The sequence below is a fragment of the Prunus persica genome, chromosome G3, assembly GCF_000346465.2.
Source record: "Prunus persica cultivar Lovell chromosome G3, Prunus_persica_NCBIv2, whole genome shotgun sequence".
Classification (NCBI taxonomy): Eukaryota; Viridiplantae; Streptophyta; class Magnoliopsida; order Rosales; family Rosaceae; genus Prunus; species Prunus persica.
Window position 1 is genome coordinate 11,692,292 of NC_034011.1, and position 72,089 is coordinate 11,764,380.

The 72,089-nt window shown below is 37.8% G+C and overlaps 2 protein-coding genes and 1 pseudogene across 4 annotated transcripts; 2 read left to right on the plus strand and 1 right to left on the minus strand.

Moving 5' to 3' along the window:
• On the plus strand, positions 6,610 to 17,932 carry LOC18779501 (annotated as a pseudogene).
• Positions 20,043 to 23,173, plus strand: LOC18779137 (rac-like GTP-binding protein RAC2). 2 transcript variants are annotated; one of them, XR_002270772.1, is made up of 8 exons: positions 20,043 to 20,776; positions 20,886 to 20,973; positions 21,595 to 21,704; positions 21,811 to 21,874; positions 22,038 to 22,102; positions 22,227 to 22,292; positions 22,525 to 22,638; positions 22,787 to 22,876. XR_002270772.1 is itself a non-coding variant. In XM_007213114.2 (7 exons), the coding sequence occupies exons 1-7, from the start codon at positions 20,678 to 20,680 to the stop codon at positions 22,883 to 22,885; spliced, it is 591 nt and encodes a 196-aa protein (XP_007213176.1). In that variant the 5' UTR covers positions 20,049 to 20,677; the 3' UTR covers positions 22,886 to 23,173. The 2 variants fall into 2 exon arrangements, 1 of the variants encoding a protein (XP_007213176.1); XM_007213114.2 differs by lacking the exon at positions 22,525 to 22,638 and having other exon boundaries at positions 20,049 to 20,776; positions 22,787 to 23,173.
• LOC18781062 (GTP-binding protein TypA/BipA homolog) lies at positions 39,258 to 54,496 on the minus strand. Of its 2 annotated transcripts, XM_007213534.2 has the most exons (19): positions 53,803 to 54,496; positions 53,380 to 53,454; positions 53,090 to 53,240; positions 51,964 to 52,032; positions 51,152 to 51,324; positions 50,128 to 50,265; positions 49,223 to 49,348; positions 46,817 to 46,915; positions 45,977 to 46,097; positions 45,731 to 45,794; positions 45,025 to 45,079; positions 44,828 to 44,952; positions 44,387 to 44,460; positions 43,038 to 43,087; positions 42,593 to 42,679; positions 41,893 to 41,943; positions 41,715 to 41,798; positions 40,347 to 40,397; positions 39,258 to 39,846 (listed from the first exon to the last, which is right to left on the minus strand). In XM_007213534.2, exons 1-19 carry the CDS (start codon positions 54,217 to 54,219, stop codon positions 39,763 to 39,765), a joined length of 2,094 nt encoding a protein of 697 aa, XP_007213596.2. In that variant the 5' UTR covers positions 54,220 to 54,496; the 3' UTR covers positions 39,258 to 39,762. The 2 variants fall into 2 exon arrangements, with proteins under 2 accessions (XP_007213596.2, XP_020415215.1); XM_020559626.1 differs by lacking the exon at positions 51,964 to 52,032.

Sequence of the window (72,089 nt, forward strand, 5' to 3'; positions counted from 1 at the left end):
GATGAGAGGAGACAGCGTCGGGGGAAATCTCATGGAGAGTGGAGGGATTGGTGGTGGTTATGTGGAAGCAAAATGTGCTTCAATCAAATAATAGAGATGGAGAAGATGATTGATGAGGAGGAGAGAGAGATGAGAGGGAATCAAAATTTTGCGAGAGAGGAAATGTGAGCTCGAAAAAGAGAGTTGATCGAATGGAAAAGAAAGAAGAGACAACTCCGATATTTCTATGGGTTGTGATGTAGTGTAGCCAATTCTAGTGTAATGTAGAACTGGCTATATTAAAGAATAACATATCACCACGTGTTTACTATAACCAATCATATCTTGACATGTGTACATTATAAAGAGAAGAAATATATATAAATATATGTCGGTTCGGTTTGGTAACGGATGCTTTGGAATGTTCGGGTATGGCAACCGCCTCCAATATAAATCGGGTCGGTCCCAAACACCGAACTTATTGAACCCTTTTTTTCTTCCTCTGTTTTGGTGGCCGCAACCCAAAGGGAAACGTCTTAAACCCTATCAGTTAGAAACAACAACGTAAAACCCAAACAAGTGTACATAACTCAGTCATTTCTATTAGTTTTTAGAAATGGTCATGCTTCACTCTCTATGGTCCTCCATCGCAACTATTTCTCTTCGTCATCTCCATCCATCGCCTCCAAATCGTACCAACTGACCCCACGAGCCTCTGCACTCCCATGTACCTTCTCGGCAGCTATTGTGGCTTCTCATGCTGCTTAGCATCGCACTAAACCCAAACAGGCTCCGGAATGTGGCAGTAATACCTCAAGTTGACCACGAAAAAAATAAGTATTCAGGTTTGACTTAACGGGTCGGGTTGAAAACGAGTGGACTCTTTAGCCACCCATTAAGTTCACGAGTCAATATCTTTCGCGAATCACCCGTCAACCCGTTAAGGGCAAATGTATTTTTATAAATTTTTAAACCTTTCTTTTTTCTTTTTCTTTTTTTCTTACCTTTCTTCTTTGCCTAACACACACACACACACACACACACACACTCTCTCTCTCTCTCTCTCTCTCTCTCTTTCTCTCTCTCTCTCCCCCCCCTATAATTTGTTCTTCGTTTCCACATAGACAGACAATCCCAAATAATTTTACTTGCAATATAAAGAGCCAAGGGTTGTGTATGCATACATGTGGTCTGATTTCCTACAATTTCTCAACAACCAGACACCCTACCAAACCCTTATAAATAGAAAAGAGGAAGGAAAAAAATTGAAATCAAACATAAAAATTAAACACTTGAAAATACAAATTTGAAAGGATTCCAACTAAGTATCCCCAACCAATCAGTTATCAACAACTGTCACCACACTTTAAAAGAATCATTTTTTGGCCACGTCTACTCCATCCTCTGCGAGTTCATCATTGCAACTCAAAACCCCTCTTCTTCTCTCTCATCTCTCACCGGCTCTTTCTCTCTTTGTTTCTCATCTCACTCTCTCTTCTCCTGCAATTGAAATCCTCTCTCCTCTCTCTATCTCTCTCATCTCACTTGCTCTTTATCTCTTCGCATCAGAAATTCTAGAGGTTGGCCTTTAGATATAACGTCAACCACATGAAATTTGGACGTTGGCAAGGTCGTCACCTACATTGTTGCCGGAGTGGAGAGAGAGATTCGATAAGGAGAGATGCTGACGATGATGAAGGAAGGACAAAGGGAAGATGAAGGGTGGCAGTGTAAACGTTGCCACCGAGGCCAGCTGTTGTAGCTGGGGAACAAGTCAGGAGAGAACGAATGTCGATACCGAAGCTAGTGGTTGTGGTAGGGGGTAGATTGGGAGAGAAAGGACTTAATGTTGGTCTAACCAATTTTTTTTTTTTAAAGAGTGATTTCCAGCTGTCAAGAAATTACTGGCTGGGGATACTTATTTGGAATGCTTACCCTGGCATCCCCGTACTAAGGAAGTTTTTCTCATATATAAGGCCCTCACTATAAAATGACTCATCAAATCAAACAGAGGCTATTTGAATACAATGAAATTTAAGAGCAATTAGATAGGGCAGGGCGTTGAAAGGGGGTTAACATAGAGTGGGAGAAGGAGGCCTTTTTTTTGGGGGTGTAAAACTAAAATCTCTTAATAGCATACAGACCTGTCTTAAACTTAAATGAAGAGCAATAGCAAACACAACAAAAGAGCCAATTATTGGCAAGACCAAAGAACAACAGATCGAATGATATGGAAGTATTTGATTGATTCTTGAGTGGTCTTGGAAATTGGGAGAGGGACTGCGCATCGCAATGTGTGATACATATATATAGATCATCCTTGCAAAAAATAGATGAACACGGTGCTTCAAGAAGGTACTAAAATTTCAATAATTCAATTGAGTGGTCAAATGATATCATATTCAAGTGATTTTTTTGTAAAGATGATCTTTGAATGAGTATCTACAAAATAGACTGTTTGGATTATTGAAATACAATACGGAGTGGGCCCTACAAGAGTGTCTTTCAAATAAGCTTATTTGGAAGATCACTCAACTAAAGCTCCCTGTATATATAGTACCTTCTTTAAGCATCGTATTCATTGATTTTGTAGGACACAATTGGATATCGAAATGGTTTCCGATTTGTCTAATTTTTTACAAGGATGATCTATGAATGTAGACTTAAAAAATATATGGTTTGGATCGTTGAAAAAATTCGTAGAGGACCCTAAAGAGTGTCCCTCAAATAAAATTATTTGAGAGATCCCTCAATAGAAGGGGACTGTAATAGCAATTTAAAACCCTAGCGGACTTTTAAAAAATAGATAACTTGAGCCCCAAGTTATTGATTCTAAACAAACAATTGTGAATTCGGGTGAGGAATATCTCCTAAGTAAGTTCTTTTCTTGCCTCAGACTGGTAAGGACTTTACAATTTTTCACAGTACAAAACTGGTAGTTCTGGCCAGAATAGATAAAAAGAAGACAAATTGTTTAAGCAGAACTGCCTATCACAAGACTCAAAAGAGAAATGCCAACTCTGAAAAAGACAACAGGACGTTGGACTTTGATTTCTGTCTGGACAGCTGCCTCCGAACTGGGCTCGACTAGATATGTCTATGTTGGATTGGATCGTCAACACCTTCAACTGATAAGTTTTAGCTGGAAATCAATACCAACGTTTGAGTTTGACAAGGCTTCAATCTATTTCGAGCCATGGAAGGCTTGTTGAACGGGCAGAATTGAGGTCTCTTTAGTCTTAAGAGGACAGAAATGGCTGGATTGATGGTCACTGAGCTGGAGCTGCGCTATGGTACCTGTTCTGCTTGACCAAGGTTTTCTATAAATTTGTTGAGGTTTTCATATTTGTAAAAACCCGGACTCTGCTTGACTTGGCTTGTGCTGAACCAAATTTGGAACGAGAGAAGTCTCGCTTTGTAAAACTATTTCTCTGAACCGAACTAAACTAAGAGATTTGAATTCTAGCTGATTTGTTTCTTGTGTATCAAAGAACTTTGGTTGCTTCAGTGTCTAAAAACTTTTGAGATCAGTTGATCTTTTTGAGTTTGTCCGTTGTGACTTTAAGAGTTTTTGTCTTGATTGATTTTTTTGGTTGTCCTTTGATCTGTTCACCTCCTCTCATATTTATAGAAAATGCTGGAGTGGGGGTTTTAATCTTTAAATAATGGGCGGCATATCTTTCAAAAGATCTTTCTTTTAAATGCCCCAAAAAAGGGAAGTTATTTTTTTGGCAGAGAAGAACCATCAATAGTCAGTTCCCATGGTGGTCTTTTCCTTGTTTTTTCTGAAAGAAAACCAATTCTTCTTGTTCTCTGTTTGTTCCTTGTAAAAACATAATCTGCTATGATGGTCAGTTTGCTTTTCCTGATGAGCAACCTCTTTGCTCCCTACTTATCTCTTGAAACGTAGTCTGCTTATCTCTTGGAAAGGCCACATGCTTTGGTGCAGAGTTTCTCTGTATATTAAAAAAGGGATTTGATCTTCTTTCCCTGGTTGCAGAAAAAATGGAGAAATCCTCCTGTAAGACCTGCCTTCATTAACTCCCTATCACCTCCTCTGTGACAGTTGAAAATTTTGACTTTTTCCAAGGTCATAAAGTCACGTGGGATTCCTTAAGAGAAAACTATTTTTAGAAAGATCTGCTAACTTGCTTTTTCCTTGGGTAGAGTGAGATTTTTCTAAAAATGGCCAATAATGGTTCTTTTATGTTTTTAGACTAGGGCTATATTCACAATCTATTAAAAAGGCCTGGGCTTAATTTAGCTTCTTGGTTTGATTTCTAATTCCCCTAGAAAAAAAGCCCAAAATGTTTCGTTCATGGGCTTTTGACCAAAAAAATGGGCTGGCGTGAATAATTTTGGACCAAACAGGGTCGTTTCGTGTCATTAGCGCATTGTAATGGGTTGTGTTCGTATCAGGTATTTTTCATCCATTAACTTAACAGGTCATGTCGTGTCAACCCGTTAATGACACGAACACTACATTACAAACATGACGTGTTTGCTAGGTCTACTTAATCTCTATCAGTTAGAAACAACAACATAAAACCCCAACAAATGTACATAACTCAGCCATTTTTTTCAGTCTATGTTGCACAGATACAGATACGGGTATGCCGAGAAAATAAATCTCCAAAAACTAGGATACAATTACAGATATAGCACCGATACAGCGATTAAAATAACATATATTTTAGAAAATAAGGTATATTGGTGATTTGCCCCTTGAACTTGTACCTAACTTTCGGTTTACCCCTATCTTTTTTTTATTTATAGAAAATTAAGGATATGAACTTCTTTTTTTCGCCAATTTCCCCCCTCTGTCTAAATCCACAACATTTCATCTAATTTGCCGTTAAAAATGAGGGCAAAATGTTCATTATGTACATTAAAAATAAATAAATAAACAGAATTGAAATACTCTCTCTCTTTTTACTGGCCCACGTGGGGATGGGGATCGTCATTTGGCAGTGGTTTGGGGGATGGCGAGTGAGTGGTCAGCAAGGCTGGGGTTCGTAGGTAGGGACTGGAGTTTGGGCTTGGGGCTAGTGCAGCGGGGATAAGAAATCGAAGGGGTTTCTGGGTTTGTGGGGGAGGGGAGAAAAACCAGAAGGGGTTTCTAGGTTTCTGGGTTTGTGGTTGTTGGCTGGGGTTTTTGGGGGAGGGGTGGTCATGAGAGAATTGTGGGGAGAAAGAAACCAGAAGGGGTTCCTCTTTTTCTTCAAATTTTTTCCAATAAAATAATTTTTTATAAAGATTTAACTGAAAATTGAATGAAATGTTGAGGATTTAGATGGTAGGGAGAAATTGGAAGGAAAAAAAAGTTCATATCCTTAATTTTCTTTATATAAATAAATAAAAAAAAGTGCTGCTAAACGAACCCTAAAATTAACTGAGTACACCATAATATTTTAATTAAAATGTAAAATTAACTAAGTACACCTTATTTAACTATCAAAAATACCATTGATACACCCTAATACAATCTATCACACAACACCCTAATTCCAATCCTAAATCAAGTTTCTCTTTTTACATGAATTCGTTCCCTCTTTTTAGATTTTGGGTTTGCATCAAAATCTTTAATTTCATGAGCTACAATGGGAGTAGATTTGCTAACTCCTTCAATTCAAAGCTTCATCATCTTTCTCTTTTCAACGGTGTTTTAGTGCATATGCACACAAGAAACAAACTGAGTTATAAGGAAATCAAAGTCTGCATAATTTTAATTTCCAATAAGACAATAAAATAAGATTTTATTTGTTTATTTTTATCTATGTTGCTATTTGCCTTTCTTGGAGATCTGTGCATTGAAGTTTCTCTTTCATAATTCTAATATTTCTCAGCTGGGCATACTCTCCCATAGCCCATTACAGGTTTGCCTTCACTTTAACTCACAGGACAAACTATTAGGTTCAATATTCATGGTTGTGTTATCCTTTTTCAAATCAATGATTTTCATCAACATTGGTGGGCAAAGACGCGGGGTCAAACTCAAAGGATTCTTTCGGAACACCATCTCATTCATCATCAGTCATCTTGAATGACGGAATTCAATGAGAAAATCTATATAGCTCATTGGGTGGTACTTGAAACAAGATCCTTGTACTAAAACAAACTGACAAATCCTTTTACTGGAACCCCGCCATACGAAAACTTTTATAAGTTTGTTTAGGGTAGAATATGGTGAGTATGGTGTACTTATTAAACTTGTATTTGTTTTACAATTCAATATATCCTTTTTGGTCCATTTTATATTAGAGTAAATTAGTAATTCAATAAATAGTTTGATAGTATGATGTACTCAGTTAGTTTTAGGGTTCGTTTAGCAGCACTAAAAAAAAAAGGATAGGGGATTATTTGAAAGTTAGATACTAATTCAGAGGGCAAATCACCACTATACCCTAGAAAAGAATATAATTAAGTCAATAATGGGCCCAAAGAATTATGAAAAAGTTTGGGCATCTGAGTTGGGCTTACTTATAATAACCCAATTTGGTTCTCATGCTTCTTATAGTGGGCTTTTTAGTGAAACAGACCTAGGCACTAGCCCATTGTGAAAGTTACTGCCTCTTTCACTCAGACCGTATCCTTGCAAAATAACCTCGGCCATATCCTTGACCGTATCGGACCGTATTGCTCGTGTGTCCATGGCGTATCGAAGGCGTATCGGATGGTCAACATAACAGGAAAGTCCATGATACGTCGTTTGCCGTATCCTCGGAGGCGTATCCGATACGAGCATGACCCTTCTTCCGTCTTAGTTTTTAGAAATGGTAGGCCGGTGCTTCGCTCTCTCTGGTCCTCCACCCGCAACTCTTTCTCTTCCTCAGCTTCATCCATCGCTCCCAAACTGTAGCCCCCACGCGCCTCAGCACTCGCACGCGCCTTCTCGGCAGCCACTGCGGCCTCCGATGCTACTTCACCGAGGAGCGCGCTGAACCCAAGCCGGCTCCCCAACGTGGCGGTAATAGCTCATGTTGACCACGGCAAGACCACGCTCATGGACCGCCTCCTCCGCCAGTGCGGGGCCGACATCCCCCATGAACGCGCCATGGACTCCATCATCCTGGAGCGGGAGCGCGGCATCACCATCGCCTCAAAGGTCAGTGACTTCCTACAGAAATGCAATGCAAATTGCAATCTAATCTGAGGGCGTGTTTTATTTTTCTTGGATGGATCCGAGGACTTGTTTGGTTGCTGAGAAAATGGAAAACAAGAGCCAAAGTTGAGATTTTGTGTAGTACCCATATGTAACATTAAAAAATGGATAGGGTGTGAAATGTAGAATGCAACTATTGAATAAAGTCGGGGAACGTCTTTGTTTTTTCAAAATTTATTTGTTCTTTAATTCAGTTTTTTTATTTATTGTCCAACTCTTTGTTTTTTACTTTGGTTGATTTTGGTTGTGATTAGGTGAATCTTGATTGAATTACCTTATAACTGTATTTAGGTTACATAATTCCGTGGAAGGAGTATGATCTAAACATGGTTGATACGCCTGGACACGCAGATTTTGGTGGTGAAGTAAGTGACTGCGGCAGACATTCATTTAAACTTCTAGTTGAGAGTGGAAGCCGGAAACAAGTTTTAATTTTTTTCCTTTAATGGATGAAATTGGTTTTCATTGGTTTTTGTTTAACTTTTTTTATGGATGGATTCGTAGGTTGAGCGGGTTGTTGGTATGGTTGAGGGGGCAATTTTAGTTGTTGATGCTGGGGAAGGTCCGCTTGCGCAGACAAAGTTTGTACTTGCGAAAGCCTTAAAATATGGGCTGCGACCTATTCTTCTTCTAAACAAAGTAGATCGTCCTGCAGGTACTTATTCACACTGGGTGCATCTTTAATTTGCAAAATTGAAGTTATATAATTGCATGAATAATTTTAGAGTGGGGACATTGATAAAGGGAGGACATGAGCAGGTTGGATGGGTTAGGAGGCCTGCTTGCCGAATTACAGATTAACTTTGTTCAAGGAAGACTAAGGGGTCTATCTTTGTTAGTCCAAGTTATTATTGGGTTCTTTGGGTTTTTCTGATCGCCAAATCATTGTTTCACGGGTGAGTTGAGCAAAAAAATGACATTACAATTGTCAATAACTAATTTAATTTAAACAAATACAAGTGCTTAGTTATAATTTAACAACATTGACTTGGAAAGCATTTCGGTTATTGCTAATCTTCTTATTACAACTAAATGATTAAGTCAAAGAACAGTATATGGAAATTGTCAGTGACTTCTCATGTTGTAACTTCTTCAATTTGGTACTAGAACTCATCCTAGAAATGGATTGGACAGTTGAAGACTTCAGACTCTGTTGAACTTTTAATTTGGGCTAAGAAATTATTTCCGTATTTGTTCAACTTATTAACTATACTTTCACAGGTAGTTATTCAAACTTTGGGTTGTGTTTGAGTTGGTCGGGTTTGTCAAACCAAAGTGCTGATGCTTTGTTTGATAACAAACAAAAGAATGATAGTCAACTTATGATATGTAAACACATATATATGTGCAAGCAGACACATGTTAACTGTATAAGAAAAGATGAGTTGTGTTAAGATATTTTGGGTTGCTTCCTTGAAAGCATTCTGTTTGTGCATAATGTTTCTTTCTGTGTGCTGTGTGTCTGAACTTAATTTGTCTTATGTTTTATTTGGCATCCTGTTTAATTATTATTATCCCCTTTTACCATTTCACTTTACTCTTGCCAGGGACGGATCCACAGAGGAGCAAGGGTGGTCAAGTGACCCCTGCAACCCCTGGAATCCTCCATTAGAGAGTGGAAATATGACCCCTGCAACCTGTTTGATGAAAGTCCCCAAAGGGGCTGCTGGTCTGTCTTGCTGCTGCTGCTGTCCTCCTCCAGCGCGCGTCAATTTTTTTTCTCTCCTTCGACGGCAAAACGACGTCGTTCGACTTATTATTATTATTATTATTTTTAAAACTTGGCCAAAACGACGTAGTTTTGGCTCAAGTTATAAATAAAATAAAATAATTTAAAAAAAAAACACTGAAACAGAGCCCATCCCTAAATGTGTTTTCACTCGTTTTTTCCATTTTTCAAACCCCACCCTTTTTTTAATTTTATAGTTTAGCTGTTTTTGCTGGCTTTCTCTGGCGCCTTTTGGTTCTGGCTGCCTCCTAGCTTTGCATGTGTTTCTTTTCTTTATGCTTCATTTGGTTGTTGCTTGCTTCTCCTTTTGTTGGTTGCGCTGGCTTATTTTGGCTATGTTTATGAAGATCTTTTTGCCAAAAATTAAAATTTTTAAAATTTAAAAAAAAAAAAAAAAAAACCCTAATCCTAGCAGACAATATCCTCATTGGTTAGTTTGAATAAATTAGGATGTTTTTAATTAGATTGTATTTGCTTTAGTTATATTATATCTTGATAAATTGGATTAGTTTTTGTGTTTGATAATTAATGAATATTCTTATGCATTTTTTGTTTTATTAGTTGTTGGGAATTTATTTTGGTTAGTTTGAATAAATTAGAGTTTTTTGAATAGATTGTATCTGTTAGTTTGTATGCTTTAACTGGGGTTATTTCAAATACAATTATAGAACGATACTTTAAAAGAAAATTCTCATTAATTACTTCTAGTTCGGATAATGTGGGTAGTTTGAGTTCGAGAGATGTGGTGGGTAGTTCGAAAGAAAGTGAGTTGCAAGATGAAAACTCGCCGTGGACAATTGTAATATGATTTTTTCAATTAATTATGAATTATAATATTATCATTTTATTTTTATGGGTCTGTTATTTTGAATATAAATTTTTTAACCTTTAAGACGTTGACCTCCGGAAAGAAAATTCCTGGATCCGTCCCTGACTCTTGCCATGCTTTGTAGGAAGCAGTTTTCATTTATAAAAATAAAAATAAAAAACAGAAGAAAAAGGAAACAATTTTCATTTAGAAAAAGAACAGCTTCCATCCCTCAGATCATAACTGTTAAGCTGTATTTCCCATTTACTTGGGTTATTGTGGTTATTGTGGTCATCCAGTTTCGGAAGATATGTGTAATGAAGTTGAGAGTTTGATATTCGATCTTTTTGCAAATCTTGGTGCTTCAGGTGTGGAAATATAAGAACAGAATATTGAGATTATAAAATCCCACATCGGGTATTTCAAGCATTGCACCACATTACATAATATCATGGACCTCTCCAGCCATTGATTTTGGGTTGGATGCTCTAACTTTAATATGTTACGAAAATTCATCCACACGTCAGGCCCAATCTGGTCTCACATGCTCCATATTACCAATATAATTTATCTATGTGTCAGGTGAAATCCTGCCACACGCTAGTGGGAATGTTAAGATTTTAAAATCCCACTTTGGGTATTTCAAGTCTTGCACTATAATATATATTATCCTGGGCCTCTGCTCATTTTCAATTGGTTTTGAGTTGGATACTCTAATTTTAACATGATATCAAAGCCAGCAATTCATTCACGTGTTCAGCACAATTTGCCACACGTGTTTTACACCACCTGATATAATTAATCCTAATGTTTATCTCAGTCCTGCCTCACGTGAGGATCCGACATTGGATTGTTGAAACCTTGCATCACAATATATAACATCATGGGCCTCTTCACCCATTGCCAATTGGTTATGGGTTGGATGTTCCAACTTTAATTTCCATTGTCTTAACTTTGTATTAGTCAGATGACAATCTGAATCAAAATATTTCCTATTCTTGATTTAGAGGAGCAGCTAGATTTTCCTGTGCTGTATGCTTCTGCTAAGGAAGGTTGGGCTTCCACCACTTACACCAAAGATCCACCTGCTGATGCAAGAAATATGTCATGGCTGCTTGATGCCATTATAACTATAAGTCATGTTCCTCCACCAACAGCCAATCTTGAGGCACCTTTCCAGATGCTGGTTGGTATTCAACTGTTAAGGAATGTAATTGTATATTTATCCTCACCACACCCCACTTCCCTTTTTTGAGCTGAATATGTAGGTTGAATCCATATTATTTTTTCTGCTTTTGGCTGGTCTGTTCATGCACTTTCCTCCTTGATTTATGAAGTGGTTTCTTTAGAGAATTCCGCTTGTACATTTCAAATTCTATGGGAAATGTGACCATCCTATAAATGAGGATTAGACGACTGCAAGTAATATTTGAGATTTCAACTGATTGTTAAGGTCTTAGGCACCATAACCAATATCCTCTAAACTAGCTATTAGTGCATTGCTGATTATGATTTTCTTTTTTATCCTCCTCATAATCTTATGATGTGGAAATGCCTTCATGGATGGATTTGAAAGCTAGGCACCGGTAAAGCTTTTGGAAAGTTTGTTTTCATGCTAATTTAAGTTCAGATTTCAATTTTGGAAATTTTATTACGTTCCTGGGATTATGTAGATTTAGGATATTGTTCAAACCAAAATCTTCCCAACTATGGTGAATTCTGAATTTGTATGATTTTTCTGTTGCTTTATTCTTTATGAATTTGTATGATTTTATTTATTCTTTTCATTTTTTAGGATTCATGTTGCTTTATTGCTCTATAAATACAAGTTATTGGCAGAAGACTTCAATATTAGTGCATGAAATAGAGTTATTCACACTGGAGCGCAGTTGCACTTTTTATGGATAATCCAGCAATACATTGCGCATGCAAGAAACACATAATTATGCTACAGAACCCATGTCTTTGACTTAATGGATAAATAACTTGTTTTTATCTTTTGTGTTCATTCCTTTTATTGTTCATAGTGTTGGAAAAATTGAAATAGCATTTATTGGCATTGCTCTAAGGTTTCCATGATGGAACGAGACTTCTACCTTTGACGAATATTGACTGGACGGGTTTCTTCTGGCAGCATTCGTGTTGGTGACAGAGTTCATGGGCTGCGTCACAAAGATTCTGGGGTTGAGAAGATTGAAGAAGGGAAGGTTTGTGGCTGTAAATTTTCCTCATTGTAGTTGGAGCTCAAGAAATATTTTTCCCACTTGTAGTGCATCTATACAATATTTAATTCTTTATCACAATGAGGTTTTACCATGTTCAAGTTTTTGTAGAGTTCACTATCAATGTCCTCGTTCCAACCTATATATTATTTTATCTATGTCTATGTGAAATGGCGTTAGTTTATGCATAAGATGATTATATGAAATGGCATTAGTTTACTCAGAATGTTCTGTATTTGACTACTAGTGCTCTAAGCCTGCATTTTGTAATTTCTTAATTAGATTATTGAGGCTTATAGCTTTGTTTTTCTCTGACTAAGTATCTAAGATGAAAATATACCTCTGAAGCATCCTTGTCTCTCACAAAATAATAGTAAAGTTTGAAAAATTCTTTTGAACACGTAATAATACAAAGTTCTTTGTTTCCTCTTTCTTCTCATGAACATGTTACAAACATAGACCAATATTTGTGAACATTTTGTTTCGGAAGAAGTTATTACTTTTTATTTTTTTTAAGGAAGCTTTATTAATCATCACAAATAAAAGAACTATAACATTCTTGAGGCAAATAAAAAATGAACAAAAGCTTATTTCAACGACTTTCTATAAAATATCAACATTAGCTATCATTTTTAACATAATGAAAGAAGCTCAACACCAAATTGAAATATTACATTAAATTTTTTTTTTCTAAACTAGTTTTTTGTTTCTTCTTCTTCCACAGACAATGGTACTAATTTACAGGGTAACTGCTTACTTTTTGTAGGTTGTGAAACTGATGAAAAAGAAGGGAACACACATGGCCCTAATTGATAGTGCTGGAGCTGGTGACATAGTATCCATGGCTGGGTTGGCAAGTCCATCTATTGGCCATACGGTCGCAAACGTAGAGGTATGTTAGTGGAAATTATGTCTATGGCCTTCACAAGTCTTTTCATTTTCTTCTCTTTGATCTCACTTAATCAACTGATCTTCCCATTATTGTTTTTTTTTTCCGATTTTCTTTTTTAAATCTGAATATATAATTACTTCACTATATATTTTCTTGTATCCCTTGTACTTCCGTTCCTACCTTGAGAAGGCTTGATACTGGGGCTCTTGCTAAGGTTTTTCAGTCCCTTTCTTTCAGAGTCATAGGCATTCACTTTGGTTCCCTTTTAATATAATTATTTAAACTGATCCTAGTTTGTGTTAACAAATTATTGATGGCCGTTGTATAAGTAGGTGCTTTGTGTCTTGTTTAACATTTGAGTTTGAACTTTTCAAATAAAAATTAAGGCTACTTGTACCGTGGTAAAGCATTTGATATTTTGATATTCTCTGTACATACATTTGATGTTCTGTTTGTTCAATTGAAATAGTTTTGGCGCATATAGTGATGTAGAAGTTTATTACTTTAAAGTTATGAGAAGTTTTCACCATAGTAGGATTGCTTGATGTAATGCAGTTCAGTGAGGACTGCGGATATTATGGTAATGGGTGGGAATGCATTCTTGCGCAGTTAAGGGTGGTACCAATAGAGAACAAAATGATTTTTTCTTTTTGTAATTGAGGACAATATGAATTGAAACTTAGTCTTGTTAGACAATTTATGACAAATGGCATGTTTACTTACAAGTAATGGGAATAAGAAGAAAGGGAATGATTGCCATTCCTGACTTCCCTTGCGTTTATTCACACATAAAAAAATCATTTAATACACTTTCCCACCTTAAAATCCTTAATCAAATACCCCAAAACCAGAAATCAAATCAACTAGGAGGGGACAGTGGATTCCCATTCCTTGTTTATTCTAGTCTCTTTCTTATTATTCCCATTACTTATAAACAATCATGCCAGAAGTGTGTAAAAAGTTTTTAAATTTTAATTCTTATGTCATAAAAGTACTTGTCGTTATTTCTTGGTTGAATTGGATTTCTGATTTATTGTGATATTTTGTTATAAAGTTAAATAGGTCAATGAAATTGAGTATTTTCAATAATGATGCAAAGAGAAGAAATGGGTAGGGGCTTTATTAGTTTTTCATGAAGAAATGTTCCAAGTTTATTTTAGATATATGTCAGAGGGATTTTAGATACACACATTATGTTGAATGCCAGAGTTTTGTAGAGGTTATTATCCTCTCTGTATGATGAGGAACTAAGGGTCCCTTTGGGAGGAATTATTTCAAACCTAGGAATTCAGTTAATATTATATAGTTAAATTGCTTGATTGCATTACTACAAAATCCGACTATTTGTATTTCTATAAAAATTTTTGAAAGTATTCATTATATATAGCCATTTCAAATATATTTATCCACTTATTTAAATCTCCAATATATTCTATTAGTTATAGTTTTAAACTAATTTAGCTTATCGAGGCACGAAGGAAAAACTAATGGCATGTTTACTTACTTGGAATGGGTGATCTCTTACCCATTCCTTCTCTCTCCTATTCTTGACTTCCCCAATTTTTGCCTTCCCCCATTTCAAGTAAGTAAACATGCCATACCTGAGCCTATTGTCAAATCTAAATCTTTATTTTTTAAAATCATTCCATCCAAGTGGAGTAGATTATTGTTGCTTCCCAATTCGATATAATCAACATGCTCTGTTATTTACTGTTTGTGAACTTTTCATTCGTTTATTTTTGAATAAGTAAATGTATATAGATGAGACAAACAATCTACCGTTTACTTAATGTCCCTCACAGTGTATAATTATATTTAATTGGTTTAATAATCCATATCTGTGGGTACTAGTGTATGAGAACTTATACCACTTACTAAGACGAGGTGCTATGGATTAGTGATACACATAAGAAATCAATTATAGGCACTAATATAGTTAGACGTGCTCTTAATAGACAGATGGGATTTGCAATCGAATGTAATATCTGTTCAGGATCATGGGATCCTTTTCTTTCAAGGATGTACAACTTTTGCACCATGTTATGTCTGACTCTGTTTGATCTTTCTCTTGGGTGCGATTTGAATGTCTATGTAGGTAGTCTACATCTCTTGTCTTTTGTCTTTCAAATTAGTTACTTAAATGATTTTATCTACTTTTGTCTTAAGATGATGGTAAAACATTATTATGTGTAATTCTTATGTTGCATCATTCTAAGGATTTACATGTTTTTATCTTTCTATAACGCGTCATAGTGGTACATTTTGTTGAAAACTGACTTATGGTTGCATCTGACAGATTAGGAGTGTATTACCCACCGTTGAGTTGGATCCCCCAACTATTTCCATGACTTTTGGTGTTAACGACTCTCCATTAGCTGGTCGTGATGGTACCCACATAAGTCATGATTTTTCCGTTATGGTTTTTTTGCAATCATTATATATATACTATATATTTTTTTAATGCCCGTAATGTGCATTTAGCTATTTACTTGTCAAATTGATATATGTATTCATTTTATTTTTCTTTTTGGTTTCAAATCATTATTGTATGAATAGAAAATCAGTACTTGCTTTAGAACTAGGATAAGCTATGAAAAATATATAGATAAAGAGCACATACAGTAGAGATGTGAAAGTTTGTATTGTAATCTCTTATTGTCATCTATGTTTTCCTAAATTTGACATTAAAGTGGGTTGTCAATTTTTATGAAAAGTAGGGTTTGATTCACTTGTCCAATTGAAAATATATAGGACATAAGGAGGGTAGAAATATGGCAGGTGTCCAGCAACTTCTTAGTTCTAAGTAATGAATTTCATTCAACTTGCATAATAATACATCCTGCTAGGAATACTCTGTATCAGTCCCAAGCCAGGCATTAGTCCAAAAATATTTTTTTTTTTTTTCCACCAACCTGTAAACGCCCTAGACATGCTCTAGACAAGTGTTATTGGGGTCACAATACATGTTGCGCCCTTTTTAACGTGGTCATCCGTCACTCTATGTATTTTCATTCCACTTAAATGTAAGCAAAAAACTGATGACTGCACCTGTAAGAATGGGTTTCCCTTGGACCAGTCTACATGATCTGACATACTGATGATGTTATAATATGCAGCTCACTGGAGGAAAAATTGGTGATCGACTATCAGCTGAAGCAGAAACCAATCTCGCCATTAATGTTCTTCCAGGCTTATCAGAATCATATGAAGTTCAAGGGAGGGGAGAGCTTCAACTAGGTTTGTTCCTTTAAGTTCACAATTATTTTCGCAGTTTCTTGTTTTCTTCCGAGAGACAACTTGTCAACCAAATATATATACGACATTTTACTGACACGGCTGTCTTCACGTGCATCTCTACATTTAGTTGTCAATTACGTTTAAACATATTCTCAGTGTAGTTTTCATGATGTGTAAAACAGGTATTTTAATTGAGAATATGAGGCAGGAAGGCTTCGAGCTGTCTGTCTCACCACCCAAAGTCATGTGAGGCACTGATTTTTGATTTATTGCTAAGTAAATGTGATTTTGTTTACATATATATGGATTTCCCAAATCCAGGGCTTTTTATCATAAAGAAAAAGATATTGAGGTTCTGTAAATATAATGGTGATCAGTTTAGAGTGTTAAAATTATAAGGACATTTGCAGCAAAAATGTGAAATACTTGGGGAACTTTGGGAGGATACTAATGGAGGAGACATAAGCAAAGATTAACAGTCAACACATGGTAAAGAAGGTGGAATGAAGAGTTCTTTTCAACATTTTTGTTCCCAATGTTTTGTTATATGCTTTGGAAATAAGGTCTTGTGTTACAATTTTACTTTATCTGATATCCTTAGAATAAAAAATCAGTGATTATACAGTAGCAGGTCCTGTATTTTAAACTTCATTTTGTTATATCTACTGTGCGTGCATTAGTGTATGTGTATAGAAAATTAGGAACGCTATGCAATATAGCACGCTATGTGAGTGTGATTTAAAACACTATATAATTCACCGTATGATTGTTCTTCTATCCTTGCTTTTGTTGAATTACTCATTTTGACGGCTTGAGCAAAGTTTTTTGTTTTTTGGTACTGAATCAGGTATAAAACGGAGAATGGTCTAAAGCTTGAGCCAATTGAAGAAGTTACTATTGAGGTAAGGAATTGCAAATCTGAAAATTGTGTTGTTCCTTTCAACAATTGAGACTCATGTATTATTGTTGCAGGTAAATGAAGAGCATGTCGGGTTAGTTATGGAAGCCTTATCTCATTGGCGAGCTGAGATTGTTGACATGGGTCCTGTTCCAGGAAGTGTTGACAGGAGTAGATTGTCTTTGACATGTCCATCAAGGTTCTCTTACCCTCTTAATGTCAATTCTTCTTTCTGCCTCATTGAGCCTATATTATTTTGCCGCATAAACAATAATTATCTGTTTAGCATTTGATAGGTTGTACCGTTCATACATTTTTCCATATTGATAGTCATCAGAACGAAAATCACTATGTCCATTGTACTCATTTGGTTTTGTGGTGACTCTTTACCATTATTGCACATCTAATGTTACATGGCATAATCTTTAACCATGTTTTATCTATGCAGTCAACTAGTTTCATCACCATTTATGATTTATATCTGGCCTAGTGATTTATAGTTTCATTGGCGATACATTCCATTTAAATAATAGAAATTGATCTTCTTTTGTGTTGTATTCTTCAGGGGTCTGGTTGGTTACAGAAGCGTGTTTAGCAGCGACACACGTGGAACTGGATTTATGCATCGCGCTTTCTTAAGTAAGATTTTCCCGTCTTGTTACTTTTATCTCTTCATTCCCTTTGCATTTCGGTTTTGCCTTTAAATCTGTCATGTAACTGGGGCCTCGTTAGGGAGGTAATTCTTTTCCTAGTTGGTCATCACCTGGTTCTACATTTTCTGGTTGCTTGGATTTAACATGGTTCTCTGTCCAGGTCTAGACCCTGACATATGGATGTGCTTGTGTTTGTGTCCGGACACCTGTGCCTATATGTATATAGTGATGTATGCATCCATGTATAACTCATGCATATGTATGTTTACGTACTCATAGTGTATGATACTTATGCATCTGATCAACATAAAATAAGAATCGAATTTTTTTAATTTTATATTGTGTTTGTTTTCTTAAGTGTGTATTTTTATAAATCTGATTCTCAGCCTGGTTAATAACAGTTATTATGGTCCAATCAGATGAATCTTAATTTTGCAGAATTGATTTTGATCTATTCTAGATGGAAAGAAAAGAACATAGACATGCTGAGTAAATTGAAATATATATATATATATATATATATATAGAGAGAGAGAGAGAGAGAGAGAGAGAGAGAGAGAGAGAGATAAACACGAACAAGTAGTCAATGAAACACGTAAAATAACAGAATAAGTACAAAAATCGAAAGAGAAAACCTTAACCAACAGATAGAACAGCAACAGAGAAAGCACTCAGAACAGAACTCCCCCTCCAATGAAGAAAAATCCCACTAAAATTAATGTTCTTGAAATGTTTTTACGGTGAAGTCCGGAAATAATTTCGTGATCGTACCTTTTCCAATCAGTTTAAGACCAAATGAAACAACTTTCAGTGTTTTTCCTGACCCAAAAAAAAGTACTTTCAATTTTTCATTTTTCCCTAGATTGTAAAATAGTTTTTCTGTAAAATGTAACAGTGACTTGGAGATTGAATTTCTGGACTTGGTGGCTTAGCTTTCGCCCGAATCAATTGCATGGGACAGTGACTTGGAAAACAGTGCAGCAAATGCTTATATTATACTGCTCTCAAGTGTAACTGGCATTGCGTACTGTCTTTCGGGAATTGTTGCATGTACAATAAGTCAAGAAAACGCGCGTTATTTGTGAAAAATAGTTATGTATGCGCGCGAATAATAAGTTTGCACTCAAAGAAACACATATTCTTTCGTATTTTTGCGAAGTATAAGGAACCTCACCATTTGACAAACCAAAAAAAAAATTCAACATTAAATCCTTATTGAAGATGCTCTCTTTTGCTTAAGTCTCATAACACCATATAAATATTGAATAAAAACCCTGGGGTGGGAGACCCGATTCCATCCAATATGAGATATCTTGTTCACGGAGGCCAAACTGTGCAATACGATGAGCAGAGTATTAGCTTGGCGGGGTAGGACAGAACAGTGGAAGGTACTTGCTGCAGAAGAGTGCGAATTTCCTCCGCCGAACTCCCTTCCGGAGCTAAACAGACTTCTTCGTTGTTAATCAATTGTACAACATTCAAATAATCAGGGGCACAAATCCTGCGTCCAATGCAAAGAGTAACCCATTCTTCAGCGTGTAGAGCTCCGTGGCAAGGATATACACCATGCCAGGAGCTCGCATAGCCACAGCTCCAAGTTAATTCACCATTGGGATCACGAACCACAAAACCAACCCCCTTGGATCCATCTTTCATATCTACAACCCTCGTACACATTTAGTTTTAAAAAACCATTAGGGGAGGCTGCCACCGTACCTTAATAGTTGGCATGGGGGAACTCGGAACTCCTGTGATGACATTCAGTTATACGTTTAACTTAAGCATCATAGCTCCTTACCTGTTCCAGCAATCTACCTAGGAAAGTTGGATTATAACCAAATAAAATAGCATTGCGCTCATTTCATAACAGCCAAACTGTAATTGCAAACACGGGTAATTGGTCCCCAGAGGACACCTCCAGCGCCGCTACAAATAGAGATGTCGGATCATGACTTTGTGATATAAGAGGCCCCTCCCAGACTTGCAAACATAGCATGGGTGGATGTTTCAAGAGCAGTAAGGTAACGAAAACAAACGACATCAGTGATCAGCCTGCACCGATAAAGTACATCCCTCGATGGGAGAATATTCTGCGCAAATCTCCATAGAAAAAGCAAAAATTTTGGAGGCACCTTCAGCTCCCACAAGTGTTTCCATAGTTTGTTGACAAAAGATGAACTAGCACAATCAGCAGCTATATTAATAGCAAGTCGTTGATGTTCCGTAGCAACCCAATATCCACTTTTTACACTATATCTACCATGTAGATAGTTAACTTGAACGTTAAAACCATGTAGTGCTTTTCTCCATCAAAATAATCCGAAGTCAAACATACAAGCAAGATTAGATGGAATATGCAATCGACGGCTCCGTTAATTTCAATTTTTTTATTCTTTTTTGGATTTGTAGCCCCTTCTTCTTCTTCTTCTTACATGCATCGATGATGATTATTTTGTCAACTAAGCAATGTTTGTCTAGCTAAGTGAAAAAATGCCTTGATTTGCAGACCAGTAGTCTCAAGTTTAGACCCCAATGATATATATCTTGGTAGTGTTTGTGAGAAAACCTCCCTCCATTTTCGAACTTTGAAAAAAAAAAAAAAAGTACTAAGCAATATTATTTTTTGTATAGGTAAGTAAGCAATGTTATATTTCCACAATACTCATGATTAAACCTCTCCCTTCTCCCATACTTAACCAACTAACACTAGCACCAAACACCAAACTCCTCCTTTATTGGTCTTTAGCCTCTCTGGCCTCCCCTTAAAGAAACAGAAAAGCCAATGGCAATCATAGTAAAACAATAAAGCAGCAAAGCTAATGGAAGTGGGTGGTGTGGTGGTCCTCCCCTTATTAAATGTCACCTTGCCCTCCATTTCTATTCAAAATTCAAACTCAACCCAGCTCCCAGATCCCTAGCCTCCCTCTTCCTTCCTACTTCTCCTCTTTTCTCTAATTGCTCCACTTAACATTTTTTAACAGAGAAGTTTATAGTTGAGGAAGAGACGCAGCCGAGAACCTTGTGTCAATGGAAGTGGACAGAGAAGAGAGAAGGGTAATTTGGTAATTGAGAGCAGAGGGTGAGTGAAGCAAAGAAAATGAGCACAGCTAGATTCATCAAGTGTGTCACTGTTGGAGATGGAGCTGTTGGGAAGACATGCATGCTAATCTCTTACACCAGCAATACCTTCCCCACTGTAAGATTAAGCTTGAATATATGCTAATCAATGTTTCATGGTTATTTATTTAAGTTGTGATCTTTCCCTTTTTTTCTTTTTCTTTTTTAATTTTTAATTTATTTTATAGGATTATGTGCCTACAGTGTTCGACAACTTCAGCGCTAATGTGGTGGTGGATGGCAGCACAGTTAACCTTGGATTATGGGACACTGCAGGTAATTAAGTACTTGCTTTGCTTCTGTATGTGGGTGCTTTGTTCTTGATTACTTGCTACTGTGGTGAAGAGATTATCAAGGTCATATGTACTTGTTGAAGTACTGACCTAAACTACAAAGGAAAAAAAAGACTTGGAATAAATTTCAATTGAGTTGCTGCAATGAATCATTCTAGATGCTCTTTCTGATTTCATAGAAATTACAACAATGCATGCAATATTTATTGGGGGATGGGGAAATCAAAGACACGACCTCAGTTGTACGAGCGATTGTTGTTAACTACTAGAACTACAAACTCCTTCCCGTAAGGATAGAGATTCCAATGTTCTTTGTTCATATGCTTTGGCAGTTTCTGGCTCTGTCAATCACTATCTGGATTATTGAACATGTGGATTTTGCATAAATTAAGTGGTGTTAGTTTGATAACCTAACTGCTGAGAAAAAGAAAAGAAAGAAAAGAAAAGAGAGATTGTTTAGTTTGAACATCTGATTTTTTGAACCCGTCAATTTTGCATAAAATGATATGGTCAGTTTGACAAACTGACTAGAATACATCTGCTAAAAAGATTACTTGTATTTTCAATATGCACATGCTTATTGTCTGTGCTCTTCGGAATTCAGGACAGGAAGATTACAACAGGCTGAGGCCTCTGAGCTATAGAGGTGCTGATGTGTTCTTGTTGGCCTTCTCTCTCATCAGCAAAGCCAGCTACGAAAACATTGCCAAGAAGGTTTGTTAAACATTTCAATATTTTGATTTATTCTTTTACTTGTATTTTTGTACTCTCAGCAGTCAGAATCTAATATGCACATCAACTTTTATTGTTTGACACCCAGTGGATACCTGAGCTGAGGCATTATGCTCCAACAGTCCCCATTGTTCTTGTGGGAACCAAACTTGGTATGTGTTATTTATAGTAGATAAAAGTCATAAAAACCACAAAAGGTGCTTATAATATATATGTGTGAGTGTGTGCACGCTCGCGTTTCTGTGTTTTTGGTTGCTTGTGTGTGAGCACTAGAATTTGATCTTGATGTAATTCTGATAGTAATTTTGGCTGCAGATTTGCGGGAGGACAAAGAGTATTTGATTGATCATCCTGGTGCTACACCAATATCAATTGCACAGGCAAGTTACTTACACAATAAAGGGCATAGGAGTTGATTGTCTGTCCTCTTATCTTGCTTTCTAACAGACTACTTCCTACTGTCAATTCTTAAACTGTGAAATGTTCTTCAATGTTCTTAAGCAGGGTGAAGAGCTGAAGAAGGCAATTGGTGCTGCTGTTTATATAGAGTGCAGCTCCAAGACTCAGCAGGTTTGCTTAATTTCCTAGTGCTTATTATTAAATATAACACTCTAATTAGCTCATTATTTGAATTTGATCTGATCTTTAAAACTCCTACTAGGATTACACGAAAACTCAAATTATTTGGTTATACTTATAACTAGAACTTGATCTGATATCTATTTAGAATGCTGCTACATTTTCTCAGTTCTTATGAAAACTCCTTTTCACCAAGAGTTTTTTTTTTTTTTTTTTAATGTAGGGAATCCCTTTCATGTCTAAAGTCATGGAAACAGACTGTATTTTCTTTTGGTAGCAAATATCATGCAAAAGCCCAAAAATTCTCTCTGCCTGCAACTTTAACTGTGATTTAAAAGTATTGTTTCCCTTTACTCTGTTTACAAATGATTAACCAGGCTTTATATAGATAGTGTAGTTAGTCAATAATCATTACACTAATTAAGAATGTCAAGGCTGTGATCAAGTGCTCAAACTAACTTACTGTTCTCTGGCATGAACTTTAGAATGTGAAGGCTGTGTTTGATGCTGCCATCAAAGTTGTTCTGCAACCCCCTAAACCAAAGAAAAGGAGACGGAAGGCGAGGCATTGTGTGTTTCTCTAATTTTCATGTTACTTTTCTCTCTTGTAACAGCCACAGTTCCTCTTCTAAGTCCTCATACTCCTGGCATTTGTTGTTTTTCATTTTCTGCTTGTATTTTCCCTTATGTAATATTATTGTGTTCCATACTTCTTGTGGACTATAAAGAAGGCAAATATGTTGTAATCTCAGTGCTCAAACAAAGCAAGATAGCACTGGACTGAGGCAGATAGTGGTCTGTATGCCCTATATACCTTACAGAATTTTTAAAAAAAATTTCCCAGCTGTGAAGGCCACACAAAGCCCAGCTTACTATCCCTTTCTCTTTCTGTCTACTAGCCTCTCTGCCCCTGCGTGAAGCGCCTTTTTTCTATAATCAAATAGTGACTTGTCTTGAGTAAAGTATTAAAACAAACAGTTTTGCAACAAAACAGTAAGACAAGTGCGAAGAATTGTACGCTTTAAGATGAAGAGCGGAATACAGAAATTATATAAGAAAACTAGACAGAGCCTTAACCCACTGGCCACAACAAAGCAAAGATTATTTGAGTTTTGATTGGACGGGTGAAAGTTATAGAGAACCTCAATCTCTACCCCTTTGTAGTTTAGACTGTTGCTTATATTTGTAAAAAATAAATACCGAAAAAGAATAAGTGGCTATGTGGTTTTGTGCTATAACTTGAAAGAATGCGAAGCTAATACGATTGGGGGATTCTTAATTATTTTATTTTTTTTACCTTGTTTAATTTTTAACATATTAGTTTTTACTCTTTTGTTCTTTTTAAAAGAAGATTTTTTTTAAAATTCTTTGCCAACCAAGCCTAACACAGTAGAAAAGGGGCTTCACTTGTATATTAATGGTTTCATGTTCGAACCCCCATGATGGCAACTTAATAGTGTGTGTCTGTGAAAAATCTCCTCCCCATTATCGTTTTTCTTTTTGTTGCCAAAGTTAGAAAGAGGGAGAGGGAATTTCACTCACACATGTACCATGAAGGCTTGAACCCAAGATCACTTGGGAGCACACCAAACACCTAAGCCAATCCAACTAACACCTCATTGGTTAAAAGAAGATTTTTGAGTTAATAAGTTTAGTAAGAAATACATTCTGGGTTTTGAAAATATCCAAAAGTTTGTTTTTTTAATTTAAAAATTTTAGAAAATGTCACCTAAGCTTGGATTCTGAGCCTCTACATTTACACACAATGTATTTATCCGCATTTCGCAACATCTAAGTCATTCCAATAAGGGGCTTTGGTTTAAACTCAATAAATACTTTAATAATATGAAAGATAATAACATAATTTTTCCTATTCTAGATAAGGTCAATAACTAAAATATATCATCCAATTTTACAATAATGCAATAAAAAAAATCCTAAAATTACACACATTACCAATCCTGTTGTAAATTAAAGACATTATGTAGAGAATTGAGATAGAGAGAAGGCATAGAAGCCTGATATTTCATTGAATGTTTTCTGTCTCCCTTTGCAGGCAAGAGGGTTGCCTATTTATAGGCATGTTAAATGGCACCCGTGAATAAAAGAGAAGACATAATGATGTTTCTACCCAATTATCACTGTTCACCTTTTGACTATGTGGGCTTCACCCATTCTACTTTACAACACTCCCCCTTGGAGACCACATGTCCCTAGATTGGTTGCCTCATTAAAACCTTGCTTGGAAAAACCCAGTGGGAAAAAACCTAAGCGAAGGAAAAAGAGTACAACTTTATTTGGGACATAAAGGTAATATGCTCATGTTGCCTCGTTAAAACCTTGCTAGGAAAAATCCGGTGGGAAAAACCCTAGTTGAAGGAAAAAGAGTACAACGAGCATATGTCCTGTGTTAGAGGACTCTTGAATGCTCCCCCTGATTTTGCATGCTCCAACTTGATTTCTTGCAGAGTTGTCGTAAGCCGATGCTATGCACTAACTTTTGGAATGTACATTTCGGCAATGATTTAGTGAAGAGATCTGCCAGGTTATCGCTTGAGCGGATTTGTCTGACTTTGATTTCTTGACTCTTCTGGAGCTCGTGTGTATAGAAAAACTTTGGTGATATGTGCTTAGTCCTGTCACCCTTGATATGTGTATAGAAAAATCTTGCCAGTAAAAATCCAGTGGGACAAAAAACTGGTCGAAGGGAAAAAGAATACATAACCATGTGTAACATAAAATTCTGTGTATATTGACATGCGTGCGACACTGCTTCGTTAAAACCTTGCCAGGAAAAACCCAGTGGGATAAAAACCTGGACGAAGGAAAAAGAGTACAGTGTGAAAAGGTATTTATTGACAGCACGCTCCCCCCTGATGAATATCTCCCCCTGAAAACTTCATGACTAGCTTTTTCCAGTAAGCGACCATAGAGATTTCCAGAGTCCGCATATCTAATAACACTTGGGCTATTTATAAGTTCACTCAAAAATATGCCCGTATATGGTGTTGTGCTTAGATAGCATCAAATATGCCTCACATCATCCCAAAATGATGGTGATGGAATTGAGCTTTATCTGGAAAATACGATGTACGGTCCAATATACTTCCGGAAAATTCTGAAAGTGTCCAACGGATAATCCTCATAAAAATGCTTCAATACTTTCTTAGTATAAGCGAGAATCTCGTTGGCATAATGCTCGATCTTTGAGTCGAGACAAATATTTCTTAAGCTCTTCAGAAGCTTGAATGTGTTGCAAACATATTATAATCAATGTACTTACTGAGGCAATTTATGCACATTAGTATTAAGTACAGATTTTGTGCTTCAGGCACATGTCCTTCAGGGACTTGCTTCATGCAATTTCAATCCTTTCAAGGATTTTGTTTAAAGGGATTAAACTTTATGACACATTATATAGCTTTTACCCAGCTATTTATACATCTTTAGGGAATCGCTTCTGGCGATATGCTCCGTGCATTTAATAACCCTTAAAGATAACATGTTGGTCTCCGTAAATGTGCAATAAGGAGGCACAATAGAATCTGTAAATATGGAGAAAACTCAACATTCCTTGTTTCTGCCAGAAACACTGTGTCATACAAAGTAGGTATATTCCCTTTTATTCCGAACACTCAAATATAAATTTCAGTATTAACATCTTTTGGGGTTTGTACTGTGGGTTTGTTCGTTCACGTTCATTCTCACCTATAATGGAATTGCCTCATTCCATTTTGGCCAATAATATTGTCGACATTTAATAATTGAACGTGGTTCCAATCAACACAGCCCATTGATGATTTGAGTAGCTACTCCAAAACCAAAAATTGTCATTCATCAATTCATGATCCCATCATTCTCATTTGCATGCACATGCATCAATTATAAGCATTTCTTTGCTTTTGGGTACCCAAGCCACTCCAGGGGGCTGTTATTATGTGAGAATGTGGATTATAACCTCCAATGGAGCGTTATTTTACATAGGGCGTGGAAAATCTCCATTTAGGGAGTTGGAACATTTAGAACCCATATATCTGTCATGCTGCAGGCATGCCACAGATTAATACATACATGTCAATTAATTTATGGGACTTTAACCCATATAATTTGCTACGCATTAGGCGTGTACAATATCAATATTGACATGTTAAAGGATTGTCCTTTTGGGATTTCAATCCATATCATTTGCTACGCAACAGACGTGCATCATATTGATCACTGCTATACCCATATTCTGTTCTTATGGGACTTTAATCTGTGCAGTGTATTATCAATGTATCCAACTTGCAATCTGTAAAATTTACGTTAATAATTCATGGATACATACAAGCCATTCTTTTGGAACGGACTTATCTCCCCATTTGGTTACCTTTCAAGATAAAATATCAAATAAGTATATGAGTATAAAATAACACAAATATTGCTTACATCCTTAGGTGGGAGAAACTTTTCTCAAGTATCATTCAAGCTCGTATCGGCCCAGTAAATATAATGTAGCGCTTGATGATCTAGTTATATCCTGCAAGAGCAAAATCACAACTCTTTTCTCTGTCAAAAACAAATAACCCTCAGAGTTAGGATCACTTCATGGATTCTTTCTTCAGATGTTCATTCTAAAGAAATAAAATCTCTTATGAACAGAGAGTTACAAAAAGAGAAAAAATGCAAAAAAATTGTGATATTGATTGCAAGATAAGGTAAGCAATCAGGGAAGGAAGCTGGTGGGAGCAGACAATAAGCTCTCATTTCTCCTAGTCTAGAAGGACTTCCGGAGATTAGAGCATAAGATCGCCTTCACAGTTTCCTGATGTAGCGGAAACGTGATCATCCTGAATGGATGATCAGAGATAGTCTTGCTTCTCGGGCATATTGAGTGCTCACTGATAAGAAAAATAAGTAGATATCGCATCATTAGGTATGGTGAAAACTGGATGTCTTCTGCAAAGAAAATTTCGTTAGTAACACATTTATACACAAATATGAGGAATAGATAGAACCGGTGAATTTCAAATTAACCATAGGAAAATTGCGAGATTCTCGGGGTGCTTTTGAAAAAATAGCTCCGTGAAATCCGCAAAGCAAGATCGGCTTTTATGAAAATAATACTTGGAAACGCCGAAAGTGCCGACAAACATTAATGGAGGCCGCGTGAAGTTTTGGAATCTGAAAAAGAAAGGAGAATATGGGGATCTTAGATAATATTGGGATCCTGGAAACTGTAGCCATATTTCCTCCTATAGATATTGCCTTTGCAAAACTTGATTGGAGCAACTGCATTTCAACTCAACTTCCTTTATTTTCTGAAACTTTAGTTTTTCTAAGACTTTCTTCGAAACCTTCTTAAAATGGCTTCCTCTTCTTCCAGCCCAAATTATTTCAATTTAAATGATGCTCCCACAACAACCAGTGACGCCAAAGTTTGGCGTCCCTCCTTTGTATCCCAAAATCGTCATCTCACAGTTAATGATTTTGTGATGATGAATGATGCTACTGCTGTCATAGTAGCTAGGAATTTCATTACTCCAATGGATGAAATGCCGTTAACAGGGAGGTCTGAGGAAGAGGCTATTGATGACTCAATGGCTTTTAGCATTCAGAGTACTGCTTCTGTTTCTAACATGGCTGATCGTTTGCGTGCTAGAGCGAACGAGGTTCAGAAGCTAACAACTGAAAATTCATCTCTTCAAAGGATGCTTCATGAGTCTCAACATGAGGTTGAGAAACTTAAAGGAGAGAATAATGCCTTGTTGAAACTGGTGAGTTCGTACTCCGTTGATACACAGAGAAGGCTAGACATGCTGCAGGTCTCCAATAAAAGAATTTTGGGAGACCACGAGAGGCTTATGGCTAAGCTTAAGAGGCGTCGTCCTCTTCCGTCAGATGCTTCCAGAACATGATGTAATTTTATAGATTTTACAGGGCCTGCACCTTCATTGCAGGTGGAAAAATCTATCTGTTGTATGCTCCTTTCTTGTTATAATAATTGCACACATTCTTAAATTTGCACCTGTGGTTTTTATGTCTTTTCAAAATGACGGTTTGGAACCTTGTGCCTTATAGGTTCAAATAACCACATCGACTCTCCCAAATTTCATATTTCAACGTATGGGAGCCCGGAACTTTTGGCCTGGGCTAAACACAAACTCAGAATTTATTCGCTCTTTTCAAATGGACATGAAATATGAATTGAGTAAAAGCCATGATAATATCGCAATATAGTAGTGAAGAGCATTAACTACTATATACCCACAACCTCAAGTTTGGGATCTCTCATATATTTGAATCCATGTGCTTCCGGCCCAGATATAACAAAATATGTGGGGAGCCTCAATTCATCATTTGAGGTTTATATTGATATTATCCATTTCACGGTGTATTCTTAACAACCAGAATTCACAAAATATATTTCTTCTTTGAGGTGTCGATTATAACATAATCGAACTTTATTAAATTCATCATTTTCTTATGCCAAAGAAATATGTGGCATACCACAATCTGTAATAATACCTCAAGGGTTGTTCATTTAACTGTTGGAACTTTAGGTTCTCAACACTGTTAGATTTTGAACTTCAGGCCAAAATCACATATTCTCATGGTATGGACATTCAATCCCCTTAGATTTTGAACTTCGGGCCAAAATCACATATTCTCATGGTATGAACATTTTTACAATTTTCTGTACATATTTCTGGACTTCAAGCCCTTACATAATTGTCCATGTTTTGAGGAACTTCTGGCATCTCATTTAATTGCTCATCCATGAGTTTAAGGAATTGCAGGTTCCCTTTTGAATAGTGACGGTTTACCCAAAATGGTTAATATTTATGCATACGTCACTATTCATGTATCCGATACTATTCATCATGAATACGTATCCGATACTATTCATCATGAATACGTATCTATTCACGTGTACAGTACATTTGCCAGTACAGTTATTATCCATGTGTATGGCACTATGAACCAATACGGTACTGTTACATCATTAAGGAACCCCAGGTCCTTATTTACATGTCAGGGATCAAGGACCCTCAAGTCCAATCACATGTTTACAAATATAGTACCGGAGAGACTGCCAGCTCTCATATTAATATCATCATCAAGGATCTTCAAGTCCTGATGTAATTGTATGATGAGGATCAAGGAACTTCTGGTCCTGATCTGCATACTATAAGAAAACTCATCATACAGCACAATTAATCCATAAAATAAATTGCTGGTAAATAAATTACTGGTATGGACGATAAACCCGCACCATACTTTAAATAAATATAAATGTGCGGTAAAATAAATTCATAAATTAAATTGCTTGCTGTATGGACGTTAATCCCACACCATACCTTAAATAAAATTAAATGTGCGGTCAAGTAAATTCATAAAGTATGAGGGTTAATTCCACATCATACTTTAAGTAAAAGTAAATTTACGATAAAGTAAACGTGCTTGTATGGGCACTAATTCTGCTCCATACATTTAAATAAAAGTAAAGGCATGGACGATAAACCTGCGCCACCCTTTTAAATAGATACTGTTGTATGGGCAATAATTCTGCTCCATACATAAAAATAAAGGCGTGGACGATAAACCCGCACCACCCTTTTAAATAATACTGTTGTATGGGTAATAAACCTACACCATAAAGTAAATAAAATAAATGTGGAAATAAAAACCACCACTAAAAATATAAGAGGGTGAAACCGTCCATAAAATTACTATATATATGAATAAAATAGAGGCAATTATTTGTAAGTTCTTATTAAGACCATAATCAAATAATATTATATTATATTACCATCAACTTTTCATATATATATATATATATATTAGTATGGTCAGAAAAACTATGGCAATAATGCTAAAAGTTGCGGGAAGCTTTTCCATCCTTTTTTTTTTCATTGGAATCTTATCAATATCATGATCAAATAATATTTATTATATTATTATCATTTGTGAAAGACATCATGCTTGCCTCCCCAAATCAAATTCTTTCCACCTGTAATCTGAACTAACTTTGAATGTTAGCTAAGTATTAAATTGTGGGCAGATATTATAATAATATAATTAATGGAAGGAGATAAAGTGGGATGCAGAGAACTTATCCTCTGATTATTCTTGCTCTAGAGACGTGCAGTGGGTTTGCATTCTTCTCTGCTGCTAAGAAGAAAACCCCTGCAAAATCTGCGAAAACACCTACGGATTCTGCAAAGAAATCTAGTTCTACTTCAAAAAGAGGTGCAAGTGATGCCGATGGAGCTTCTGGCTCACAAACTAAAGCAAAGCGATCTACAAAGAAACAAAAGACTGAAAAGGAAAACCAGAAGGATGTCAAGGAAAAAGCCAGTGGCAAGAAACAGTCGAGCAAGTCCCCGGCCAAGGTTTCGGCAAAGGATCAAGGTGAAAAATGATAAAAGATCTGGGTTTCATCAGAGAATTCAGCTGGTATTGTTAAAGCGAATTCGTGCTGATAACGTGTTGTAAATTAAAGAGATTATGGAGAGAATTGAGATAGAGAGAAGGCATAGAAGCCTGATATTTTATTGAATGTTTTCTGTCTCCCTTTGCAGGCAAGAGGGTTGCCTATTTATAGGCATGTTAAATGGCACCCGTGAATAAAAGAGAAGACATAATGATGTTTCTACCCAATTATCACTGTTCACCTTTTGACTATGTGGGCTTCACCCATTCTACTTTACAACAGTATTTTAACAAATTCATTTAAAGTCAATCACCTTATCACACACACTCTTGAGAAAGGTTGAGACGCACTTTGATTGGTGGTGCGAAAACCAAGTATCAACAGATAACAAAACCCAAACAAGCCCTTAATTTAAGTTAAGAACACCAAATTACTTAAAAACCCTTAATTAAAACCAAGCCCCTAATTAATAACCACAATTTAACCAGCCAGCACCATTTTCAAACCTATAATTAACTTAGCCAAACCCCTAAATTCAAAGCTCTAATATACTACCAAATTTATTAGAAAACTTGAATTAATAACCTTATTAAAGCCAACAGGGTCTAAACTAATGGAAAAGTGCTTTAACTTGCAGACTAGCTAAAAAAACTTCAATCTACATGGCACCAGTGTGTGTGTGTGTGAGAAACCCCCTCCCTTGTAGTTTTATCACTTGTACTAAAAAATTTTAAAAAAAAACTAATGAAAAAAACCCCTAATACTTTATAATAAAGATCTTAGAGCATGTACAATCATACTCTTTATTTTTTAGTTAAAATTTAGCTAAAAACATATAAAAACTATTTTAGGAGCTCTCTATAAAATTTTAACTCCAATCATACTCTCTAGTTTAGGGGGTCATAAATACTATAACTCTTTTTTAATTGGTCCATCTCTATAAAAAAAAAATTATATAAAAATAGTTAGCAATAATTAAGGGTTTAAAAAACTCATAAAAAATAAAGCAACATTAAATTATAGAGAACTACTAGAAGTCATTTCTCTCTCCTCAGATTTAGGAGCTCCTACAAGTCACCCTATTTTAGGAGGTGGATAGGGAGCATGGTTGGAGTTGTATTTTTTCAATAACTCCCTAAAATTTGTCTAAGAAGGTGGTTTAGTGGTTTAGGAAGCCCATTGTAGATGCTCTTACATTCAAAACCTTAATATATAAAAAAACCCAATTCGCTTGATTGAAACTTGTCAGTTCTCGGAACCCAAGCCCCCTGTCTGATTTGTGTTGGCACACAAACTTCCACGTTTTCCAATGAATTCCTCTGCCATCGCTTTTAGACCACCAAAATTCGGCCAGGATGCTTTCGATCTCACGACATAACCCAATAGACATACAGAACACACTCATAGAATAGGACGGTATTGCCTGACATACTGCTTTGATGAGCACTTCTTTCCCAGCCTTGGACAGAAGCTTGCCTTGCCAACCATTCACCTTATTCCAAACTCGATCTTTAATAGCACGAAACAATTTCTTCTTATCCTTACTGACGATGGTAGGGAGGCCCAGGTACCGCTCATGACAAGGAACAATAGGCACGTTCAGGAGTTGACGGATATCTTCCTGCAACACCCTCGGGGTGAAAGGACTAAAGCAAAGAGCAAATTTTTCAAGATTGACCTTCTGTCCAGAAGTCGCCTCGTACACCCCAAAAATACGCTTCAACTCTAGAGCCTCAGTTGTCCCAGCGTTACAAAACAGAAATCGGCAAAGAATAGATGGTTAATGGAAGGAGCAGAAGGGGCAATAGACACACCCTGTAACCTAGTGTCCCTCTGTGCCTACTGAAGTAGAGCAGAGAAGGCTTCAGCCACAATAAGGAAAAGATATGGTGAAATCGGATCCCCTTGTCGTAGCCCTCGAAAGGGAATAATGAGCCCAAAAGGCCGCCCCTGAATTAACAACGAATAAGAGACAATAGTCACGCAACCCATAATCAATTGGATAAACCGAAGTAGGAAACCCATTGTCCGCATCATCTTCTCTAGGAAGTGCCATTCAACCCGGTCGTATGCCTTGGCCATATCTAGCTTCAGAATTAATTTCTTTTTACTTGTTTTCCCCATTCGCTTCAGACAATGGACAGTTTCAAAAGCCGCTAGGACATTGTCCAGAATCATCCGGTTTGGGATAAAAGCACTCTGGAACTCAGAAATAACCTCAGGTAGCACCTTTTTCAGTCTATTGGCAAGAGTTTTAGAGATAATTTTGTACAAGACATTACATAAACTGATAGGGCGATATTCAGAAACGCGAGTGGGAGAACCAACTTTTGGAATCAAAGCCACCAGAGTATGGTTGAACTCGTTGACACCATTGCTGCCATTTAAAACCTTCAGACACAAATCACTAACATCCTGACCCACAATGTCCCAATATCGTTGATAAAATAGGGCGGGCATACCATCTGGACCTGGAGCTTTCGATGGGCCAATGGATTTAAGGGCTATTTCAACTTCAGCTCTAGAGTACGGGAGAAGCACATTTTGGTAAGAGCTTGAGGACCCTCGCGCCTGGACGGCATTAAATAACTCCGCATCAGTAGCTCTAGTATCCGACTTTAAAATGCTAGTAAAAAACTCCACAAAAACTCCCCCTATTTGATCATAGTCCCATTGCCACCAATTACGATCATCTAGAATCCCAACAAGGGCATTTGTCTTCTTGCGACTTGTGGCTTGCTTATGAAAAAAGAATGTGTTACGATCTCCATGGTGAAGCCAATTGACCCGCGATCTCTGTTGCTAATAGATTTCTTCATGTTCAAGACACTTATCAAGCTCAGTTTTGACCAGGGTACAGGTATGAAAAGTCTGTATCGACGGCGCTTCCGACTAGAGATTTGCCAGCCTCACCTGTAGTTCTTTAACTTTCTTGGGAACTTGACCAAACTTCCTGGCACTCCAACGCATCAAGTTGTTTGCACATTTAGCTAAATTATGAATGGGTGACACTGTATTCTGCCAGGTTTGACGAACAACCTCACTGCAATCAACTTCAATAGTTCATGCCTCCTTAAACTAAAAACGCCGATGACCTCTAGAAAGTCTATCATTGGCACCCTGCGGATTGTCAGGTGCAACAAGAATTGGATGGTGGTTAAAGGAGAAAGAAACTAAGTGATGGGACGTGAAGTTGCCCCAGCTTTGCAGTAATGCTAAATTTCCAAAACCTCTATCCAGCCGAGCCTGCACATTAGCTGCATCCTTCCTTTTATTGCTCCATGTGAAAGCGTAAGTTGTGAACTCAAACTAAAACAAACCACAATTTGAAATGGCATGTTTAAAGTCCTCCATCTGCGCATCACTTCTCAAGCGACTCCCACTCTTCTCATGACATTCCATGACCTCGTTTAAGTCCCCACAACACAGCCAGGGCCCAGTACCCACCCTACACAAATGCCTCAGTAGCTCCCAAGAATGGTGACGCTGGGTGTGGTCATGATGTCCATAGAACCCAGTCACTCTAATAGACTCAAAAGTGGCCAAAGTAACCCGAACATCTATATGTCCTGGAGAGGAAGAGAGCAGATCAATCTGTATCCCCGATCGTCAGAGTAGACATAACCCTCCTGAAAAACCAACACGGGGAACACAAACCACCCCACCAACACCTAACCTTGTATGAAACTTTCCCATCTGTACCGTAGTCATCCGCGTTTCAGTTAAGAAAATCACATCTGGCCTCTTATCCTGAAGAAAGCTCTTCAAGTCATGGAACATTCGTCGGTTGCCAAGCCCCTAAACAGTCCAACTGAACACTAACATTGAGACTGGGAATTGAGAGAGACTTGAAAAGAGAAGAAGCGGACATGGCACGACATGAAGCATTTGCAATTCAACAGTAGCAAGCACAAGAAAAAGACATGGAGCATAGAGAGATGAAAATCATGGCCATGGATACGAGCCATATGTCTCTTGAAACAAAGGCCTATTGGAAGCTAAAACGAAGGGATGTGATGAGAAGAAAACTTTTCCATGACGACTGACCTAGCAATACGGATTGGTTAAATGATCAAAACCATTAGGTTGTATTGAAAGATTTGCCATATGTATTAATTTGTTGTATTGTTTCCTTTTTGTTCAATAAAAAAAGCATTAAATAATATGACTATTTATTAAAAACATTTGCACATCAAAACAAAGATTAATTAAAAACAAACCTTAATTTATTGCAAACAACACACAAAACAAACCATACTTAAAAGCATAATAAATAAATAAAGCATAATTCTAAAAAACACCACACAAAAAATAAAGCATAATTCCAAACAAAGCACTAATCTTGACTTCATCCACTGTGATTGCCTTTCATCTCCACAAGTGCTCGATCAAGTCAACTTGACGTCTCTCGTGAACATATGAAGATTGTATTTCTTGATAACGATCAATCATGGGGTTGTTGTATCGACCATCCCGAATTAACGGTTCGGGCTCCATTGGTTGTCCATTTGGCCCCATCAGCCTTTCATATATTCTTGTCAACACCGTGTTCATGGGATCAGGTTCAAACACCTCTAGAGCATCATAATCATACTCACCCTCCACAATCATGTTGTAGAGGATGATGCAAGTTATCATAATGCTCCGCAGCACCTCCTCATCAAGCATCCGAGCAGCACCCCTAATAATACCCCAACGAGCTTGCAAGATACCGAAACACCGTTCCTGTAAACTTCTTGAAAGGCAGCAAAGCTTTTTTCCTTCTCAGATTGGGGATTCGAAATTGTTTTCACGAATGTCGTCCACCTAGGATAAATTCCATCGGCAAGATAGTATGCACTAGAGTATACGGTATTGTTGATTTGGTACGTGAGCTGGGAGGAATGACCTTGCAATACATCGTCGAACACCGGGGATTGACCAAGGACATTGAGGTCATTCTGAGATCCGGCAACTCCGAAGAAGTCATGCCAAACCTAATAGTCGAATGAAGCTACAACCTCCAAAATTATACTTTTTTGGCCCTTTCGATTCCCATAGTTCCTAGCCAAGCAGTTGGACAATTCTTCCACAGCCAGTGCATGCAATCGATGCTTCCAATCATTCATGGGAAACCTCAAGCCTCACCTTTTTGTAGAAGCCTTTGCAGGTCCCTAGGCCTAGGTTTGCGAAGGTATTCCCTCGTGTACAAATTTTCTACTGCATCATAGAATCTCACCAAGCACTCTAGGATAGTTGATTTTCTCATCCTTGAAATCTCATCCACCTGCTCTACAAATGCCCCATAAGTAAGCATCTGCTAAGCAGCTGTAAGTTTTTGCTCAGGGAGAAGACCCAAAACTCCAACAGCATCATACTTCTGAATAAAGTATGTGTCATAATTACAAATATCATGCATGATTTTTTAGAACAAATGTGGCTACATTCTATATCTCTGTCGAACCTTAGAAACAGGATATAACGAATTTGGGATAAAGTAATCTTCCAAGAGATTCTTACCCCGAGACTTCCTATGTCTGTCCACATTCGGGGCACAATGACGGCGGTGTTGCCTTGATTGATTAAGCATACACACCACTACTACAAGCATTTCTTCCTCTTCTTCATCAGCCTCCCAATCTTCATCAGCACGTCTGTGCCAGATTTCTTCCTCTTCTTACTGTTGCCGCTCCAACACCCTCCTCAAGTTTGACATTGAGAGTAGAATATGTTTTGTAAAATTTGAGAAATGAAGGAATATATAAGATATGGTGTGAGAGATATGAGTTGATGGTGTAGTTTTATAGAGGGATTCAGAAGATAGATATGACACATGGCGCAATTTTAGAGGGTGAAAATCTTATATGAAATCTGAGATTATAATTTTTTTTAAATATCTGAAAATCTTATCTGACATGAGATACGCGGCGCAATTTTAGATGGTGAAAATCTTATCTGAAATATGAGATTATAATTTTTTTTAAATATCTGAAAATCTTATCTGACATGGGACACGTGGCGCAATTTTAGAGGGTGAAAATAAATATAATATTGTAATTTTTTTTAATGAATGTCCAAAAATTTTATCTGGAATAAGACACGTGGCAACCGAGATTTTCATCCAAAAATCTTTTCTGAAAAATGATGGACACATTGCAACCAAAAATCTTATCCGAAAATGTTATTTGAAATTTTATGTGATAATTTTATAATAAATAGTGACATATGGCAACCGAAAATATTATCTGAAAAGCTTATCAAAATTAATGGTTTAAAGTATAAAAAAAAATAGGAAATAAAGTATAATAAATAGTAATTGCCTTAGCCCTAGCCTTTTAGAGTGGAACCAAAAAAGGCAAGGTTGTCACTATTCACGTGAATAGTAGCAATCATTGCCTTGCCCTTGCCTTAGCCTTTTGGGGTGGACATGCTCTTATGCAAATTAAATTCATAATCAAAACTTATGCAAAAGAGTATAGAATTGCAGGCTAATTCGGTGGGAGGAAATCAAAACAATAAACTCAAGAACCAAGAGTTAATACACCCCCACATAACACGTTATCTTGTAAATAAGGGTAGTTTTGGAATCTGAAAAATATAATAAATCAGATTATAAATTATGTTAGGTAACTTGTTTAGTTGGATTCTAGTTATGGGTATTATTTGAAAAAATTGGGTATTTTAAATAGAAAAATAAAGGGAAGGGTTGTTGGTGATTTAAAATGAATTTTATGGGTCTAAGCTCAATGTACTATAATAAAATTAAAATTAATGGATGTATGGATTTTCGGGAGTTGGGTAGTTTCAACCATGCCCTGTTATGCAAGCAAGGGTGGCGCCTGTTGGAGTTCCCCAATTCATTGGCAGCTTGTATGCTCAAACCACGGTACTTCCTCGATACAGATTTCTTACAAGCTTCCCATGGTGATTACCCATCTTTTACGTGGCTGTCCATCTTGTGGGGACGTGAACTGTTACAACTTGGCCTCCATTTGCACATTGGCGACGGACGGTTGGTTCGAATTTATGGAGATTCTTGGATTCCACATGCCCGTGTGTTTACAAACCATTGCTATAGGACTGTCTGCTCTGCATAGGACAAACATTATACTTGAGAAGACATCAATTTCAATCCAAATACTTAATTTTGTCCAGTCCTAGTCGCAGCAGTTACAGGTGGGATGGGATAGTCATGGTATATGGTCCTAACAGCAACGGGCCTCGATCGTTTTCAGTCATGGGCCATTTTAGATCCTGATGCTCGAGTGTCTGAACTACTCACCGCCAGCGGAGGTTGGGATATACCAAAGATTTATCAAGTTTTCAATTTTCTCGAGGAAGAGCTTATTATTTCTATTCCTATCTCTAATTTTAATTTGGATAGAAGGATGTGACACTTTACATCGAATGGTACATACAGTGTAAAAAGTAGATATTGGGTTGCTACTGATGTTGTTTATTCTCCCATCAAGGGATGTACTTTATCGGCTCAGGCTGATCACTGATGTTGTTTGTTTTCGTTGCCTTACAGCTCTTGAAACATCCACCCATGCTATGTTTGATTGTGACAGCAGTCGGCAAGTCTGGGAGGGGGTGGGGCTTTCTGTTATGCCTCTTATGTTCATAAAGTCATGAGCCGAAATCTCTACTTGTAGCGGCGCTGGAGGTGTTCTCTAGGGACCAATTACCCGTATTTGCAATTACAGTTTGGATGTTATGAAATGAGCGCAATGCTATTTTATTTGGTTATAATCCAACTTTCCTAGGTAGATTGCTGGAACAGTTAAAGGAGCTATGATGCTTAGGTTAAACGTATAACTGAATGTCATAATAGGAGTTCCGAGTTCCCCCATGCCAACTATTACGGTACGGTGGCAGCCTCCCCTAATGGTTTTTTAAAACTAAATGTGGATGAGGTTGTAGATATGAAAGATGGATCCAAGGGGGTTGGTTTTGTGGTTCGTGATCCCAATGGTGAATTAACTTGGAGCTGTGGCTATGCGAGCTCCTGGCATGGTGTATATCCATGCCACAGAGCTCTACACCCTGTTTGTTGAAACTGATTGTTTGAATGTTGTACAATTGATTAACAACGAGGAAGTCTGTTTAGCTCCGGAAGGGAGTTTGGTGGAGGAAATTCGCACTCTTCTGCTGCAAGTACCTTCCACTGTTCTTTCCTATATTCCACGCCAAGCTAATACTCTGCTCATCTTATTGCACAGTTTAGCCTCCGTGAACGAGATCTCTTATACCGGATGGAATCGGGTTTCCCATCCCGTGGTTTTGTCCCATGTTTTCTTTGGAAAGATTTTAACGAGGGCACATTGATACCTTCTTTCTTCCCCATTTTTTGGAGTTCAATGAAATGAATTTTTCTATATAAAAAATAGATTTCCATATTTTTCTCACAATTTCCATGACTTTTATTTAATATTTATATGGTGTTATGAAACTTACGCAAAAAGGAGCATCTTCAATAAGGATTTTATGTCGATTTTTTTTTTTTGTTTGTCAAATGGTGATAATATTTCATTGCAGAGGTTCCTTATACATCGCAAAAATACAAAAGAATATGCGTTTCTTTGAATGCAAACTTAATATTCAAGTATTATACACGTATATAACTATTTTTCACAAATAACACACGTTTTCTTGACTTATTGTAAATGCAACAATTCCCGATAGACTACGCAATGCCAGTTACACTTAAGAGCACTGAAATATAAGCATTTGCTGCACTGTTTTCCAAGTCACTGTCCCATGCAATTGATTGGAGCAAAAGCTAAGCCACCAAGTCCGGAAATTCAACCTCCATAAGATAATAATGTTATCACCAAAATTTGGCAAACGCCATGAAAGGGCCCCAATAAGATAGCTAACTATATAATTAAATCTAACACTTATTACATCAAGTTTCTTTGCTCATCCATGTTTGTTAAAGAACATGCCTTCCGTGACACTCCCACCAAAATTGAGGTGGACCAGTTGGGTGCGTATTATAATTACCCGTTTTGAAACATTTAAGTATTACCTAATGAAGTTACAAAACTGCACGAACGGCAAGATTTATTCCTTTGGCCGTTTACTCATGCTTTTACGCTTGTTAACGTCCATATATTTTTTCCTTAACCGAATGGCCTTCGGTGTAACCTGCAGAAATAAAAGCATCATATGATAAGTAATGTGACTACAAATTAGCACCATTCTGTAATGTTCGGGAACCAGAAAGTTGCAACAATACGTATAACGAGGAACTTAGCACCCATTCGGTAATGTTCTGGTTTTAATTATTTTATTTTCTAAATTAAAGATTGAGGATGAAAAGAAATTCCGGGGGGGCGGCGCGGCACAGGAAGGAGGGAGGGAACAAAAGGCTTCTATTTTTAGTTTTATTGTATGAACCATGGCACATTTTATTCTCCATCCCATGCATATATCATTTATAATTTCCACATTTTATTCTCCATCGCACAGGTATATCATCTCTATTTCTCACTATCCTCTTATTTCTCCCTCTTTGAAAATAAAAACTAAAAACTAAATGAAAAAATGTTACCCAACGGACCTCAGCTGATAGTTTATATGGCAACATATGACAACTGTTCACAATTAATCACAAGTGGACGGATAAAATTAAAATCAGGAGGTACCTCAATAAGCTCATCAGAGGCTACATAGCCTATCGCTTCTTCAAGAGTCATCTGCACCCAAATGCTTTCAGATATTAGCAACCGCATGAACAGTGTAAACACAACGAAGGTTTTACTTTATCTAAAATTAATGGCGGGTTTATTACTACCAAAAGCAGAAAAGCAGAATATAGAAGTGGCATTTTTATTCTCCAGCAGTTCTTAATATTTTGAACATTTTGAATCCATTGTTGAAACTAACAAATTTTAAAGAATTTCTCTAAAATGTAATGCAACAGAATATTATGCGTTTGGAAAGAAAAAAAGGAACATAATAGGAAGATTAATGTAGTGCACTACTTATCAATAGAGTACAAGCGTGCTTTATACATGACACGAAGTCACTAATCACACAAGAATTAAGTTAATCAAACCATAAGCCTCAAATTTTTCTCATTAAACGATCAGATGTTAAGTAAAGCACTAAAGTAAATGACTAATTGTTTTTTTTATCAGCCTATAACAACGAAGCTTCCCTCTCAAGCTGGAGAGTATATCAACAACTTCCAGGATGGAGATGAGATCTGTACAAGACGAGAACCAAGAAGAGATCTCATCAGGATGGAGATCTCAGCGAGGCAAGATGGAATCTCCACAGGGAAAAAAACTGAGGTGAGATCTTAACTAGAAAAAACCACAAGAATTTCAACATATCTATCACATAGTAGCTAGAGATAAGTTGGCCACCTTTTGTTCTTCCTCATATTATTGTTTTGTGTGTGTGTGTGTGTGTTCAAAGTAGGTAAGGGCAACACGTTAGAGGAAAAAAAAACAAATCAGAAAAATAAGAGGACGATCATTGAGTTACACTACTTATCAATAGAGCACATGGGTGTTTAATGCATGGCCAGAAGACACAAATTTGCCAGATAAGCCTTGAATTATGCTAATCAGACAATAAGAATCAAATTTAGCTTATTAAACCGTCAGACCTTACATTAAGCTAATGGACTAAGCTAAAGAACCCATAATCAGTCATTCAACTAAATGACTAATAACCAGCCTATATTACAGAAGTGCTATCAAGTTGGCCCCTATATTAGGCTGGGGGATTGACTGTAGAAGAATGTTAACACTAGCTTGCTTTGAATATCAAGTCAAATATATTTTAGGATTAAGGATTTCCAAATTGTAGACCATCTATAGATAGACTTGATCCCCTTAATGATGGATAAATTTACGCTAGGGCACATTGCCCAATTTAAAATATGGCTAGGCTACAAAACAATCCTTATTTCAATACAGTGACTATATAATGCATGCTAGACAACCCATGGAGAAAACTGTATGCAACAAAGATTAAAGAAGAATAACTTGGTTGATACATACAAGGCGAGGAGGAGCTAGTTTCACATTCTCATCCTTGCTTGCAGCACGCACATTTGTAAGTTCCTTATTTCTTACAGGGTTGACCTGTATTGGCAAGGTCAGTCAACTATACAAACCACAATTTTAATAACATAAATATAACACAATTCATAACATGAAAAGCACATAATTTCCTTACATCTAGATCCGTGTCCCTCGAATGTTCGCCAACAATCATGCCATCATATGTCTGCAAATTAATGAACAAAAGAGAAACAATTTTATCAAACAAACAAAACCACGTCTATCCAGTTCATTTACTAGGTACTCTAGGATCTATAATTTCTTTGAATCAAATAACCGCTTACCCAGTCTACCTAGCATAGGAAACACAGTTTTCATCCTTTCACTATAGTTATTAATTTTAACCCATTTGAAACAAATTTTTTATCATAGGCCATCCTGTTTAAGTTAATTAGCCCCAAAAATTAGAGAGTGATCAATTTTATCCTGTCCTTAATTTCTCTTCTTTATATAGAGATGAAGAACAAGACCACACTCTCTCTCTTTCTGTCTTTGTCTTTTTGTTTTTTGTCTGAACAGGACCACACATTTGTAGGGAAAAAGGGTCTAAGAGTATTTGGAGTTGGAAAAAGATGGCTGTGACAGAGAGCGAATGATTAAAGAAATATGGAGAGCGCGAATGATTAAAGAAATATGAATTTAATCTTCTCAAAATAAACAAGCATCCTTTAGTCAATATGAATGTATTTTTATCATCTAGAATACACGTAATTAGCATAAACAATAGGATCCTTACCTACCACATCTGTAATAACTAAAGAGATTTGGGAAGTTAAAAGATAGGTAGAAACAAAACTGATCATATATGTACCAACCTCCATGCCAGGATTCACAAAAAGAGTTCCTCGAGGTTCTAAACTCATTAACGCATAGGCTGTGATTGTACCATAGCCCATTGACACCTATTAAGTAAAAAGAAGGAAAATACCAGTCATATAACACATACAACTTCCATGTAAACAACAGGTGTAACACATAGAAGATTTAACATTATATGTTATGATGAAGAGTTACATCCATATTCCTATCTTAAAAAATAGTCAATGTTTGAAATATGCATCAATCATGAAGCAACTGTAGATCATAAAAATAAAAAGTGGTTCTCTTGAGATGTCTCCAATATTTAAGCTATACATCTCCTCAAGACGAGCAGTTAACTTGAAAAATACATTTTTAACAAACCTTAACAGATATTTATTCTTCAGAAACAGTGTAGAATCAAATAGTTCATCATAAATCAAAAAGCAAGTACACGCATACCAACACTCCTTTCCTGACATTTCCAAGAGGACCTCTGTGTTTTTCATAGGCTGTGTAAAAAAAGATAACATGCATGAGAAATTGCAATAAAAGAAAATAACAGCCGCCTTAACTAAAAAAAAAACAATATCTAAAGCTAATAACAAATAAATTCAGTCAAGCAAAAAAAAAAAGCTAAACAGTAGAACATTTGATTTTAGACTGAATACCAGAAAAAGAAAATGGATGAGTTATAACAAGAGGAATGTAATTAGTATTTAGTGCTTTTAATTCAGAACACGCTAGTGGTTCACCCTCCGCATTATCACATTTTAGAAGTATATTCTCCAAATATGAAGGTATAATACTTTATAACAGTTGCGATCATAATAGGAACTGCAATGCGTATTGGGAATTTAACGGAACAGACATTCTGGTCAAATTGCCATACTCTGTATCCATACTCATATCCTGAACCAAGCAGAACACAAGGTACGTTACATTTTACAGAAAAATTATTTTACAATCTAGGGAAAAATGAAAAATTGAAAGTTTTTTTTTTTTAATTTTGGGTCAGGAAAAACACTGAAAGTTGCTTCATTTGGTTTTAAACTGATTGGAAAAGGTACTGCCACAAAATTATTTCTGGACTTCTCTGTAAAAACATTCCAAGAACATTAATTTTAGTGTGATTTTTCTTCATTGGAGGGGGAATTCTGTGCTGAGCTTTCTGTGTTGCTGTACTATCTGTTGGTTTAGGTTTTCTCTTTTGATTTTTGTGCTTATTCTGTTATTTTACATGTTTAATTGACTACTTGTTCGTGTTTATCTCTCTCTCTATATATATATTTCAATTTACTCAGCATGACTATGTTCATTTCTTCCCATCTCGAATAGATCAAAATCAATTCTGCAAAATTAAGATTCATCTGATTGGACCATAATAACTGTTATTAACCAGGCTGAGAATCAGATTTAAAAAAATACACATTTAAAAAAAATAAACACAATATAAAATAAAAAAAATCAATTCTTATTTTCTGTTAATCAGATGCATAAGTATCATACACTATGAGTACGTAAACATACATATGCATGAGTTATACATGCATGCATATATCACTATATATACATATAGGCACAGGTGTCCAGACACAAAAACAAGGACATCCATATGTCAGGGTCTAGACCTGGACAGAGAACCATGTTAAATCCAAGCAACCAGAAAATGTAGAACTAGATGATGACCAACTAGGAAAAGAATTACCTCCCCAACGAGGCCCCAGTCCCAGTTACATGACAGATTTAAAGGCAAAACCGAAATGCAAAGGGAATGCAGAGATAAAAGTAACAAGACGGGAAAATCTTACTTAAGAAAGCGCGATGCATAAATCCAGTTCCACGTGTGTCACTGCTAAACACGCTTCTGTAACCAACCAGACCCCTGAAGAATACAACACAAAAGAAGATCAATTTCTATTATTTAAATAGAATGTATCGCCAATCAAACTATAAATCACTAGGCCAGATATAAATCATAAATGGTGATGAAACTAGTTGACTGCATAGATAAAACATGGTTAAAGATTATGCAATGTAACATTAGATGTGCAATAATGGTAAAGAGTCACCACAAGACCAAATGAGTACGATGGACATAGTGATTTTCGTTCTGATGACTATCAATATGGAAAAATGTATAAACGGTACAACCTATCAAATGCTAAACGGATAATTTGTTGTTTATGTGGCAAAATAATATAGGCTCAATGAAGCAGAAAGAAGAATTGACATTAAGAGGGTAAGAGAACCTTGATGGGCATGTCAAAGACAATCTAGTCCTGTCAACACTTCCTGGAACAGGACCCATGTCAACAATCTCAGCTCGCCTATGAGATAAGGCTTCCATAACTAACCCGACATGCTCTTCATTTACCTGCAACAATAATACACGAGTCTCAATTGTTGAAAGGAACAACACACAATTTTCAGATCTGCAATTCCTTACCTCAATAGTAACTTCTTCAATTGGCTCAAGCTTTTGACCATTCTCCGTTTTATACCTGATTCAGTACCAAAAAACAAAAAACTTTGCTCAAGCTGTCAAAATGAGTAATTCAACAGAACCAAGGATAGAAGAACAATCATATGGTGCGTGAGCACATATCAGTGCTCACATAGCGCTATATCACTTGCTATATTGCATAGCGTTCCTAATTTTCTATACACATACACTAATGCACGCACAGTAGATATAACAAAATGAAGTTTAGAAAATAGGACCTGCTACTGTATAATCAATGATTTTTTTTTTTTTTTTTAAGGATATCAGATAAAGTAAAATTATAACACAAGACCTTTTTTCCAAAGCATAGAACAAAACATTGGGAAAAAAAATGTTCAAAAGAACTCTTCATTCCACCTTTACCATGTATTGACTGTTAATCTTTGCTTATGCCATGTCACATTTTTGTTTTTTAATTGACATGGCATGACGCATCAGTTACCACATAAGGTGGTCAGTTAAGGTGGTCAATGTTGTGTGTCCAAATAGCATTACTCATAATTTTAACACTCTAAACTGATCACCATTATATTTCCAGAACCTCAATATCTCTTTTTCTTTATAATAAAAAGCCCTGGATTTGGGAAATCCATATATATGTAAACAAAATCACATTTACTTAGCAATAAATCAAAAATCAGTGTCTCACATGACTTTGGGCGGTGAGACAGACAGCTCGAAGCCTTCCCGCCTCATATTCTCAATTAAAATACCTGTTTTACACATCATGAAAACTACACTGAGGATATGTTTAAACGTAATTGACAATGAAATGTAGAGATGCAAGTGGAGAGAGCCGTGTCAGTAAAACGTCGGCTATATATTTGGTTGACAAGTTGTCTCTTGGAAGAAAACAAGAAACTGCGAAAATAATTGTGAACTTAAAGGAACAAACCTAGTTGAAGCTCTCCTCTCCCTTGAACTTCATATGATTCTGACAAGCCTGGAAGAACATTAATGGCGAGATTGGTTTCCGCTTCAGCTGATAGCCGATCACCAATTTTTCCTCCAGTGAGCTGCAAATTATAACATCATCAGTATGTCAGATAATGTAGACTGGTCCAAGTGCAACCCATTCTTACAGGTGCGGTCATCAGTTTTTTGCTTACATTTAAGTGGAATGAAAATACATAGAGTGACGGATGACCATGTTAAAAAGGGCACAACATGTATTGTGACCCCAATAACACTTGCCTAGAGCATGTCTAGGGCGTTTACAGGTTGGTGGTAAAAAAAAAATATTTTTGGACATTAGCCTGGCTTGGGACTGATACAGAGTATTCCTAGCAGGATGTATTATTATGCAAGTTGAATGAAATTCATTACTTAGAACTAAGAAGTCACTGGACACCTGCCATATTTCTACCGTCCTTATGTCCTATATATTTTCAATTGGACATGTGATTCAAACCCTACTTTTCATAAAAATTGACATCCCACTTTAATGTCAAATTTAGGAAAACATAGATGACAATAAGAGATTACAATACAAACTTTCATATCTCTACTGTATGTGCTCTATCTATATATTTTTCATAGCTTATCCTAGTTCTAAAGCAAGTACTGATTTTCTATTCATACAAAAATGATTTGAAACCAAAAATGAGAAAAATAAAATGAATACATCTATCAATGTGACAAGTAAATAGCTAAATGCAAATTAAGGGCATTAAAAAAATATATAGTATATATATAATGATTGCAAAAAAATCAAAATGGAAAAATCATGACTTACGTGGGTACCATCACGACCAGCTAATGGAGAGTCGTTAACACCAAAAGTCATGGAAATAGTTGGGGGATCCAACTCAACGGTGGGTAATGCAATCATAATCTATCAGATGCAACCATAAGTCAGTTTTCAACAAAATGTACCACTATGACGCGTTATAGAAAGATAAAAACATATAAACCCTTAGAATGATGCAATATAAGAATTACACATCATAATGTTTTACTATCATCTTAAGACAAAAGTAGATAAAATCATTTCAGTAACTAATTTGAAAGACAAAAGACAAGTGATGTAGACTACCTACATAGACATTCAAATCGCACCCAAGAGAAAGAGCAAACAGAGTCAGACATAACATGGTGCAAAAGTTGTACATCCTTGAAAGAAAAGGATCCCATGATCCTGAACAGATATTACATTCGATTGCAAATCCCATCTGTCTATTAAGAGCATGTCTAACTATATTAGTGACTATAATTGATTTTTTACGTGTATCACTAATCCATAGCACCTCATTTTAGTAAGTGGTATAAGTTCTCATACACTAGTACCCACAGATATGGATTATTAAGCCAATTAAATACAATTATACACTGTGAGGGACATTAAGTAAACGGTAGATTGTTTGTCTCATCTATATACATTTACTTATTCAAAAATAAACTAATCAAAAGCGCACAAACAGTAAATCACAGAGCATGTTGATTATATCGAATTGGGAAGCAACAATAATCTACTCCACTTGGATGGAATGATTTTAAAAAATAAAGATTTAGATTTGACAATAGGCTAAGGTATGGCATGTTAACTTACTTGAAATGGGGAAGGCAAAAATTGGGGAAGTCAAGAATAAGAGAGAGAAGGAATGGGTAAGAGATCACCCATTCCAAGTAAGTAAACATGCCATTAGTTTTTCCTTTGTGCCTCGATAAGCTAAATTAGTTTAAAACTATAACTAATAGAATATATTTGAGATTTAAATGACTAGATAAATATATTTGAAATGGCTAATATAATGAATAATTTCAATTTTTCTTTCCTTCTAATACAAATACAAATAGTTGGGTTTTGTAGTAATGCAATCAAGCAATTTAACTATATAATATTAACTGAATTCCTAGGTTTGAAATAATTCCTCCCAAAGGGACCTAAGTTTCTCATCATTAGAAGAGGATAATAACCTCTACAAAACTCTGGCATTCAACATATTGTGTGTATCTAAAATCCCTCTGACATATATCAAAAATAAACTTGGAGCATTTCTTCATGAAAAACTAATAAAGCCCCTACCCATTTCTTCTCTTTGCGTCATTATTGTAAATACTCAATTTCATTGACCTATTTAACTTTATAACAAAGTATCAGAATAAATCAGAAATCCAATTCAACCAACGACAAGTACTTTTATGACATAAGAATTAAAATTAAAATACTTTTTACACACTTCTGGCATGATTGTTCATAAGTAATGGGAATAATAAGGAAGAGACTAGAATAAACCAGGAATGGGAATCGGATCAACTATCCCCTCCTAGTTGATTTGATTTCTGGTTTTGGGGTATTTGATTAAGGATTTTAAGGTGGGACCTGTGTATTAAATGATTTTTTTATGTGTAAGTTAACGCAAGGGAAGTCAGGAATGGCAATCATTCCCTTTCTTCTTATTCCCATGACTTGTAAGTAAACATGCCATTCGTCATAAATTGTCTAACAAGACTAAGTTTCAATTCACATTGTCCTCAATTACCAAAAAAGAAAACTCATTTTGTTCTCTGATGGTACCACCCTTAACTGCGCAAGAATGCATTCCCACCCATTACCACAATATCCAGAGTCCTCACTGAACTGCATTACATCAAGCAATCCTACTATGGTGAAAGCTTCTCATAACTTTAAAGTAATAAACTTCTACATCACTATATGCACCAAAACTATTTCAAATGAACAAACAGAATATCAAATATATGTACAGAGAATATCAAAATATCAAACGCTTTACCATGGTACAAGCAGCCTTAATTTTTATTTGAAAAGTTCAAACTCAAATGTTAAACAAGACACAAAGCACCTACACTTTGCCTTATACAATGGCCATCAATAATTTGTTAACACAAACTAGGATCAGTTTAAATAATTATATTAGAAGGGAACCAAGGTGTATGCCTATGACTCTGCAAGAAAGGAACTGAAAAACCTTAGCGAGAGCTCCAGTATCAAGCCTTCTCAAGGTAGGAACGGAAGTACAAGGGATACAAGAAAATATATAGTGAAGTAATTATATATTCAGATTTAAAAAAGAAAATCGGAATAAAAAAACAATAATGGGAAGATCAGTTGATTACGTGAGACCAAAGGGAAGAAAATGAAAAGACTTGTGAAGGCCATAGACATAATTTCCACGTGTACCTCAACGTTTGCGACCGTATGGCCAATGGATGGACTTGCCAACCCAGCCATGGATACTATGTCACCAGCTCCAGCACTATCAATTAGGGCCATATGTGTTCCCTTCTTTTTCATCAGTTTCACAACCTACAAAAAGTAAGCAGTCATCCTGTAAATTAGTACCATTGCCTGTGGAAGATGGAGAAACAAAAAACTAGCTTAGAAAAAAAAAATTACATGTAATATTTCGATTTGGTGTTGAGCTTCTTTCCTTATGTAAAAAATTATACCTAATGTTGATATTTCATAGAAAGTCATTGAAATAAGCTTTTGTTCATTTTTTATTTGCCTCAAGAATGTTATAGTTCTTTTATTTGTGATGATTAATAAAGCTTCCTTAGAAAAAATAGAAAGTAATAACTTCTTCAAAAACAAAATGTTCACAAATATTGGTCTATGTTTGTAACATGTTCATGAGAAGAAAGAGGAAACAGAGAATTTCGTATTATTATGTGTTCAAAAGAATTTTTCAAACTTTACCATCACTGTGAGAGACAAGGGTGCTTCAGAGGTTGTATATTTTCATCTTAGATACTTAGTCAGAGAAAAACAAAGCTATAAGCCTCAATAATCTAATTAAGAAATTACAAAATGCAGGCTTAGAGCACTAGTAGTCAAATACAGAACATTCTGAGTAAACTAATGCCATTTCAGATAAGTCAAATTAACTGAACCAACACATAGACATAGATCAAATAATATATAGGTTGGAACGAGGACATTGATAGTGAACTCTACAAGAGCTTTATCTGAACATCGGTAAAATCTCATTGTGATAAAGAATTAAATATTGTACAGATGCACTACAAGTGGGAAAAATATTTCTTGAGCTCCAACTACAACGAGGTAAATTTACAGCCACAAACCTTCCCTTCTTCAATTTTCTCAACCCCAGAATCTTTGTGACGCAGCCCATGAACTCTGTCACCAACGCGAATGCTGCCAGAAGAAACCCGTCCAGTCAATATTCGTCCAAGGTAGAAGTCTCGTTCCATCATGGAAACCTTAGAGCAACGCCAATAAATGCTATTTCAATTTTTCCAACACTATGAACAATAAAAGGAATGAACAGAAAAGATAAAAACAAGTTATTTATCCATTAAGTCAAAGCCGGTGATAGCATAATTATGTGTTTCTTGCATGTGCAATGTATTGCTGGATTATACATAGAAAGTGCAACTGCACTCCAGTGTGAATAACTCTATTTCATGCACTAATATTGAAGTCTTCTGCCAGTAACTTGTATTTATAGAGCAATAAACCATAAAGCAACATGAATCCTAAAAAATAAAAAGAATAAATAAAATCATACAAATTCATAAAGAATAAAGCAACAGAAAAATCATACAAATTCAGAATTCAACATAGTTGGGAAGATTTTGGTTTGAACAATATCCTAAATCTACATAATCCCAGGAATGTAATAAAATTTCCAAAATTGAAATCTGAACTTAAATTAGCATAAAAAACAAACTTTCCAAAAGCTTTACCAGTGCCTAGCTTTCAAATCCATCCATGAAGGCATTTCCACATTATAAGATTATGAAGAGGATAAAAAAGAAAATCATAATCAGCAATGCACTAATAGCTAGTTTAGAGGATATTGGTTACGGTGCCCAAGACCTTAACAATCAGTTGAAATTTCAAATATTACTAGCAGTCGTCTAATCCTCATTTATGGGATGGTCACATTTCCCATAGAATTTGAAATGTACGAGCAGAATTCTCTAAAGAAACCACTTCATAAATCAAGGAGGAAAGTGCATGAACAGACCAGCCAAAAGCAGAAAAAATAAAATGGATTCAACCTACATATTCAGCTCAAAAAAGGGAAGTGGGGTGGGGTGAGGATAAATAAACAAATACATTCTTTAACAGTTGAATACCAACCAGCATCTGGAAAGGTGCCTCAAGATTGGCTGTTGGTGGAGGAACATGACTTATAATGGCATCAAGCAGCCGTGACATATTTCTTGCATCAGCAGGTGGATCTTTGGTGTAAGTGGTGGAAGCCCAACCTTCCTTAGCAGAAGCATACAGCACAGGAAAATCTAGCTGCTCCTCTAAATCATGAATAGGAAATATTTTGATTCAGATTTTCATCTGACTAATACAAAGTTAAGACAATGGAAATTAAAGTTGGAACATCCAACCCATAACCAATTGGCAATGGGTGAAGAGGCCCATGATGTTATATACTGTGATGCAAGGTTTCAACAATCCAATGTCAGATCCTCATGTGTGGCAGGACTGGGACAAACATGTGGATTAATTATATCAGGTGGTGTAAAACACATGTGGCAAATTGTGCTGAACATGTGAATGAATTGCCGGCTTTGATATCATGTTAAAATTAGAGCATCCAACTCAAAACCAATTGAAAATGAGCAGAGGCCCAGGATAATATATATTATAGTGCAAGACTTGAAATACCCAAAGTGGGATTTTAATATCTCAACATTCCCACTAACGTATGTCAGGACTTCACCTGGCACAGAGATAAATTATACCGGTAATATGGAGCATGTGAGACCAGATTGGGCCTGACGTGTGGATGAATTTTCATAACATATTAAAGTTAGCGTATCCAACCCAAAATCAATGGCTGGAGAGGTCCATCATATTATGTAATGTGGTGCAATGCTTGAAATACCCGATGTGGGATTTTATAATCTCAATATTCTGTTCTTATATTTCCACACCTGAAGCACCAAGATTCGCAAAAAGATCGAATATCAAACTCTCAACTTCATTACACATCTCTTCCGAAACTGCATAACCACAATAACCAATAACATTAGCAATAACCCAAGTAAATGGGAAATACAGCTTAACAGTTATGATCTGAGGGATGGAAGCTGTTCTTTTTTTAAATGAAAATTGTTTCCTACTTTTTCTGTTTTTTTTTTTTTAATGAAAACTGCTTCCTACAAAGCATGGCAAGAGTAAAGTGAAATGGTAAAAGGGGATAATAATAATTAAACAGGATGCCGAATAAAACATAAGACAAATTAAGTTTAGACACACAGCACACGGAGAGAAACATTATGCACAAACAGAATGCTTTCAAGGAAGCAACCCAAAACATCTTGACACAACTCATCTTTTCTTATACAGTTAACATGTGTCTTCTTGCACACATATATGTGTTTACATATCATAAGTTGACTATCATTCTTTTGTTTGTTATCAAACAAAGCATCAGCACTTTGGTTTGACAAACCCGACCAACTCAAACACAACCCAAAGTTTGAATAACTACCTGGGAAAGTATAGTTAATAAGTTGAACAAATACGGAAATAATTTCTTAGCCCAAATTAAAAGTTCAACAGAGTCTGAAGTCTTCAACTGTCCAATCCATTTCTAGGATGAGTTCTAGTACCAATCTTTAGAAGTTACAACATGAGAAGTCACTGGCAATTTCCATATACTGTTCTTTGACTTAATCATTTAGTTGTAATAAGAAGATTAGCAATAACCGCAATGCTTTCCAAGTCAATATTGTTAAATTATAACTAAGCACTTATATTTGTTTAAATTAAATTAGTTATTGAGAATTGTAATGTCATTTTTTTGCTCCACTCACCCGTGAAACAATGATTTGGCGATCAGAAAAACCCAAAGAACCCAATAATAACTTGGACTAACAAAGATAGACCCCTTAGTCTTCCTTGAACAAAGTGAATTTGTAATTCGGCAAGCAGGCCTCCTAACCCATCCAACCTACTCATGTCCGCCCTTTATCAATGTCCCCACTCTAAAATTATTCATGCAATTATATAACTTCAATTTTGCAAATTAAAGATGCACCCAGTGTGAATAAGTACCTGCAGGACGATCTACTTTGTTTAGAAGAAGAATAGGTCGCAGCCCATATTTTAAGGCTTTCGCAAGTACAAACTTTGTCTGCGCAAGCGGACCTTCCCCAGCATCAACAACTAAAATTGCCCCCTCAACCATACCAACAACCCGCTCAACCTACAAATCCATCCATAAAAAAAGTTAAACAAAAACCAATGAAAACCAATTTCATCCATTAAAGGGAAAAAATTAAAACTTGTTTCCGACTTCCACTCTCAACTAGAAGTCTAAATGAATGTCTGCTGCAGTCACTTACTTCACCACCAAAATCTGCGTGTCCAGGCGTATCAACCATGTTTAGCTCATACTCCTTCCACGGAATTGATGTAACCTACATACAGTTATAAGGTAATTCAATCAAGATTCACCTAATCACAACCAAAATCAACCAAAGTTAAAAACAAAGAACTTGGACAATAAATAAAAAACTAAATTAAAGAACAAATAAATTTTGAAAAAACAAAGACGTTCCCCCACTTTATTTAATAGTTGCTTTCTACATTTCTCACCCTATCCATTTTCCAATGTTACATACGGGTGCTATACAAAATCACAACTTTGGTTCTTGTTTTCCATTTTCTCATCAACCAAACAAGTCCTCGGATCCATCCAAGAAAAATAAAACACGCCACCAGATTAGATTGCAATTTGCATTGCATTTCTGTAGGAAGTCACTGACCTTTGAGGCGATGGTGATGCCGCGCTCCCGCTCCAGGCTGATGGAGTCCATAGCGCGTTCATGGGGGATGTCGGCCCCGCACTGGCGGAGGAGGCGGTCCATGAGCGTGGTCTTGCCATGGTCAACATGAGCTATTACCGCCACGTTGCGGAGCCGGCTTGGGTTCAGCGCGCTGCTCGGTGAAGTAGCATCGGAGGCCGCAGTGGCTGCCGAGAAGGCGCGTGCGAGTGCTGAGGCGCGTGGGGGCAGTAGGCACGGTTTGGGAGAGATGGATGAAGCTGAGGAAGAGAAAGAGTTTCGGGTGGAGGACCAGAGAGAGCGAAGCACCCCCACCATTTCTAAAAACTGAGACGGAAGAAGGGGTATGCTCGTATCGGATACTGAGGATACGGCAAACTTTTCTGTTATGTTGACCATCCGATACGCCTTCGGTACGCCATGGACACACGAGCGATACGGTCAAGGATATGGCGGGGGTTATTTTGCAATATAATTAGCTTCTTCTTCTGGTTTCGACAGAGGCTAGTTTTTACTGGTTTCGGAGGTAGAGAAGAAAGAAGAAGAAGGAAGAAGAAAAGAACTTAGTTGCGCTTGCAGCTGCTGCGAATCTCCAGTTGCAGTTGCTCTGCGAAGAAGAGGAGTCTAACTCGTGAAGAAGATGATGTTAGGTGCCCTAATTACAATACGCATCGTTTTACTTGCATAACTTGAGTGAAAGAGACAGTAAGTTTCACAATGGGCTAGAACCTAGGTCTGTTTCACTAAAAAGACCACTATAAGAAGCATGAGAACCAAATTGGGTTATTATAAGTAAGCCCAACTCAGATGCCCAGACTTTTTGATAATTCTTTGGGCCCATTATTTACTTATTTATATTTTTTTTAAATATATATTTTTTAATCGCCGTATCGGTGTTGTATCTGTAACTGTATCTTAGTTTTTGGAGATTTGTTGTATCGACGTACCCGTATCTATATCTGTGCAACATAGACTGAAAGAAATGGCCGAGTTATGTACACTTGTTTGGGTTTTATGTTGTTGTTTCTGACCGATAGGGTTTAAGTAGACCTAGCAAACAAGTCGTGTTTGTAATGTAGTATTCATGTCATTAACGGGTTGACACAATACGACCCGTTAAGTTAATGGATGAAAAATACCTAATACGAACACGACCTATTACAATTCACGAATAACACGAAACGACCTGTTTTATCTGTTAAGAATAAAATAAATAGGTAAACTCATATATATATATATATATAGGAACCAGAAGGGTGCCATGTAATAATAATGATATTAAAATAAAATGCGTAAATGAAAATAATGCTTAAATGAGAGAACTTACAGAAAATCTTGACTAAAAGATTTTATTGATAGAAAGTAGCACTCATATTTTACAAGTAGAGCTTTCTTTGAAGGTGATTCAGAGAAAACTTTGAAACTAAGAAACTAAAATTACATTCTGCTTGACTCTGGCCAAGAGGCCTCTATTTAAAGATCCAAACTATTGAAGTGTCGGTAGCATTAGATGCTGAGAATCTTGACTGTTGGAGCACGGGTCTTCTGACTTCTGCTTTAGCTCTTTACTTTAATTGTTGGAGCATGGGACTTCAAAATATTATTCTTGCTTTCATTTTGTTTTTACTTTTGCTTTTTCCTTTCTTTCACTTATGTTTTTCTTTTACCTTGTCTTTTACTTCTGCTTTCTTGCTTTTGCTTTTACTAGTCTTCATTGAGATCATATGGATCTTGAATATCCGGGTAATCTACCCATCTGAACTTCTAAGTTGATTCTTTTTTACTGGAAGATGAGGTCTGAGATGAAGGAGACCGTGGAGAGGCATCCTTATCATCATCCATCTGAGAGGCTTGAATCATTAGTTGTCTTGCCAATTCTTTAATTTCGGATTTTGATATTCCCTCAATTGGTAATGATGAATGGGATGTTCCTGAAGTAGAAGGCTTCTAAGGAACTTTGACTGAGGGAAATTCTTGGTTGAATTTATCCCACCATTTTACTGAGATTTGTCTGAAAAGAACTCTGGATTCGCGATTGACTTGATAGGACCATTTGAGGATCCAAGGGACTTTGTATTTGGCAACAAAAATTAATAGGACTAGGAAGAAAGTGTCTTCTTCTTTGAATTTGTATTTAGTGGAGAAATAGGTGACTGAGTCTTTGAGATCAGGAGGAAGAATTTCAGCAACTGGACTATGCTTTTCCCACCAGGAAGAAAACCAGAATGGGAAAGGGCTTCGAAATTTACTATCAAAGTTGACAAACTAAGAGTGATTGAAGTCTTCTATTTGATGTAGGAAAATAACATTCTAGGCTTCAACATAATCGTAATAACTTTACTGGATTTTTGATTGAAGGGTTCTGAGAGAGTAGGGGCGATCACCCCAATCAGATTGACTAAGGATTCTGTGAATATACATGGAGTGATAAAGGATGATTGCTGGGTTATTTCTATATTTGATTGGCCGTATTTCAAGAGTTTGTGTTTCAAGTAAAATATCTCTATAAAATTTAAGTGACTTTGATGGGTGTTGAGGGATGAAATGGAAATTGGGGGGAAAATAGACTTTGGCAATTTTTGCAGGATTAGAAAGATTATTGTAGCCTGATTCTATAATAAAGAGGTTGGTGTTACTTTTGGGGTGATAAGGAGAGGATTTTTTGTGACTAATGGTTGACTGGGTTGAAGGTGGAGTAGGGACTTGAAAAGGATCGTAGCTAGAAATTAGAGCTGACTGGTAATTGGGACGAAGACTACTAGTAGTGGATCCTAGACTAGTGAATCTGTTGGTAATTTGAATTGGTGAGTGTTCCGAGTAAGGGACAATCTGGGAAGGCTCTGATTTGACTGGGTTTATAGAAGTTGGGAGGCTTCTGATTAATTTGCTTTCTTGCTTACTTGGTTCTTTTCCTGCCATTTGTTTCCCTGTAGAAATTCCCGGGTAAGAAAATCGGGAATACTATTTTCACTTCCTCTCAAATACTCAATTTCAAAATCAAAAATACTTAGAATAGCTTGCCACTTTGCAAAAATTTGTTTATGTGCAATATTTTGAACATCTTTTTCTAAAACATGTTTGGCACTTTTACAGTCAACCCTTATTTAAAAATTTTGATTAAGTAAATCATCTTGAAATTTCAAAATGCATAATACAATAGATAAAATTTCTTTTTTAATAGTACCATAATTACTTTGTGACTGGGTCTAGCCTCCAGAATGGAATCTAACTATTTGCTCTGCTTAATTGGAAGAGACTCTTTGTTTGAGGATACCTCCATAACCAATTTTAGAGGCATCAGTTTCGACAATTTTGAAAGAATCGACCGAAGGAATACTAAGACAAGGCAAAGTCTTGACATGGATTTTAATTTGTTTGACAATTTCTGTATGACTGGGGGTCCAGGGAGGAGGATTACTTTGAAGTCTTTCAAATAAGGGTTTACATTCGTTTCTTAGAGTATGATAGAAATAAGCAACGTAATTTAGAGAACCTAAGAATTTTTGGAGTTGACTCTTATCAAGAATTTCATCAGAGAATTTTGTCAGCAAATTGGATGACTCTATTAATTGGACTGATCTATGACTGATGAATATTGAATCCAAGAAATTTGATGTTAGTTTGAAATAACTTAATTTTCTTGGCTGAAAGTACTAGACCATTTTTCTTGACTATCTGTAGGAATTTGTGTAAGTGTTTCCAATGTTGTTCTATTGAGGAAGAGAAGATAAGAATATCATCAATATAGACTATGGAAAATTCACTAAAAGGATTAAAAATTTCGTTCATTATATTCTGAAATTCACTAGGGGCATTTTTTAGGCCAAAATGCATAACATTCCATTCATAATGACCAAAGGGGGTGACAAAAGCAGTTTTGTACCTATCGTGTTCTTGGATTTGTATATGCCAAAATCCACTTTTCATGTGAAATTTGGAAAAAATGACCGCACTACTTAGTCTATTAATTAAATCTCTTTTATTAGGAATTGGATATCTAATCCATTCTAAAACGGTATTAAGGGGTTTAAAATTAATGACTAATCTGGGTGCTCCTCTTTCTAGCTCAGCATTTTTTTGAACATAAAAGGCTGGGCAGGACCATGGTGACTTGCTTTTACGTATTATTCCTTTGTAAAGTAGCTCTGCAATTTCCTTTTTGCAAAATTCCATGACTTCTCGACTCATTTGGATTGGTCTTGATTTAGTAGGAATGTGTTTCTCATTAAAGGTTTTGACGTAAGGAAGACTCACGACATGTTGTTTTCTATGCCAAAAGGCAGTAGGTAGGTCAGAACAAATTTCTTGTTTTAACTTTTCTTCAAAACTTTTGACTTGTAGTTGCAAGTTTTCATTTGCAAGCTGTTGTTCAATTCTATTAAAGTTGATTTCTTCTTTAAGGAAGTTGACTTGCTTGCTTTTAATTTGAATTAATTTGACTGATTTGGAGATTGCATTTTTTTGGAGGGCTTTTAACGCTTGTAATTCTGGCTTGGCTAAGAATTCAAATTTAACCTTTTCTCCCATTTAGATAGAGGTGACTCCGTCATATTCTACTTTAAAAGGGTAGAGTAGGGCAATAAATGATAATCCTAAAATGACTTCATTAGTTATATCTTTAACTAGGACAAAGGTTGTCTTAAAGCGTATTTTATTTTAGCATAAATGGGCTTTAGGGATTTCATATTTAAGGTGCAGTGGTTTACCAGAGGCTGTTCCTAAAGATTCTTTTGATTTCCTGTAATATTTAGTGGGAATTAATCCCTCTTGAATGCAATTAAAGTCGGCTCCTGAGTCAAAGAGAGCTATTGTTTTTAGTTCAAAATTGTTGATATAAATACTGACTGTTGAATACCATTTATGGAAACTTAATTGTTTGATTAAATTAATAGCTTTGTTGGTACTTGAATGTTCATCTTCATCTCCAGATTGGTCTTCAAACTGTCTTTTACCATTGTTGTTAGGTTCTATTTTTTCTAGTAGATTAATCACGTCTTGTTTGATTTCAACATTATCACTTTGTAATTGTCGGTTGAACTGTTTTAACTCAGCGATTTCCTTTTTGATGGTTTTTATTTCAAGTTGTAAATCTTGTAAAGTGACTTCTTTTCTTTTGTTGAATTTTTCTAAGGTAGTATTTAGACTTATTTTCGGGGGGATGTGTTGACTCGTTTCTTCCTGACCAACGACTTTTCTTAATTTCTTTAAATATTCTAATTTTAATTCTGAATTTTCTACTTTACTAATTAAATCAATTAACAATTCTTCTTGCTCTTCTTGTTTTGTAAGGACTTTTATTGACTTAGTTAAGACATTACAACAATTATCTCTACAACCGAATTGGATTTTTGGGGAATTTGATTGGGAATCTGTAGAACTATAGTCTATTGAGCTTGTTACTAGGGTGTCAATTTCAATAGACTCAGGGTTTCTTAATTCTAAAACTTTAATCAATTGGGCTTTTTCTTCGTCTGTGATTTTTAATTGTTTGATTGTGTCTTTTACTTTATATTTATTAGCATAATGACCATGTTTTTTACATTTTCAGCGCTCAACTTTTCTTTTGTCGGTGTTCTTTTTAAATTTGTCTTTTCTATCTTTTTTGGGCACTTTTGACTAATTTTTTCTCTTTGGATTAAACTTGTTTTTACTATAAAATTCATTATCATTTTTGAAGGATTGTCGTTTTCTAGTGTAATGTCTGGTTTGACTGTTTTGGTCATAATTCTTATGCTTGACTTTTCTAGATGGAAGAATAGATGCTAAACCATACTGTTCACAAAAGTCTCCTAATTCATATTTAGCTGAATTTCTTTCTGATAGAATTTGTTTACCTATTTTCATGTCAACACACATTTTCATCCCTACTTGGTTAATTGTACTAATAATATTTTCATAAGTTAAACTATCGAAATCTATGTGACCCTGATCATTACTTAGAACTCTTCGTATTTTGTGTGCGAAAAGATTGGGAAGACCGTTAATGAATTTTTCTTTCAAAACGGTTGATTACTGTCATCTGTTAGCATGACTCTAGATATAAAACCATCTTCGTACTATCTGAAATCACTTAACTTGGGACATCTAAGGTTGCTAAGCTGATCATGAATTCTGGCTGTAGTGTTACTAGGTGTACCTATGAAATATCCAATTATTGTGTATAATAAGGTATTGACTCCATCTTCAATTCCCATATGGAAATTTTAATCAAATATAGGGAATCCATCTTCATTTAATTTTATTGCATGTATTATTTGTCGTTTTGACTCTTTTGTGAGATGTTTATCCCACAAAGAACGTAAAGTTCTGGTAAATCCTGTTTCTAAAAGGGGCATTATTTTTTACTGTCTAAGGTTGTAATTAGTGATGTAACTATTGGTGACCATAGACATGTGCTGCAATTTATTCATAATTTTTTGTTCAGACAAGTCATCTATATTCCACTCATAAAGTTTATCAGAAGAGACTGAGAATTGGCTTTGAAAATTTCTTTCTTCAAACTGGATATCTGGTAGTGTTGGCTTAGGATACCAGTTCTTTGTTAAACTAGTGGGATTTATTTTACTCCTTAGTCTACTGAGTTTTAAATTGTTAAAGGCGTTTTCTATTTTTGATATATTACTAAAATCAGTATCAATGTCAGGGCTTGACTCTGTATCTATTGGGTTTACTTGGATGACCTTAAGGGTTAAGGATGACTCTAGTTTAGTGGGTTTTTCTTTGACTGGTGTCAATTGTTCAAGCATTTCTTTTATTTTCTTCATAGTGGGGGTTGTCTTAAGTGTTTGACCAGGTTTTAGGTCTTGGAATTTGACTAAAGGTTTTTCTTTCTTATGTTTGGGGTTCACTTCTTGGGTAAGAATTTTATCAAATTATGTTTCTTTTTTATTTAGTTGTTTTCCTAAATTATTAGACTTTGATTTGTATAATTATTTTGCTCAATCAATTTTTTATGATTTTATTTAGGAATTTTAAAGGGACTGGCAGTGATTTTAGCATTTTTATGATCAATGATTATTGTTTCTACTGGGGGATGGCTAGCTATGACTTCTGTGTTGTTTTCTCTTTTCCATTTTTCTTGTGTTAATGTTTTTATTTCATTTTTCTGTTGATAATCATTTTCAACAAAATTAAGATAGAATATTTCTAATTTAGTTTGTAGCATGTAAGCCTTCCATTCATTGAAGATTTGTTGTCTATGTTCTTTACTTGGGTATGTTGTCCTACAATTATTGCGTCTTTCAATATTTTCTTCTGACTCTAGATGTTTGTCTAGGATTTTCCAATGTATTTTGAACTTTTTATTAAGTATTCTTAGCTAATTGTCGACTGGAATGGCTTCTACTTCAAAGTCTGTTTGAGTGGGGGATTGTGGAGAATTGTGTCTTTCATTTTCTTCTATCGGTTGTTTGTTGTAACAAGGTTGACTAACTTGAGAGCTTTTCCTAAGTGATTCTAGTTTTAAGTCAATTAAAGTTTTTTCTAATTCTAAATCTCTTTCTAGAGTAAAGGAGGAAGCTGTGAAGGAATATCTAGCAAGAGTATGTTTAAAGGATTCACTAGGTGTTGAAAGCTGTTGTATATGTACTGAGGACTTGTGAGGCTAATTTCCAAAATTTATTTTTACTGTACCGTCTAAATTTTGTTGAATATAATCCAGATTGTTCAAATTATGCTGAATATGAGTGGGTTGACTTTCTGTTGCTAGTGTCCAATCTAGGGGTAGAGTTACTTCTGACCACTTAATTGCATGGGGGACTCATATGTTAGCATTGGCCTTACTACTTTGGATAACCAAGGTTTGGTCTTCTGGACTTTTATTTAGAGCTTGGAAATTCATATTAGTTCCTGTGACTTTATAATAAATTCTATAGACTAAAACTAGAGGTTGGGTACCTGGTAAGACTTTATACCTTGAAGTTTTAATGTTTAATGTAAGAGTTTTTAATATGTGGGGATCACTAAGGCTTACTGTGAAGTTTGTGTAACAGTCAAAGTGAATTGGACCATTAAATAAGTCTGACTCTATTATTCCTAGGGTACTATTACTAAAGTTGGTAAATCTGGAGTCACATAGGCAAAGTAAAATAGAGGCATTTAGTCCTAGCCTGGTAAGGGGTTTTACTGCTACTTGAACGAGGCCAATGTGGAGGAAATTGTTTCCATCATTCTTATGTTTCTTTATTGACTCAAGGTTTAGTAATTGACATGTTTCGTGTTATTTACTCAAGGCATAGACTTGTTCGACTGATTTCACATGGGTTGTACTTTTGAAACTTGAAAGTGACCATTTTTTCTTGTAAATCTCTGTACGAGGAACTCTGGGGATATTCCAATCTTTATAATCAATTTCATTACTAGTTTCGACGTTTACCTAGCAAACAGGTCATGTAAATAACTTATTATAGAAGGGTGCCATGTAGTAATGTGCCATGTAAATACCTATGAAATGATTATAGAAGATGAAGTCAATACCTTATTATAGACAATAATTGAACATTTTGTAGGTACACCTAGTAACAATACAACCGAATTGGATTTTGGGGGAACTTGATTGAGAATATGTGGAACTATAGTCTACTGAGCTTGTTACTGGGGTCTTAATTTCACTAGACTCAAAGTTTCTTAATTCTAAAACTTTAATCAATTGGGATTTTTCTTCGCCTGTGATTTTTAATTGTTTGATTGTGTCTTTTACTTTACATTCATTAGCATAATGACCATGCTTTTTACATTTCTGGCACTCAGCTTTTCTTTTGTCGGTGTTCTTTTTAAATTTGTCTTTTCTATCTTTTTTGGGTACTTTTGACCAATTTTTTCTCTTTGGGCAAAACTTGTTTTTACTATAAAATTCATTATCATTTTTGAAGGATTGTCGTTTTCTAGTGTAACACCCCGACTCCAATTAAATTCCCTATTTGAATTATTTAATTTAATTAAATATGAAATTACGAATTTACCCTTGGAGTAGGGGTATTTTGGTCATTTTCTTATCCGAAGAGTTTTTGGAGTAACGAGTGGTATGTTTAGGTAGATCATATTGAGATGAGTCTGTAGACATGTAATGGGCTCGAATCGGAATTGTAACGAAGAAGTTACGAGCAAAACATCACCGGTGGCAAAATCGTAATTATTTCGAAGAGGGTTTGATAAAATCTGACTCTCTCTCTCTCTCTCTCTCTCTCTCTGTGCACACTCTCTCTCTCTCTCTTCAAAACTCCGGCCACCGGCCACGTTAATGGACGGGACCGGTGCCAAAAGGATCAGCACAGCCCCAACGTTATGATCCGGCCCTTCCCCGACATCGGTTGCCGCTCCAGTTGTCAGAAAACTCGATTTTTAGGCCGGTTTTTGCTCGAAACTTCGCTGGCTTCGATCTTTCTCCTCCGACCGCTGGAAATTCATCCATTCTTCATGATCTAGTTGATGTTTAGGTATGAATTTACCAATTTTGAGCCTAGGTAGCTTGATTTTCGAATTGAATTTCAGCCGATTTTGGGATCGCGATTTCGACCACTTCCGGTCACTTTTTGGGGTAAGCCCAACAAAAGTGACTCCAAACAGGGTGTTACACCTTAGGTAGGAGTCTTGAGCCGTGACTTTGAGTTTTTCCAGCGAAGTGTAATCGCTTTGGACACCCACGCGATGTCGCACGTGTGGAGGCGTGTGGTCACTCTAGAAAAGGGGCATTGTGTCCCTATCTGATCTCCTGGTTCTCACGAGCGCGTAGGAGTGCTCGGATTTCAATTTGGATACCGTTTGAGTCTCGAACGGATTTCGACTATTGTACGTGATCGGGTTCGATAGGTTTGAACCGTTGGATCGTCTTAAATTTAATATATGTTAATCTAGGCATTCCTAGGATCGTGTAGGAATTCACAGATCGTGGATCGGAGCCCCGGATGTTCCGATTTAATAACTTAAAGTTGGTGTTTTATAATAACCGTCCGATCGTGCTATCGCGAGTGATCCGATCGTCCGATATGGAGCAAACTTGCAGGACGTACATCCTAAACCTTGTGGAACCCATAGGAACTTTCAGATCTTTAAACGGAGGTAGTGGGCTCGTGGGCCCGGTTGACCAAGTTTGGGTAGTTTGACCGTGAGTCTTCCGAGGTAGTTTCACTATTCATGGAGTATTAGAATGACCTTATGAACGAGTCTCGACCGTTAATTGAGCTGTGTTGACTATGTTAAGATTTTGAGAGTGTTCAATATTATCGTATGAAAACTCTTGGATATTATTTTTTTTTATAATTGAAATTATGGAATGAATGAGTATGGGTTAATTGAGTTGGGTGAGTTATGAAAGTGAGCTTTTGGTTCAACTATGACTTTAGTGAATGGACTTTATTTTCAAATAAATAGCATGGCTTTGTGATGGAAATTTTATGCATATGAATATAATGGGTTATTGAAATTCATTTTATATTTAATAGTTAAATTTAGCATTTTTGATAAAGTATTGGTGGTATATGTGGGTTTTGATATATGTGAGTATCTTGAATTCATATATATATATATTAATATCTATCTATGTTGGTGATGTGTGGGGTACCAGGGGTGTTGTTGTGAGGTTGTGGAAAGAAATGAGTTTAGAATGTCAGTTTGAAGTGCTACTAGCACTATCTTAGGTACCTCACCGGTTACAGAGTATATGCTTAAGAGCTTATTGTCTCTACTAGGTGTTGATGCTCAAAATGGCCCGGCCAATAGTGAGTCCAACTTAGTGATTAGGTATTCGGGGTCTTCAGCAGGGAAGAGAGCTGAGGCCCTTGGTGAAATATAGGTTGATGGGAAACCTGCAGAAGACAAAGTGGGAGAAGCAATCGTTAAGCTTCGGACACCGGTGTGGTGCCGGCCGAAGGCTCTCCGATGCCTAAGTCAGTTACAAGTAGTAATTCTGGCAGAGTAACAGTAAAAGTGGGAGAATAGTTACCCTTTTTACCTGGGTACTGTTCCCTATTTATAGGGAGGTGAAAGTAGGAGGTTTGCACAAAGTTCCGATGTGGGACTTTGTGCAAGTCGTCGTGGTGGCGACACGTGTCCTGGAGATTAGGTTTGGCAGCTGGGAGCTTCGGTAGGTGTCTGGCACCTCGGAAGTGTGTCTTGCTTCGGCACAGGAAAAGGCGTGGCTGCCTTGGTGCTAGTCACTTTGGTGCTGGGTCTGCTCGGTTCATTATGGTGTAAACAGTAGTCCCCCAAGTTCGCGGTCGAGAAGTAACTTCTGGGTTGGGAACTTGTGAGTTTTTGTAATTGTAACCGAGCATTCCAGCTTCGTTGGGAGTCGTAGGGCACTCCCTAGTCCCCCAAGTTGGCAAGCTAGGAGTTGCGTCAACACATGGTAGCTGGGTACCTGGGTACTTGGGCATGTTGCAGATAAGATGGGAGCTGGGTCAGTAGGGGAGCCAGACCTTCGAAGGAGCCAGGTCTTGTGGAAAATTTCGGAGACTCCAATTCTTCCATGGCTCTCGCCGTTCGGCAAGGGTCTAGCTCCCTTCTTCTTCTATTTTTTTTTTTTTTTTTTTTTGTGAATGGCCGGGCCATTTGGAAATTTTGAACCCTCCATAGTTCCTCCATGGCCCTTGCCGTTCGGCAAGGGTCTAGCCAATTTTTTTTTTTTTTTGAATGGCCGGGAGCTAGGCCATCGAGGGAGCCGGGTCGTTTTTGAAAATTTTGCTCTCCAAAATTTCTCCATGGCCCTTGCCGCGCCCTTTTTTTTTTTGGTGGCCGAAGTTGCTTCGGCAAGGAAACAAGATGGGCTTAGTCGTGGCCCTAGGAAGTTTTGGCAAGAAGGCTGGGCCGTGGCCCTTGTGGGCGTGTTGTGTTTGTTTTAATTTTCATGGCCCTTGCCGTTCGGCAAGGGACCAAGCTGGCGTGGGCTAATGATTTGCAAGGGTTGGACCTGAGACGGGCCTTGGCCAAATGATAAGAGGAGAGTAGGAGCTAGGGTTTGCGCCGTATGCCTTCGATGGGTGGATTTTGAGGACCTGAGACGTTGCACGGGTTGGACCTGAGACGTTGCAAGTTGCAAGTTGCAGAGGGAGATTCGGCAAGGGTAGCCCGGGCCAGCCCTGGTTTTGTGAGGCCGTTAAGGAGCTTCTGCTCGACCCTTGCCGATCGGCAAGGGTGTTGAGAGTTTGGTTGTTCAACGGAGGCTAGGACGCCTTGAGGCTCGAATATGAGGTAGCTCAGGCCAGACCTTGTTTCGTGAGGCCTTTTTGGATTGGGTCTTCGGCAAGGGGCTGGGGTTGGGCTCAAAGTGGGCTTCGACATGTGAGAAAGGCTAGGGTTTTGAGAGGGGTACAAAATTTATATGATGCATTATGCCGTTCGGCAAGTCTTCATTCGGCAGCTTTGTAGATTTTGGGATTGGGAGGAAACAAAACTTGGGAGATTTGAACTTGCCGTTCGGCAAGTCCTTGGAGTCACGGTTTTGGGCTTGTAGGTATTTTGGCTTCGGTCAAAGGGAACAAGGCTTCGGTCCTGCGGCAGGCTGCGGTTGGGGATCTTCGGGTTGTCCTTCGGCAAGCTGCACAAACTTGGAAGGGTTGGCTGAAGCCTACCGATCGGCAGGGGCAGCGTGAGGAAATTGAAGCCGTGTGCAGATTTGGCAAATCCTTCGGCAGGTGGTTTCGGGCAAGGGTGGTGCAGCAGCTTGCTTCGGCGGGGCAGGTTGCTTCGGCTGGGCTGTGCAGGTTGCTTCGAAGGGTTGTAGAAGATTGGATCTCCTCGGCTCTTGCCGTTCGGCAAGGAGCGTGGCGACGGCTGGCAGTTGTGAGTACGGCTTCTTGCGAAGGGGGCTGGACAATTTTGGTGAGCACGGCTGCGGCAGGCTGCTGGTGTCCTTCGGCAAAGCAGGTTCCGTCTAGGGCTGTTTCGGCTAAGCAGGTTCGGCAATTTTTGGAGCTGGACGAGTGGACTTCACTGGCTGGGTGCTGAGAGTGGTTTGGGCCGAATATAGCTGGGGTTTTGTGCTGTCACATAGCCTCTCGAGCTAGACCGTCCACGCGGCAGGTGAGTCCCATTGTTGTTGCGTCCCGGGCTTTGCCGTTCGGCAAGCCACTCATGATATGTGTTGTGAAATGGATTTGGGTGCCTTGATCAAATTTGGGCTTAGCCTTGTAATAGGATTGGGGTTATGAAGTAGGCTAGCACACTTGAAATTTGGGGGACTCCATTTTGTTTTTGCACGGGCCTTGCCGTTCGGCAAGGTCCCTAAATTTCTCTCGATTGTTTTTTGTTTCTTGTTTGTATATTTGAAAATTGAATTTCAAATTGTGTGTAGGTACAAGGGATTTAGGAGGGAAGATGAAAGGGTGCTAGGGTTTGCTCGTGAATCGAGGCGTGGTACCCTTAGTTGGCTACAAATAGGAACTTGGGGTGGTGAAGGCACCACACTTGAGTTGAGTTGAGAAAAATTGTGAGAATTTGAAGGAGAGGAGAGGCGATTTCCGGCGATTAGTTTGTGGTGGTGCTTGTGGCTGAGGTGATTTCCGGCGATCCATTCGTGGTGCTACGAACAAGGTTAGACCTTATTTCGCTAGAACCTTTGAATTGAAATGTCTTGTTTTGCATGAACATGTTGAAGGCTAGGAAGAACAAATTGAACATGAGCATGAACATGAAGAACACGTTGAACATATGTATGAACATGTAGAATTCTTGCCTGGATATCAAAGAACATGTAGATTTGCCAAATTTTTGTTGTTGTGGTTCGATCCTCCTTGCATGTGCATTAGTTCCTTTTTCTTGTTTTTTGCAAATTGTAGATGTCTGAAAGTTCTGATAGAGAAAGTCCGGAGCCCCCTGCCTTTGGCGGGGATGACACTGAGAGTGAAGAGCCCAGCCAATATATTTGTTCTGAAGAGGAGAGTTCAGAGACAGAGGGTATGGTAGAAGGAACCATAGAAAGTAGGATGATAGGGCCTGGGGGTGAGAGGGCTGAGCCATCGGGAGACTCTGGGTCGGCTGCATATAGGGAGATGCAGAGAAATTATATAGAGTTAGAGGCTATAGTAAATCGGGTTCTAGCCTTGCCTCAAACGCAAGAAGTGGGTTCGAGCAACCAGGCATCACCATCAGGGTCTGTGGGTATAGCCGTGGCTTCGGTATCAGAGGGATTAGACATCCGGGTTGGTGTCCCGTTGCCGCGGCGGAATACACTTACAGAAGCGAAATTGGCCCAGCTACGAACAGATTTTTGTGTGCCAGCCTATGTGGGCTTGAGGTTACCCACTGAGGCCGATGTAGTCAGATATCCTTCGGATGGCTCCGTGATGATTTTTACAGATATGTATCGGCACGGCTTCAGACTACCGTTTCATCCGTGGGTTCAGATGATGTTGGCCAAGTTGGGGTATGCACCGGGGCAGTATAATCCCAACTTTTGGATTCTTCTTCATGGGGTGTATATTGCCTGGTGGTTGGCTGGGTTAGGGGAGCCAACGTTTGAGCAATTCATGTACCTGTACTCCATTTCGAAGCAGCAGGGGACTTTTGGCTGGGTACAGGCCAATTGCCGAAAGGCGAAGGAGAGGGGTTATTTTATTGGACACAAGCCCACAACGCAAAAGTCCTGGAGGAACAGGTGGTGCATGGCCTACGGGGACTGGGAGAGTCCTCCAGGGAAGAGCGTTGTCCAGCACATTCCTACCCACTTCCAGTCTATAGGTCCTGGGCCCCATTCCTTAAGACTGTTTGATGTTTGATAGTGTTTTGCTGTAGCTCTTGTTCTTGGTTCTCTATTTTGTCTGTGCCAGTATAAATGGCTAAGTAGTATCTAACCTTTGGTGCAGGTTCAGTGAAGTGGGGGCCTATCTCCAAGGAGCAGGAAGACGAGGTTGAGTGGGTGAGGGCGCAGCTATCAGAGACTGAGCGTGAGTGCGGGAACCTAGTCACGCAGAAGAATTTGTTTGAGTCCGGACTGTTGCAAGGAAGTAAGTACCTGGGTTATCTTTTTGTTGTGTGCTGAGCCTTTGTGAGTTTGAGTAATAGAATTGCTTTGTTTGTTTTGACAGTGGCTGGCATCATAAGGGGGAGTACGAAGGTGGCCGTAGACATTGATGAGGCCGAGATGCAGAAGCGGCTGAGGGATTCTCGGGCCAAGAAGGCTGAGAAGAGTGCTGGAAAACGACCCAGGGATGATGATGAGGGTCGGGTCGCGGACGTGCTGGGGAAAAGGAAAGCCTTGGAGGAGGCTCATCAGCATGTGATGGGGTCAAGGCCGAGACTTCCGCCCTTTGATCTGCAGGCACCGCCGAAGCTACCCTTCGGCATGGAGGACGTGTTCGCTGAAGGGGTAGAGAAGGTAGACTTCGGCAGGCTACGCCAGCAGAAGAAGGAGGTCAACCTGGCTATGCACCGGCAGGAGGTGCCTTTAGTGAACGTCTTCCTGGAAGGCGTGAAGAGCGACCCTGAGGCTCTGGCGAGGACTCCAGCTTCTTCCTTCATTGACCGGCCCAAAAGACGATCCTCACCTCTGCCTATGTAAGTGTTTAGGCCCTTTTTGAATGTATTTGTGTTGGATTATTTTTGTGTGGATTGACGAACATGGTTTTTGTTTTGCAGGCCTTTGGCGAGATGTACGTCAGCATGGCCAAGGCTGACAAGGAGATCCAGAGGCTGAAGAGGCGGGATGAGCTAGCCAAGAGCAAAATGGTGGAGGCGCAGGAGGCCATCCGAGAGAAGAACGCCTTGCTGGTTCAGAAGGCGGCCCTGGCCAAGGAGGTGGAGGAGCTGAAGAAATCGAAGGCCGAGGAGGTGGCTGCTGCCCGAGTCGAGGCGATTGAGTCATTCCGATCCTCAGAGGAGCTGAAGAGCTATATCATGGACCGGCTGGTTGATGAGCAGCTTCGCTGGGAAGATAGGTTGGTTAGGTTCAACCCCTCGGTTGAGATCAACTTTGACATGAGTGACGAGCCTCCTGCACAGTCTCCTCCTGCTGATGCCAGTGTCCCGACACCAGAGGCGGAGCCAGCCACTGAGGAAGCCCCTTCCACCGAGTCTTGAAGGCGTTGCATTCTGTTGTATTCTAGCTATTTTGTTTATTTTTGCTTTGTATGAACAGTTTGCCTGGCGTGGAGCAAGGTTGTTTTGCTTTATGATATGAGACTTGGTTTGATATCAATTGTGTTAGTAAAAATGATAACAATGTGAGTGCATGAGAATGAGCCGGAGTCAGACATTTCATTGAAATAGATGCCGAAAGGCAGAAGGTACAAGTGGTCTAGGGTCTAGATACCTTACTTCTACCTTACAGTAAATAATCAAGACCAAAGTATTGTCCTAGGGTCTAGATATGTTTACTTGTAATAGTACTTGAGGTGGTCAGCATTCCACGGGTGAGGCAGCGTCTTGCCTGTGGAATCACGAAGCTGATAAGTGCCGGGGCGGCAGATTTTGATAATCTCATAAGGACCTTCCCATGTAGGGCCGAGGGTACCTTCGTTGGGATTTTTGGTAGCCAAGGAGACTTTGCGCATGACCCAGTCCCCCATTTTGAAAGCATGGGGCTTGACTCGGGAGTCGTAATATTTGGCGATCCGTTGTTTGTACGCGACATTACGCATGCTCGATTGGTCCCGGAGCTCGTCAATGAAGTCGAGGTTGAGGGCCAACTGCTCGTCATTGGCCGTGGCATCGTAAGTGGAGGTTCGGTATGTGGGCTGGCCAATCTCTACCGGAGCCACGGCCTCGGTTCCAAATGATAGGGAGAACGGCGTTTCACCCGTGGATGTGCGGAAGGTGGTGCGGTAGGACCAGAGTACTTCTAGGAGCAGTTCTGGCCAGCAACCCTTGGCTTTGTCAAGTTTTGTCTTGAGGGTCTTCTTGATAATTTTGTTCACGGCTTCGACCTGGCCATTGGACTGAGGATGGGTTGGGGAGGCGAAACACAGACGAATCTTGAGGTTGGAACAAAATTGTTTGAATTTGGCGTTGTCAAATTGCCGGCCATTGTCGGTGACGATGGAGTTGGGGATGCCGAAGCGACATACAATGTTTTGCCACACGAAGGATTCGATGCGAGCCGCAGTGATGGTGGCCAAGGCATCGGCCTCAGCCTACTTGGTGAAGTAGTCTACGGCCACAACTGCATACTTGACTTGGCCCTTGCCCTCTGGCATAGGTCCAATGAGATCTAGTCCCCATTGGGCAAATGGCCAAGGGCTGACGATGGCAGTCAATGGTTCAGCCGGGAGTTGTGGAATGTTGGCAAATCGCTGACACTTGTCGCATTTCTGGGTGAATTCCTGGGCGTCAGTGTGGAGCGATGGCCAGAAGTATCCTTGGCGGATTGCCTTATGGGCCAGCGAGCGTGCGCCCGAGTGGTTACCGCATATGCCTTCATGGATTTCTCGAAGGACATAGTGACCCTCCTCTGGAGTCAGGCATTGGAGGTAAGGAAGGCTGAAACCCCGCTTGTATAAGGAGCCGTTAATGATCAGGTAACGGGCAGAGCGATGGCGAACGCGTCGTGCTTCTGCTGGAATAGCCGGTAGTGTTCGGTTTTGTAAGAACTGGAGGATGGGGTCCATCCATGTAGGGCTGTGATCAATAGTGCAGATGAGTGGGGCTTGTGTGCTGGGCTGGGCCAAAAACTCGATGTGGATGTGGCGACCCATTCCTTGCTCCAAGGCTGATGCCAACCTGGCTAGTGCATCGGCATGGCTATTTTCGGAGCGCGGCACTTGCTTGATAGAGTGGGCGTGGAAGGTCGCCAGCAAGTGCCGAGCATGCTGGAGGTAGGCCGTCATAGAGGCATCCTTAGCCGTGAAGTCCTGGTTGACCTGGTGGACCACGAGTTGTGAATCGCTGAATATCTGAATTTGCCTGGCGTCCATCTCTTTGGCTAATCGAAGACCAGCTAAGAGTGCTTCATATTTGGCCTCATTGTTGGAGGCTTGGAATTTGAAGCGAAGGGCGTACTCGAGGGCAACCTTGTCTGGGGAGATGAGAACGAGGCCGGCCCCACAGCCCTGGGCATTAGAAGAGCCGTTTACGAATAAAGTCCACAGGGGCTGGGTTAGGTCGAGATTGCCTTCGGTGGGGGTTTGGTCCTGGCTGGGAGGGGGATTGGGTTCGGTTATGAGCTGGGTATCTGCGGAAGTTCGGGGCTTCGTGAATTCAGATAGGAAGTCAGCAACGGCCTGCCCCCTCATAGCCGGGCGGGGTTTGTAATGAATATCAAACTCGCCCAGTTCAATGGCCCATTTGACCAGCCTCCCAGAAGTTTCTGGGTTCTGCAACACCTGTCGGAGCGGTTGGTT

Bases quoted from the DNA above. Each gene is read 5' to 3' on its own strand.
- LOC18779137 (XM_007213114.2), top strand. From the start codon at position 20,678: ATGAGCACAGCTAGATTCATCAAGTGTGTCACTGTTGGAGATGGAGCT. The intron at 20,974-21,594 runs GTAATTAAGTAC...TTCGGAATTCAG, and splicing joins TGGATTATGGGACACTGCAG to GACAGGAAGATTACAACAGG. The intron at 21,705-21,810 runs GTTTGTTAAACA...TTTGACACCCAG, and splicing joins ACGAAAACATTGCCAAGAAG to TGGATACCTGAGCTGAGGCA.
- LOC18781062 (XM_007213534.2), bottom strand. From the start codon at position 54,219: ATGGTCAACATAACAGAAAAGTTTGCCGTATCCTCAGTATCCGATACG. The intron at 45,795-45,976 runs GTTTGTTCCTTT...TGTGTAAAACAG, and splicing joins GAGAGGAGAGCTTCAACTAG to GTATTTTAATTGAGAATATG. The intron at 39,847-40,346 runs GTACCTCCTGAT...TTATTTCTGCAG, and splicing joins CCTCTGATGAGCTTATTGAG to GTTACACCGAAGGCCATTCG.